General features: G+C 35.9%; 4 protein-coding genes across 4 annotated transcripts in view; 3 read left to right on the top strand and 1 right to left on the bottom strand.

Annotated features, from left to right (window-relative positions):
• Positions 1–17,101: 17,101 nt before the first annotated feature.
• LOC134535302 (uncharacterized) lies at positions 17,102–19,754 on the top strand. The gene is made up of 2 exons (XM_063374370.1): positions 17,102–17,147; positions 18,569–19,754. The coding sequence occupies exons 1-2, from the start codon at positions 17,133–17,135 to the stop codon at positions 19,553–19,555; spliced, it is 1,002 nt and encodes a 333-aa protein (XP_063230440.1). The 5' UTR covers positions 17,102–17,132; the 3' UTR covers positions 19,556–19,754.
• An 8,088-nt stretch (positions 19,755–27,842) lies between these two features.
• LOC134535300 (uncharacterized) lies at positions 27,843–31,254 on the top strand. Its single transcript, XM_063374368.1, has 2 exons — positions 27,843–27,888; positions 30,156–31,254. Exons 1-2 carry the CDS (start codon positions 27,874–27,876, stop codon positions 31,032–31,034), a joined length of 894 nt encoding a protein of 297 aa, XP_063230438.1. The 5' UTR covers positions 27,843–27,873; the 3' UTR covers positions 31,035–31,254.
• Positions 31,255–42,675: 11,421 nt separating this feature from the next.
• On the bottom strand, positions 42,676–45,183 carry LOC134535301 (keratin, type II cytoskeletal 5-like). The gene is made up of 2 exons (XM_063374369.1): positions 45,138–45,183; positions 42,676–43,712 (listed from the first exon to the last, which is right to left on the bottom strand). Exons 1-2 carry the CDS (start codon positions 45,150–45,152, stop codon positions 42,849–42,851), a joined length of 879 nt encoding a protein of 292 aa, XP_063230439.1. The 5' UTR covers positions 45,153–45,183; the 3' UTR covers positions 42,676–42,848.
• Positions 45,184–61,162: 15,979 nt separating this feature from the next.
• Positions 61,163–72,089, top strand: part of LOC134535351 (uncharacterized) — an 18,321-nt gene continuing 7,394 nt past the window's right edge. Inside the window, exon 1 of the mRNA XM_063374422.1 lies at positions 61,163–61,177. Within this exon, the coding sequence (XP_063230492.1) occupies positions 61,163–61,177 (15 nt within the window). The remainder of the gene's footprint in view (positions 61,178–72,089) is intronic.

Here is a 72,089-nt window from a genome sequence, read left to right as displayed (position 1 = left end):
TCCTACCCAGCAAGAATTCTAGGCCTAGAGGAAACCTCTGCGGGACTCCATTCAATCTATCTTTCATGGATTCTTCCCGTACTCCTACCATCTTGGTGTCTGTACGGCATAAGACCGTTCGCCAAAAAGCAAACCGACCGCCAATATTCAGAGTCACTCCACTGGATGACCTCGTCTCCTCGGACTATCCTCCAATCTGCCGTACCACGGCCCGACAGGTTTACATACGGTTAAGGCCCGGACGTACCTGGACTCATCCGGCAGCGACCGCAGAAAGCCCTGGCTAGACATGAAAATCCTGTCGTGCGTGAGCTGAAGGGCCTTGGGGTTACCTGTGTACCTCCCCCGACCACTCGACTAGGGGAACGTATCACACTAGTCGAACAGTTTACATCTCTTTTTTAAGCCCGGGTGCCTCCGAACACGCCGGCGCCATTCTCGGTCCTTACCATTACCATAGGCATGATCCATTCATTATGGGGCCCTTGGGACCAATACACCGAGGCTTGGCAGTCGAACGCCCCAGGAAGGTGCAAACGCATCTGCTGTTACCCGCAGATTCAGCCCATTCACCATTTTTGGTCCCATACATGCAATTGAGGATGCACTGCGGCATTGTCCTCTTTAGTTAAGGCGATGCTATGACCAGAGGTTGAGACTACCCATCCCAGCTCAGTCACCACCATCGCCCCCAACACCGGTGCCCACATGAAGGCAGAGGATTGCCACTTGGTGAGGAGAGGCTATGTATGCGCATTCTTGCACCCATTCTGTGAACATGTTGAATCATGTCTAGGATACTAGAGCCGGCAACAGCTCCGACAACTCAGACGACAATCACCTTCCCCCAGGGTCAGGCCCACTCCCGCCTTTTGTTACACAGTAGTAGTATACAAATGGGCATACTGGGACAAAGGGTTCAGGGTGAGGAGTGAGTGTATGGCGGCCATCTTGGATTTCTGACGTCATGGCGGTCATCTTGTATTTCTGACGTCGTGGCGGCCATCTTGGATTTCTGACGTCGTGGCGGCCATCTTGGATGACCTTACCTTGGACCTTCAAATTGCCCAAATTTGCCTAAATTTGCCAAAAGTTGCCCAAAATTCCTCAAAATTCACCAAAATTTCTATTTTATTGGAAAAAAATTCCACCAAAAAATGTTCAAAAAAAATTTCACAATTCAAAAATTAAAATTTCGAAAACCTCAAAATATTTTTTGCCTTAGAAAGAACACAATGTACTAAAAACGGCTTAATAATCCATGTCTAAAGCCTCCGATAATACATTTCTAGGAATAAGGATACCATGACCGCTATTTTAAATTATGACATCACTGTTGCAATATACGTTACGGCCGCCATCTTGAAAATCTGTATTTTTTATGTAAGAAAATCGGGAAGAAATTTAAAATTTATAAAATTATTAATCAATTGAATTGAATTATAAAAATTTAATAAAAAAATTAAAAATATTATAATTAAAAAATGTACCTACACTTACATCATGGAGCTCGGAGTCCTCGGTTCGAACCCGGGTAGGGCAAAAAAAAAGACGACCGATCCTTCCTCCACGGAAGCCGCTGGCAGACTGAGCTCCCACCACTTATGCCAAAGTATTTATATCGCCAACTATTATGACATTATGGCCGCCATATTGAAAATCTTTATTTATTATCGATTTTTAATGAATATTTTTTTTTAATTTATAAAAATATTAAATAATTAAACAAATGTTGCAATTTACGTTACGGCCGCCATATTGAAAATCCGTAATTTCAATGATAGAAATTCCGAAAAAAAGTCCAAAAATATATTTTAAAAATTGCCTACTTCAAATGTTTAGTTATTTAAACGATTTCGGTCTGCGGTTAGATTTTCGGCGAGAGTAAACCAGTAATTTATTAATGTATTTAAATAATTTTCATTAAAAAGTAATAAAAACATCTTACATCACACCCGACATTTTGAATTAGGCCACCACTGTATCAATTATTGTTAAATACATACATCTTGAAATTTTTTATTTATTATCCGATTTTAATGAAAAAAAAATCAAAATTCATCAAAAAATTAACTAATTAGAATACTGATTGATTAAATCGATTCCCATCCTTGGTTCAAAAACCGGTAAGAGCGAAAACTGAAAAACGATAGATCCTTCCTCCATGGAAGCCACCTAGACTGACCTCCCACCACCAATACCAAGGTATATATCATCAGCTGGTATGACCTCATGTCTGCCACCTTGTCTTCGTCCGCTGGAGGCCGTCATCTTGTTTTCGTCTGCTAGAGTGTGCTGACGCCATGTTGGTACAATTTTATGTTCACCATACCTTTGAACTTTGACCTTAACATTGAACTTTGACCGTGACCTTGAAATTTGACCTTGACCTTTGAATTTTACCTTGACCTTTGAATTTTACCTTGACCTTGAAATTTGACCTTGACCTTGAAATTTGACTTTGAGCTTGAAATTTGACTTTGACCTTGACGACCATCATGGATCCCACATTTTGTGTTCAGTACATGCTACCAGGAGCTATCACCTGCTAGAGGACTTTGCTACCATCTTGTTTTCTTCTGCTTGAGGACACCATATTGTGTGTGTACTTGTCTTATAGAGTGCATTACCATCATGCTAGTTTTATTCTAACAGTCTAGAGTGCAGTAATCATTTATTATTTCTGAGGTGCCTGCCTTTCGGAAATTGGGACACCATTTTGGAATCGTGTAATTATTTTGCTAGAGATTCGGCAATAATTCCAAAACTCACCGAAAAAATCACTCATTAATTTACATATTGAATTTATGGATTCCTGTCCTCGGTTCGATTCTTGACCAGTGACAGGTGTAACTAAATATTAAATATATTTAATATTCCTTTTTTCCATTACCTTTCGTGGAATTTATTAATCATTCACTCTACGAAAAACCACTTAAGATAATATACCTGTCCAACGAATTAAATACGTTGTCGCATTACCTAACATGTAAGTCTAGTTTTTCGATAATCTGAATAACCTCTAAACCATTCATGTATAAAGCCATACATACAGGCCAAGCGTCTCCGGACCACGAGACTGGGCCATTAACAATGTCAGACGTATAGGCTAGTCATTTCCGGACCTCATGACCTTCTTCGTCGTTAGCTAATTACAGTCATTTAGACCATCGTGAAATGTTTTATACATACTAAAGGACCAAGAGACCTTGAAACATATTTTACAAAAAGGACGCACAATCGGAAGCACAATCAACAAAAGGAAGCACAATTGGAAGCACAATCTAAAGCACATTTTACGAAGAGGACGCGCAATCGGAAGCACAATCATAGAAAAGGACGCACAATCGGAAGCACAATCATAGAAAAGGACGCACAATCGGAAACACAATCAACAAAAGGAAGCACAATGGGAAGCACAATCGCATGTACATTTGACGAAGAGGAAGCAAAATAGGAAGCACAATAAACGAAGAGGTAGCAATAATATGAGATCTCAGTCTTAGTTTGAAATCAGTTTACAAGAAACAAAACATACTTTTTTAAATCTCATTTATTTTTTAATAGTACACACATGACAGTTAAACAAATTATTATTGTATGTAGCCAGCTTTCCGCAGATCTTTAAGTATGGACGAAACTTCGTCGATATGCGAGTAGTTTCCTCTACGATCAGATGCCACCAACAGTCTCAGGTGATCAACTAATATGTTAGGATCTTCACATAGCATATAATCAATCACTTCTGCTATGTTAATCTTCCCTGCATGTTTATAAAAAATATTATGATCTCTGGTGTCTTCCGTTTTAACACCAACCTCAAGGCCACTTTCGTCATCGAGCTAGTGTTCATCAATAGCTTGATCAGGATAATTTATTTTATTACGACGTTTCCATCGTTTCGGTCTCAGGACATCGTCACAGTCTTCGATCTTGTCAGTTTTAGGTGCTTCATCACAGTCTTTGCCTTTGTCATCAGCCTCAGAGTCACTGTCGCCATCACCGTAGAAGACATCGTCTTCACCCAGATTACTGTAAGAATTCGATATCGTTGATGTCGAAGCTTCTTCATCGTCTTCATGATTCCTTTTTAGGAGTCCACCATATTACAAAGTAGGAAAGATCTACTTGAATTAGGCTTGAATGTATTCACACTTTTCACGTTAAGGATTCCTCCATTTTCTTCATTCTTCCATAAATCATCAACGTCCTTCAATTTAAGTTCATTGTCAAGATAGGAAGAGCCATGAACATAATCTCTTTCAAGGCAAGGAAAATTATTGTCGTAATGCAGATCACTCTTCCTTAGTCTAGTAGATCCATCGTTGTCCTTTAGCTTGTACGCAGGCTTGGCGTTACAAGTTCTGTCGTGTCTTTTTAAGCTCTCTCTTCACGTAAACGGCTTGCTTATTTGAGCACAACTTATCATATTGTGTAGTGGATTTTTAACACAATCATTCTTCTCGTGTTGTCTTCCATTCTTTCTCAAGATAAATTCTTTGCTGTAATAATTACACTTTTGTCCTTTCGATACAGCGACAGACACCGAATCAGGATCCATATTAGTTACTGAAACTAATGCCAGATGCAAACTGAGAGTTTTAAATTAGATCCATTACTTAAATAGAATTTTTATAATGTTTCATCAACGAAAGTTAAGTTATCTCATACAAAATAACTTGTTGCAAGTAGTCCCGATTCTGGTCAAAAGATTACACGTGCTGTATGGAGTCTAAATTTATTTATTTATTTTATGTGGGATGCTGGATGCTCACTAATGATCGTAAAAGAAGGATGGCTTCGCAACACACCAAGGAGAAGGAAGTTCCTCTTATATGTGAGTGTTTCTCAGATGTCTCAGAACTTATTATTTGACTGAGTAATGGTTGTTTATTTTTTGAATTTCACCTAGTAAAAATATTGCAAGTGCTGATTTAGTAGCAGAAATCCACTAATTAAATGTAACTCTTGAAGTGTCGTGAGGCAGGAGACCACCTCAGTCAACCTCACTTTCAGCGCCGAGACAATACACAATAAAAATGAGTGAGCTCTTATGGTAGAGCCATACAGAGTGAATCTGGCTAATAATTAGTGTTACAACAATGATTGTAATAGACAGAAGCAATTTCAAAACAAATGTATATTTATTAATAAACTTTTCAAACAAATAACAATAATATAAAGTGTATAATAAATTTATAGGAAGCAACAAGGCGCTTGCAAATTCGACAAATAATTACAAATTAATTAAGCATGATAATTAACAATCATCAATAGTAAATACGTTTTGAAACTAGCACAAATAAAGGGGCAATAGAGACAGTCAACTAGAATCAAAGAAAAAAGCCCATAGTGCCTTATCAACCAATGCATATAATACAAACGTTACATTCAAAGTACATTAAAAACAACTATGTGCCTTTAAAAAAAATAACAAAAACTTACATGCTGCCAGTCCGGGGCGTGGTGATACGTCGATAAAATAACTTATGGCTATACCCCGCTATGATGTCGCCCACACACTGTCATCAAAGGGCGTGACCAATCAAACTATCTAGAGGCACGGAAATCCACCTAACCTCACCAAAGATAAGGTGGCTCATAACTGGAAGGTAAATAGACCAAACTTTAAAAAGTGGCTACTAACCAAACCCAGTTACGTAGAATACTGTACTTGGCCACAACAAGCACTTCAATACAATTCAAACATGATAAAACGTGTGACACCGACGAAAAACGTTAGACAAGACCATATTCACCCACGGTCCTCGACGCACCACCACACAGCTGATGACCCCGGACAAAACAGGCCAGCTGAGGGCTCGACCAAAGCTTATATCTAACACACCAATTAGGGGGCGCCACTAGCGTGAACGTAAGCCTACGTCACGAAACATCAGTATTGAAAGAGGGGAGGAAGGGGTAGGGGAGTGTGCCGTTTTACAGCATTTAGCTGGGCGTACACTCGTTTTGCTTAACTCTTTGTGTGTTTATTTTTTTTTTTTTCGGAAAACTGAACGCAGGTTTATTTTTTTTAAGAATTTCTGTTATGGGGGTAATTTATTTGTAATTTTGTCTTTAAGTGAAGGTATGTTTAATTCAAACCATTTGTATTGTATTTTTATTATCACATAATTACTATCTAATTTAAGTGCATCAAGAATCAAAGAAAAGAACTCAGAACCAATTTAATTATTTTATAGTTTAATTAAATATTATATTTTGGTCAAGGCAGTGTGCTATTCTAATTTCGGAACTATTCTTTAAATTGCGCATTTGTGACAATGTTTTGTTAACTGTGTAATGCCATCTATGGTGACTTCCTTCTTCTTGGGACCAGGGGAAGTTCACTGGAATAGGGAATGCCTGACCCAAACGAGCTTATTTTCACGGCCACATGAGCGCCCTAGTCGAATTTTCTTTCTTAGTTTACATCCAATCACAAGAAAGGAGGATGACTCGCCACGGCGCCATATTGTGTTTTGTCATGCTTGCTTGCTTGTTTGAACAAATATTGTAATAATTTTTATATTATATACGAGTTTTGTTTAATAATGTAGGTGTTTAGAATATTTTGTCATCATGTCAACTAAGTGTTGCGTTCCGGGTTGTGAATACGTGCGTAGTAGCGTAAGGCATCGTTTCCCCGTATATGAATATTTTAACATGGGTAACCCTTATAGCCAACCCGAAATTTGAAAAATTAGATGACCAGAAGATCTACAGGGATTTCTTCGTGTGTGATGCGCACTTTGCTGCCGTAGCCCTGGAACGAAGAAGTTAAATAGAGGTTCTTTGCCTACACTTGGTTTGCCTGGTACGTATTGTTTTCGTTTGTATTTTGCGTTCATAAGCATGTTCTTGTAATGCTTATTATTTATTATTTTTACCTACTAATCTGTTCAGATTTTTAGAGAAAATTTTGGAGACTACGTATGTTACTTATACTTTAGAGCTATATTTGTTTTCTCCTTGTGCGAATAAATAATAATTGGAGTTAATTGTAGGTAACCTTTACGAATTCCTTACTGAATTTTTTTTCAAGAAATTAATTATTTGTTTTAGTAGAGAAATAGACTCTATTAACAGAACTGTATGCATAGTATATCTTTTTTCCTGGTAAATGTCAGTCCATATCAAACTTAAGATTATACATATTTTCTTTTATTTCAGAATTTGTGGGAGGAGCCAGTTCTTCACTTGATCAAAAGCATAATAGATTGCAGAATAGCAGCAACCATGTTATTGTGTCACAGAGGATAGTACCTTGCTGTGCACACTTAGCTTATCTGCAAATGTTGAACAGAAAGGTACTTTTTCAAATTTACTTATCCATATTGTATGTTTATACATTCTCAGACCTACCCAGTTTACGTTAAATGGGCTTACATATATAGCTGTTAAATCGTCTGAGATTGTTAACTTAATGCAACATTTATGTTGCATATAATTTACTCATAACACAATTGGGATTTACATGACTTATAATTGCTGGTTTACCTTGCATTCATGATAAAAATTATACAACAAAACATCAAATATAAGTTACCTACATAATTTTATAGTTTATTACATAAGTCTGGTTTATATGGGTACATAACTATTGGCGGATACACACATTAACGTTAATTACAATATTTGTTAGTAGTAACTTAATCCTTGTGCTTGTACATGTGTAAATAAATCAGTTAATTAAAAATTACAGTAAAATTAAATCACAAATTATTAGAATAGATTGGTCTCGTTTCGTTATCAATAAAACTACTCACTTAAGTGTAACAAGATAAAAAGAATATCATTATTCACCCTTTTTATAGATTGTGTATTTCATTTGTATAGTAAATTTTTATTAATTAGGTAAATAGTTTTAAGTTTTTTTATAACTAGGCTTATGGTTTGTTTTCAAACTTAAAACTATTTACCTAATTAATAAAAATTTACTATACAAATGAAATACACAATCTATAAAAAGGGTGAATAATGATATTCTTTTTATCTTGTGTTTTGGTAATGTATCATAGAAGGATAAACACATATGTTGATTTATGTGTACATATGAGTGTGTGTAATCTTTTCACTGATTTTTTAAAATGAGAATACTGGTATAAGTTAGGTATTTACGGTTGTACAGCACAATTTTATGTTTTAAAACTAATTTTTGAAAGTCCTGAACATGAACATAAGAAGAGGGGCATTTAATTGCCTATATTATATATTCTTGCTGTGCTTTTAGAAGGGCCTTTTGCTTAAATACATTGACATTTAGGTTAATTCTTGTGACAAAACCCAATTATTTAAAACTAACGTATATTATCCTTTGTGTACTTTCACACATGTGTATATGAACTTTAATACATATCACACACATATACAGCCATGCCATTGCTACCCTACAATAATTTTAGGGGCTAATAATGTATTGTATTTTTGTTGGTAGAATGTGTTGAAACCAGCAGTGATCATCTGCATGCAGCAGATGTATACATTACACCAGACAGAGGGTTAAGAAGAAAAATTTGTGATGTCGAAGGACCTGTTTCACAACCAGGTATAATACTATTTTCATCGGACAGAAATGTGATGTACTTTTTAGGTCATGTAAGGTTAACACCCCAGTCTTCAATAAGATATTTTTATTTATATATTAATTTGGTATTTATGGAGTTTAGCGGTGCATCTAAGGAAAACAAAAAATAAAAAATTGAAAACACTCTCAAATAACAGTATCTATCTCCCTATATTTATAGCAAAAAAAGGACATACGAAATTCCTATTTATTAGTTCCTGAGAAATTAACGTGTTTTTAAAACACTGCCAATTTCTATCTTGTTTCACGAGATAGCGTGAAAACAGACTAATTTATTTTTTACGTAATTCATTTTTTTCGTAACTTATTTTTTATGTGATTAATATTTTACGTCAGGTTTCGCGCTATCGTACGAAACGGATCGGCGCTATTGCGCCTCCCTGCTGCTAAAAACAAATAAGCATCATGTACCACACGATCAGGTGCACAGGATCAATGGTATAACATTCAACATAAAATTTTAAACTTTAACTCACCTATTTTGGAGGCGTGTACAAATTCTTCGCTGCCAGCAAAAAATGATACGTAGTCATTTACGATCATCAACGTAAATAACGTGGCGGCCGCCGCATGTATTGTAACGGTTTGCAGTGTTTAAAAAAAAACTGTAACTTTTTGGGAACTAATAGGAATTTCGTATGTGTCGGTTTGTTTGCTATAAATAGAGGAAAGTCTATATTATTATTTGAGAGTGTTTTCAAGTTTTTAAAAAAAAATTTCTTAGATGCACCGTTAAACACCAAAATACCTCTGTATTTTAAACCGTACATAAAATATCTTGTTTCGTTAGTTTTATTTTTAATGAATAAAAAAATGCAGTTTTATTACTTGTAATCAACAGAAGATGGTATGTACACATAATCAACAGTGCCATATTTTTCCAAAAAATCTGAAATATTGCTATATATATCTCGTGCAATAGTTATCATCAACATATGTAGTAATTGATTAACAGCCATTATCGATGCTCAGTGAAAATGTGCAAGCATGTTATTTTCATAAATTTTTTTATGTTTTTTAAGGAAATAAGTTAATTTCAATTAAATAACTATATTAAGGCGAAACTTTTATGGCAAAAACAGGTCCCTCTACTTATGCATGATAATAAATACAGTGATTATGCCTAACATAATAATGTGCATATATAACATTCTTTGGATAATATTTATTGAATAATAATGAAGTATAAATGCAAATACTACAGGGAACACCTGTTATGTATCCATTTATTGTGTTTTCTTGCTTATTGTGTAGCATTCTACTGCTACTTTTATTCTCAATGGTGGCCAATTCATTAATTTTTTTGGCCCCTTTAGGAATGTTATAGCAGGGTTATACTGTAATAACATTGTACTTTGTTCATTGATAGAATCTGAAATAAGTAATTTTTGTTACAGTGATTTTAAGTTAGGCTAAATATCACAGAATTTTTTATATTTGAAACATAACAATTTTTATCACTTGACCGAAATGTTGGAACATGTCTTTCTGTTAGTGTACACATAATAAACTTTCTTGTTAACTATACTATAAGTACTTACCTTGTGTTTTCATTTGCTCTATTATTTTTCAGGTACAACTAGAAACAAACCTGCAAATGCTAGTAAAGATTGTGTAACACCATCTCGGCAGAGACCAAGTGTAAATTGTACCACTCCTGCTAAGAAGTTAAGAAAGGGAGTTTTTTCATCATCAGTTAATTTAAATATTTAGTTCCTCTTGGCCATTTATGGTTACCTTATAATTTAAAAAAAAACCTTAGGAAGATATGTAAAATGAACATATGAAGTTGGAATTTCAGAAAGGACCGTGGATTATTAACCATATACAGTATAACTGTACAACCAAGTTTAGATGTTTTACTTCTTAATACGTTGACAAAAATTATGCACAATATACTATTAATATATAAGATAATGGAACCGGTATTAGATGTGTTGGGAGAATTTCTAAACATAATATTTGCTAGCCAACTTATCTGCCAAATACAGATAATGCAGACACCGGACAAAACCTACAACCTTTATGTTTATGTAAACATGCACAGAAACAATCTATGATTATGGGTTTTTTATTGTTAATTTTAAAAACAGACTATGCTTCTGAGCTAAAGTTCGACACGGACAACCAAAGTTCGGGACTAAGTTTCCATTTTCAATAGCAATGGTAAAAGTGCATAATCTGAGTGAGCGCCAATGAGATGTTTGGTTGTTAGGCATTTATATTGAAGTGTCAAAACGTACTGAACATTGTTTATTTCCTGTCAATTATCACTTGAATTTAAGGTTTGCATGCGCCCTCCAGAATTACCAGATATATTTTTATTTAAATTGTTACCTCTAAAAAGTAGCTGACGTCTCTAAAAGTTAATGGAACATAGTGCCAACCTGCTGTACTGTTTTTAGTGAACAGAATGTTTCCATTTCGAGGGAAACCATAGGTAGCAAAAAGTGATCCAAATATAATTATTCGCTGTGTTCTATATTGTGATAGTCAGAATTTTCCAGATTTTTAAAATTGCATTTTCTTTTAAACATCACATTAAACTACAGTAAGTGGGTAACTGTACCTATAGTATTTCTATAATAAATCGGAAAGGTATCAGCATCTCCTGATGACTGGCGTTTGTGAAACTTTTATAAGAATAAAGGAAAGTTTTGATGCAACTCTTGAAAACAGTTTATTTAACTATCAAAATATCTAACTTCCAAGTACATTACATTTAGAGTTTTTTGTACTTATAACATGTTAAAATGTTATTGTTCAAGGAAAGAGGCATACAATTAACAGTTTTTTGAATATGTTATTGTTTTAGTGAGAAAACACAGTGACTTCCTGAGGCAAGTTTGGCTGAATCTTGCAAAAGATTTGACTCCAAAGGCACGTCATTTGTACAAGGTCGCCACCAAAATGCAGAGAAGGGTTGGAGTATTGTCAAGAAGATGTCTGTCATTTAAAGTACGCCTTTCATCTGCTCAGAAATTTGTGGATTCACCTGCTTGCAAAAATAATTTCATCAACTTTAACAGACAGACATTAGCTTTCATTGAATCTCAAATAAGAAACACAAGTATTGAAACAAATTATGTAGTAAAATTGTTGCTAACTTAAAGATTGAATGTACAGTATGTACTAGTTTAAAGTTTAAACTGTGATATTATAAATGAGAAACACAAAAAATGTTATTAACACATACAAGGCATTAAATCACAACATGTACATGCAAACATTTTCAGCTGGTAAAAATTAAAATAATAAATATTGGTACGTAGCTAGAAAATCAGTGAGGATTTAGTACATCTTTTTAAGTTGATATTATACAACTGAAAATTATTTTATGAAATCGTAAGCATAATATTAATACATTTTTGCTGGTTTTAAGTCGAATATACTACCATCAGCACAATTTTTGGAGAACTTATGTCGATAAACTATCACTGAAAGAAACTAATTAGTAGTGATGGGAATTTACAATGTAAATAATAACACAGAAATAAAACCGATATAACACCGAAATGAATGTTGATACACCTCATAACACCAATACGGCAGCTAATACAGCAAATAGTATAATAATATGCAAACTGATAACAATGCATAAAATTGAAATTGTTGTTCAAATGTTACATTTAACGAGTTGTAACTAAACTAATGCATTTCATACTTATAACTACTTTAGCTATCTTTTGTGTAAAAATATGTGCTCCTAACATTAATGTGAATTTTAATCTTTGTTAGGTAAGTAAATGTCAGTGAGACTAAAATACAATAGATTGATTAAATTTAAAGTTATATTTTTGGCAAATAAAAAATTTGTCTAATGAAAATAAACATAAAAAAATACCATTAAATCTTTTCCTTTTGTTTAGACTGTCTAAAATTTGTAATTGAAAATGTCACGTAATTGCACTGAACAAAACACTTAATTATTTTACATGAGTAATTGTAAGTCGAATTTAATTTCTTGTGTAAAAACACAAAACACCAAAGTGACGGTTTTTTGTAACGAAATCGGCATTAAAATAAAAGATATTTTTCACATCTCTAGTAATTAGCATTATGTAAAATTATTGAATATGATATTCTTACAATGATATATGTGTCGAGTCTTTTTTGATCACTGCAGGATTGGAACAGTCGAAGCTCCTTTAATAACATTATCATTAACAATTTGTTAATCCCAACTTTGAATTTGAATTTGTGTACTTAGGTTAGTGTACAATGTTATGAGTGTTCACATAACTTATTTAGGTACTGTATTTTAATGTGTGATAACATGCTACCTGTGTATAAAATAGCAAGACAGTAATGTTTAATGTTTTCTATTGAATTGTGTATTTATAGTGTCCTACATATGTGTTGACCATCAGTGATCAATAAATTATATTTCAATTTGTGTATTTTTGGCATTGTAATTGGATCAAATTCTGATTCTGTTCCCTTTTCCTTGTGATAAACACAAATTTTAAAGTAAAGTACAGTAGCACTCCATATTTACACACACACCCCTCCCTCTGAATTTACACTTCCCTACATTTTACATCACCTAAAAAAAATAAAAAGACTAACTAAAAAAACTATTTTTGGTCCCATTCTGTTTTTCAAATAAAAACTGCTCGCAAAGGAGCTTCAATTATAACAAACATTTTATGCTCTGCTTATTTTGTGCTGTTTTTTAATTAGTATAATAAAGGTAAATATATGACTAATTTTAATTATATATATACATATACACACATTTGATACAAAATAAAATTTCTTATCATGCTTTAAATTATATGTAATTGAATTTTTTATGTGATCTGACTGAAGTTATCAAGAGATTGTTTAATAAAGTGGTAAGTAACAAATGAATTGGTAGAACTTGTGTCAATATTTATTGTAAGTGAATTAGATTTTATGAAATAAAACAGTTTTATGACGGTAAATTCCATGAAATTTGTCTGTGAAAATATATTAAAATATAACTGTTGAAGTTAAATGAAAATAAAAATTAGGGGCAAAAGCATGTCCTGTTCAGACTTAATTGTGGTGGAATTTTGAGTTCTTCTGTTGGTAATGGTTGGTCACTTTTAGCACCTTTTTGTGTTTATTAAAACATTTTAGTTTCGCAGGCGAATTGTAGTTCATTATTATTGTGCATTCTTTTACGGAATTTAAATTTCCCGCCGCAATTTAAATGCAAATGCCCGCCTTTTAAATTTTAGTTTACTTCACGGCCACAACGGCGCTAGTGTAGCGTTTTATGGTTCTGATCTTATACGCTTGAGTGAGCGTTCTATACCCTATTACTGTTCTGTGTTGGCGACCATCATGTGAATAACAGTGTTAATTATCTGCTCTAATTTATCCACCGCACCCATGCGGTAATTTCAAGTTTGGTTAGCCGCCAATTGGGTGAGTTTTCGCAGATTTATCTGGAAATCATGCTGGACATTTATTTTTAAATATTTCATCATGTAATTAGTCTTTGAAATGTTTTTATAGCGGCCCACGAGTCATGGATCAGGAGTGCTTTCCTATGCCAGCCATGCTATGAACAACTTGTAACCCTTGTTTGAAGTAGAGGATGTTCTCCTATACCTTTTCTGGAGGCTACGGGATTCACTCACTCATGAATTCAGGAAAGTGATTCTTCGTTTTCATACTTCGCATGAAGCATGTTTTCGGCAAAAGATGTGGACAACCTACCTAAATTTATTTTATAAAATTTTCATCGTTTGTTCTTATTGTTTTTTTGCTAACATAAATTTATGAATTAAGGTAACGTTAATTATTTATTTAATGTTTTGGGGCCCCATCTTTTAAAATTTAAGGTACCAAATGTAACAAGTAACTCATGATATTCTATTTATTGTTTATGAAGATTTATAAGTAATTAAGTAATACTGTAATACTCACAAAGTTTGTTTTAATATCAAATATAAATGATGGTCTGAAAATGAGTTAGTTTCTATTTTTTACTATACTTAAATATTACCCCCAAGTTAACCTGAAAGAAAATATTTCTTTTAATTTTGTGAGCTGGTTCAGTCGGCCTACCTTTCTGCCTAACTACTTTCCACCTTGAGGTAAGACACCATTGAGCCTAAGGTTCAAGGCAACTTCCACTGCGGGCCTTTCTCGGAATGTTTAAACCTAGCCAGGCTGGGAAACGTTGGCAGAGGAGGTAGAAGTGAAAGAACGGCAACGGGAGAAGTAGGCGCCTACTTCACTCTAAAATGACATGCCTCATAAAGTAAAAAATCCTTCATGCAGAGATCGATTTCACGCAAATAACTAGAAGCACTCGGAGAATACCATCAGATGTAAGGACATGTTTAGCCATAAACACTTGGAGAAACCACATGAATAATCAGGAGCACACGGAGACAACCATCAAAATATTGACAGGAATAATCGTGAGCGCATGGAGAAAATCATCAAAATATTGACAAGAATAATCGGGAGCACACGGAAAAAATCGTCACACATTTTCTTTGATGTCAGTAAAATTAAAGGGAAAAAAAATTATAAAAAATAAGAATAAAAAATTAAAATATTACAAAAAATTCTGGCTTGTACTATAGCTCTATCCTTGTTCAAAAATGAGAAGTTCACAAGCTGACAGAAGCTGATGAGATCGTATCGAACTGATGAGATATTTTTACACTAATTGAAATTACGTCCAATTATACTTCCTTTATTAAAATGTGTGTGTGTATTGTGTGTCCAGTGTATGTGTACTGTATGTTCAATGTGTTTACTGTGTGTTCAGTGTGTGTAATGTGTGTACTGTGTGTACTGTACGTTCAGTGTTTGTACTGTGTGTACTGTGCGTCCAGTGTGTGTACTGTGTGTACTGTGCATCTAATGTGTGTACTGTGTGTACTGTGCGTCTAGTGTGTGTACGTGTGTTCCGTGTGTGTACTTTGTGTACTGTGCGTCCAGTGCGTGTACTATGCGTTCAGTGTGTGTACTGTGCGTCCAGTGTGTGCGCTGTGTGTACTGTGCGTCCAGTGCGAGGTCTGTATGTACTGTGTGTCAAGTTTTTGTAGTGTGTCCAGTGTGTGTACTGTGCGTCCATTAGGTGTACTGTGTGTTCAGTGTGTGTACGTGTGTACGATGCGCCCTTGGTGTGTGTACTGTGTGTACTGTGTATACACTACGTGTTCGGTGTGTGCATTGCGTGTTTGGTGTATACATTGCGTGGTCATTGCGTGTCTAGTACATGTATTTCATTCCTATTTCTTTTGTCAAATTTGCTTTCAAATGTGTTTCTTTTTACGCGCTTTATATTAGCTTCACCTGTATGTTTGTTTGTATGTTTGTAAACGACTCCTTTGGTTGCGATTTTGAACGACTTTAAACGGCCAGATTTCATTCAAACATTGTAGATTTATCGACGACCCATGACAATACACTAATTTGAGAAGATTAATCCATTATTCAATTTGCAAAATAAGATTTTCATCAATTTATATAATTTCACAATATTTAGTAGGCTTTGTTTATATCGCGTAAAAGACAAACTGAAAGAAAAGAGTTCGCACATTGTAAAGAAAACCATTTCGCTCATGTGCGAACTCTTTTCTTTCAGTTTGTCTTTGGCACGATATAAACAAAGTCTACTAAATATTGTGACATTTAATTAAATGAAAAGTGACATTTAATTAAATGAAAAGTGAGAGTGGGTTACGATTATTGTGAACAATATACTTTCTTGATTTTCTATTTTTGAGTTTGGTTTTCAATATAAAGCGTAATTTTAGATTTTTAAAATATTATTATTTTTTCCCCCGGTAACAGGATATAAAGTATCCTATGTTCGTCTCCTGATTCTAAGCTACCTCCCTACCAATTTTCAGCCAAATCGGTTCAGCCGTTCTTGAGTTATAAATAGTGTAACTAACAGGACTTTCTTTTATATATATATATAGATAATGAATTGATTAATACCGTCCCTGTTTACCGTACAACGGCGCCATCATCTCGACGAGGCGATCACAATGCCATCTCGTGTCGGGCAGTCCTACTAACTATATAAGTCCACAAAAATTTATAATGGCTTGGTGAGTTCTATAACTTATTTTCAATGCTTATATTATGAAGCGAAAATGGGTTGTTGGTTTGTTTTCTTTCACGCAGAAACGAAGCAACGGATGGCATGATTTTTTTTTGCATACAGATTTCATGGGCCGGAGAGTGTCATAGGATACTTTTATCTTGGTAAAAAAGCACAGTTCTGTGGAATAGATCTGGAGCGTAGATATTTATTTGTATCCATGGTAACGGCCTTTCCATCCATTGCTTGCAATTTGGTTTAGATTTTTCTATTGCTTTATATATATTATGATCAAAGCTCCTGCAAGCATGAGCGGAGCAAACATGGCGAGAATGCGTGCCCAGGAAAGAAGGCAGAACAAACTCCCGCCAGTCGGAGCAGGAAGGGAGGGAGCGGCGGGTGTTATGAAAGCGAGCAGTTGCCGAACAAGGCGTATAAAACCAGCGGGACCGCAGCGAGACAGCAGTCATCCTCGACTCTCCACACACACTCGGCGCAACCATGAGACTGCTTCTGGTGAGTGCAGCAGGCTGTTAGGCCCTGGCGTCGGCGACAGTCGAGACTTGAAACACGTGTGCGATTACCGCGCTCGTCCGTAAGCCGGATGTCTAAACGACTTAAGTGGGATTAGTCCTCTCGATATTGCATTATTAAATTTTTTGATACCAATTGCAATAATGCTTCTGTGCATTTTTTTTTGACAATGCATATGACTTAGCTTTGGCTAATTGTTGAAGTGAACACTTACGAACTGGTGTGATTATCATTATATATGTTGTCGTTCGAGTTCAATGATAATTGGTTTCGGTATTCTGGAAGAAATTATTTATGCATTGAAATGGTAGAATTTAAAATAAATATTTTTAAAATTTAAATTATAATAACCTTAATAGAAAAATCCAAAATGACGGAGCGTTGTCCACGTAAGCGAGAGGAATAGGAACCCAAAGTTACCAAACATATTTCAACCGTTTTTATGTCATAACAATTTTTATATCAACAAAAACTAGTATGTTACTACGTTAAACATACTTAATAATTAAGTGTAATGGCTAAATAAGTTAATAGTAAGTTACTATTAAAATAGTTTGTCTTGTGATGTTATTAGTATTTAATATATAAGTAATAGTTGTGAATGACTACAAATGTATAATACTGTAAGGATAAACATAATAATTATTTTTGTAAATAATTGTATGAGTGCACTCTACCTAAAAGAAAAAAATTTCAATATCAAACAATTAAATTGTCTTTAGCATAAAAACTTTTGGAATAATCGCAGAATATTTTGGTTACTATCTCACCTCATCAATCCTCATTCACATTGGACGAAATTTATTTTTAACATATCAGCGAATTTAGCAGTTTAATATAATGATATTAAATGATAAAGTAAATATGTGTTTTAATTACTCGATACAGCCTACGTTTTTTTCTAAAGAAGATTGAAGATAAAAATTTTCTGGGGTAAATATTACAAATAATTTTATGAAAATATTATTATATGCTACAATTAATGTTATTTTAAAACCAAAGACACAAAATGCATTAGATCAAACCCAAAGATAAAAATATTAGTTCATATTTGTACAACGGAAGAATTATAACAATATGTTAAAATATATATTGTTTATATTCTTAATAATTTGTTTGATTAAATTTATAATGTAAATTAAATAATGAAATTTGTGTGTGTTGATTTTAAAGCCAAATGAATTATCAAAGATTTGAGATTAAAATGCCAAGTTTATTCTATTCCTATCATCTATTCATTGCCAAAGATAACAAACAATAAATAAATTACAATAATTTACAAAATAATTCCTTTACTCGTCAATGTTAAAATTTATGAAATCATGTAAAAATCGATAAATGTATTAATTAAAAAAATGTTAAATTAACGCATACAATCTAATGGTAACCTTGTTTGTTCGCAGTCCTGCGCCTTCTTGCTGGCTGCCGTAGCCACAGTCCGAGCCGCAGCCACTGAAGAAAAGAAGCAAGAGAAACGAGGCCTACTGAGTAGCTACGGGGGCGGCTATGATGGCGGCTATGGTGGCGGCTACGGAGGCAGCTACGGAGGCGGCTACGGAGGCGGCTATGGTGGCGGCTATGGTGGCGGCTATGGTGGTGGCTACGGAGGCAGCTACGGAGGCGGCTACGGAGGCGGCTATGGTGGCGGCTACGGCCTGGGCGGTGGTCTTGGATACGGCTCTGGCTTCGGTTCCGGCATTGGGTTTGGCTCAGGCGCCGGCCTTGGTATCGGCTCTGGTATCGGAGTGGCGGTGTCAGCTCCGGCAGTGAGGACCGTGACTCAAGCAGTAGCGGTTCCAGTGGCCCAGCCCGTACCTGTGACCGTCAACAGGCCCGTGCCCGTACCTGTAGCACAGCCCATCCCAGTGTCGGTACCCAGGCCCTACCCCGTCAGTGTCCCTCATCCCGTACCTGTCTCTGTGCCCAGGCCGTACCCTGTGAGTGTGCCCAGGCCAGTAGCTGTGCCTGTGCCTCAGGCCGTGCCTGTGCCAGTCCCTCATCCCTACCCCGTCAGCGTGCCTCAGCCGGTCCCTGTGCAAGTGCCTCAGCCCGTGGCTGTGCCAGTGCCTCAGCCCGTCACCGTCACTAGGCCAGTGTTCATCTCCTCCGGCCAAGGAGGCGGCTTCGGCGGCGCCGGGGGCTTTGGCTACGCTTCCGGGATTGGAGGCGGCATCGGCGGCGGCTACGGAGGTGGCTACGGAGGCGGCTACGGAGGCGGCATCGGAGGAGGCATCGACGGCGGCTACGATTCTGAACACGGAGACAGCAGCTTGGGAGCTATCGGCTACGGCTCAGGACTCAGCTATGGATCCGGGTCTAGCCACGGATTCAGTTCCGGCTATAGCTCTGGATATGGTTATGGCCATGGATTAGGATACAGCAAGCACTGATGAAAAATATTGCACATGAGAGTATGTTCGCCTAGTCAGCTGCGAAATGAATCGTATTTTTTATACTGGAACACCCACTAAAGTCATCAAGATGTCAACTTTTTACTTGTACTTTTGCTATTGAATATTTAATAAATATATTTTGCACTCAATTCATTGTGTTACTGTTTATTTTTATACAAATAAATAATGCAATCTATTTTTGTTTTGGTATTTATTGCATTACATGATACATGATTTTTCTTTTAAGTCTGTAAAAGACTTGACTAAATGAATTGGTTTTAAACTTTGTTTGTATTGGAAAATTTCCTACAAAGTAATGCGGAAGACTAATTTTTCTCGTAATTGTCTGAAATGTCTAATTGTAACAAATTATATAAGTATCAGTAGAAAAGTTGCTCAAAAATAAATTTGATATAAAACTCAGAACAAATGATAAATCTTTGATTCTATGTTAGTACAGTGACAAGTTTCTTAGCTTAATTTACAATGTTTTTTACTTTATTTATTGCAATATTTTTGTGTTATATATAATTGATCTTATTTAAAAAGTAGTATATGCAGGGAATTGATACAAATATTTCTAATGTCATTAGTTTTATTGTAGTTAACATAAGCCATTTTAAGAGATCTCATAATTTGAGAGAGTGTCAAAACATACAAAAATTAATCAGATCAAGCAAGGTCACGCAATTGTAAAATATAGGACGCACATATGTGAGGACCCCATGTCCAGCCATGTTAATTTTTTTTTGCTTAAATTTATTTCCGAAATAATTTCATGATAATTCTGAAATCATCCAGTCATATTTCAGTCTTTTCTTTTTTATCTTGAAATAACATGTGCTGGTATTATTAATGGCCCTGGAGAAAACAGACAATGGAAGAAGCTGCTTTGCTTTCTACTTGGTATATCTAGGTGCTCTTAACGGGTATGAGTTATTATTTTAATAGTTTCCATTTTGCGATTTATAGTATACTTACAACGGGAACAAATCAATAACTAATGCTATTTTTATCCTGTTATTTTGACTGTGTTGATGTTTTCATACAACATATTATCATAACATAAAACTACCAGAATTTTTTTACGTATACATCCAAAGATCAATGCAAAAGGGAGGGAAGAAAAAATAAATAAAAATAAAATTTATTAAAATAACAAAAAAAAATAGTTAAAATTTCCAAAAAAAAATATGATTTCTTGACTTTTTCCTTTGTTCAGCAACGATAGAGTTCCAGCAAAATTCTAGCCGTAAATTTTTGTAATGTTTAATTATTTAATGTTGATTTACCTAGTGTATTAATAGTAGTGTAGGAAAGGGGCTCCGGCGTAAGGCTTTTAGGCCGTGGTGCTTGGTGCCGGGTCAATGACCGACTTCTCTTACGTCACGGCGGCAATTTTTCACTCAAAAATGAATCACAATTCCTTAAAATTGACTCAAAATTACTAAAAAATTCCAAAAAAAATTCCATTTTTGTCCGTAAAATTCCCATTTTGAGGGAAAATTTACCGTTTTAGTCCTTAAAAATGCCGCTGGCTTTAGAAATTTAAAAAAAAAAAAAAAAAAAAAGGATTAAATTCCTTTGCGACTAGCCGGTCTAAACCGTACCTTGACAATTAGGATGATATGGCCACATATTTGATTACGTCGTCACCGTTCCAATTTACGTTATTCCCACCACTTTGAAAATCTGTAATTTTTTTTACTAGTAAATCGGTAAAAAAATTTAAGTTCATAAAAAATTTAATTAATAAAATTTTAATAAAAATTATTAAAAAAACACCGTTGCACATATATTTACGGTCGCCATCTTGGATTCTAGAAATGTTGCACATTTCGTTACGCCCGCCATCTTTGACGTGTATGACATAATCATAGTACGTTTCGTTACGGACAATATCTTGAATTCTAGATAGTCGCAATTTTCTTTACGGTTGCCATCTTGAAAATCCATAATTTTTATGCTATAAATTAAGGAAAAATTTTTAAATTTATAAAAAAAATGTAAATAATCAAATTTTAATAAAATATTTTTTAACATACACTTACGTTCTTGGTTCGAACCCGGTGAGGTCAAAATAAATGACGATAGATCCTTCCTCCACGGAAGCCACTGACAGACTGACCTCCCACCACTAATGCCAAGGTGGCTATATCGCCAGATAGTATGACGCTATATGTGCCATCTTGGTTTTGTCTACTGGAGGCCACCATCTTGTTTTCGCCTGATAGAGTGTGCTACCAACATGTTAATTTAATTTTTGTCCACTAGAGTGTACTATTTATTTATTATTACTGTGGCATTGCCACAACTTGAAATTTGGACGCCATTGTGGAAATTCGTAATAATTAACGTAGAAATTCGGGAGGAATACCAAAATTCATTAAATAAATATTCAATTAATATACTGATTGATTCGATTAGCTCCTGTCCTTAGTTCAATACTTGACCGATGGAAATATTAAAATTTTATATTAAAAAGTACTTTTTTAATAAATTATGTTCAAAATCCTAAAAATAGCTTAAATTCATCTACTACCAGCCTCACATAAGGCAATAAATCCGCCATCTTGTAAATCTGTAATTGTATATCTAGAAATTCGGGCAATATTCCAAAAATCACCAAAAAATTCAATTATTAAAATAATTATTGGCGCGATATATTTTCCTCAGTACACAAAGAAAACGGAATGAACTCATAGTATACACAGGAAACGGAAGTAACTCACAGTACACACAGGAAAGAGAATGGGCATGTAATGCAGACATTGAACATGCAGTAGCGTGAACTGAGGCCTAGAAATCATAATTCTTGAAATAACCACAATCACTTTTAAAATTTTCAATATAATTTATTATGTTTATTTATAAAAATACAGGTAAAGCAAGTGATTATAGTGTGTAGCCAGCTTCCCTCATTCTTTGAGTATAAGGGCTACTTCTTTGATGTGCGAATAGTTTCCTGCACAAAGAGAAGCATGTAGAATTCTTAACCTGTCAAACAATATGTTAGGATATTCCCATAATGAGTAATTAATCTCTTCTGCTGCCATCTTCCAAGCATGTTTATTATAAATACTGTTAATATCAGTTATGTCCCAGCGTTCATCGTAAACTTTATCAGAATATTTTATTTTATTACAACGTTTCCATCGTTTTGGTCTCACGGCATCATCACAGTCTTCGATCTTGCATGCTTTAGGTGCTTCAGCAGAGTCTTCGATCGCGTCACCAGCTTCAGAGTCATTGTCGACATTTCCATAGAAGTCAGCGTCTTCACCTGAATTACTGTACGAACTAGAAATCGTTGACGTAGAAGCTTCTTTATCGTCTAAAATCTTCCAAAGTTTGGAGGATCTTCTGAATATGGGCTTCATTGTATTCTCACTTTTCACGGTGATGATACTTAAAATAGTTTCAGTCTTCCTTAATCCATCAGCATCCTTCAATTTAAGTTCTTCGTCGCGATCGGGAGAGCTAATAACATCACTCTTCCTTAGTATAGTATCTTTATCAATGTTTACTATCCCGTAAGTGGGCTTGGCTTTACGTGTTTTACCGTGTATTTTTAAGCCGTCAATTTGTGTTAACAACCTGCTACACCCAGATTACAGCAAACGTTTTGCGTAGTGGGTTTATAACACGATCATTCCTCTCGTGAAGCCTAGTATTCCTTCTCAGGTCAAAATCCTTGCTGCAGTATCTTAGCGGTCACCTGCCGTTTCAGACGCAGACAAAATACCGGGATCCATGGTAGCTTCTGTGACTAATTTTAGATGCAAATTGAGAGTTTTCAATTGGAACAATTACTTAAATAGAATTTTTTTAATTTTTCATCATTAAGAGTTATTTATCTCATACAAGAAATTTACCGCAAGTAGTTCTGCTTTTCAACAACAGATGACGCTACGTGTTGCGTAGTGGTCAATATTATTTGTTTTATGTGGGATGCGGGATTCTCTCTCGCGATCGCAAAAAAAGGTAGGCTTCGCTAGACACCAAGGAGAAGGAAGTTTGTCTAAATCGATGAACGCCGGCTGCACGCACGAAAAAGGATGACTCATTGTCCCGTTACGCTTTGTCCCGTTACGCTCATTGTACGCTTGCGCCACATCTATCTCTCTTCCACTCGATTGGAACAACCATCGATTTGACTTTTTCGAGGCACATTAAACTTGAAACACTCCCATTCGTTTCCTACTTTTCCTATCATCGTCCTTTCCTTTACAGAATAACACAGATTGGAAGAAGTTAATTAGCAAACATGTATAAACGTTATAGTTAAAATAATCTGTTCGTTAAAGTAATAAACATATTTGAATAAATGAGTGCAAATAAAGGTAAATTTATCAATTAAATTGTAGATTTAATTTCAATCCTTTGTATCCCTACAGAATAGTGATAATTCAATAAAAATTATTCAATTTTATTCATAAAAGTATGCAATCATTTCATTAATATTTTGTTATGACGTTGTCACATTAAACTATCGTCCGTACACCGACTTTACAGACAACCAATTTTTTCTTTGAATTTCAACTGATAAAATATTTTTTTAGTTATGTAATTTGGTGACAGAAATTCCCACTTTAAATGTAACTTATAAATAAAATTGCATGCTTCATTTATTAAAAAAATTTTAATGCAGATAGCGATTTCTTAGAAATAACCAGAAGCACGTTGAAAAACAGGAATTACCAGAAGCACTTGGAGAAACCACAGGAATAATCAGGAGTACATCGAGAAAACCATAAAAATATTGTCAGAAAAATATCAGGAGCACATGGAGAAAACTAAAGCACGTTTTCCTTAATACCAATAAATCACAGATAAAATATAAAAATAATGAAAATAATAAAAATTAAAAATTAAAAAAAAAAGAACAAATGATACTAAAATGCTTCTGCAGCTTGTGAACTTCTCCGTTGTTGACCAAGGATGGGGTTCTAGTAAAAGCCGAATTTTTTTTTGTAATTACATTCTACATGTTTTATTTCGACTTGCTTGCTGCCTAGACAAATAAAAAAAGAGATATTGTAGTAATTTCGCTGCTCACTGAAGAACAAGCAGTAAAAAAGGTGTCATACTATATAGAGCTATATAGAGACTTATATATAGAAGATATAGAGATAGTGGGAAGTATATATGTAGATATAAAGAGATAAATAGAGATAGAGAGATACATAGATGTATATAGATGTAGATAAAGATATATATATAGAGAGAGATGGCTATATGATTTTGTATATGTAGAACTACTTCAAACATATTACAAAACAAAACTGAATGAGGCATTTTAATGCAGGCCGAGCATTAGCTAGATAATGGAATCTTTCCAATATTAGTCATCTCTTATTTTTCAGCTTTTTTCTACATTGCTTTATAAAGTCTAAATTACATACAGACCAGGTAAATAACTATAACTGGCAGAACAACGTCTGTCGGGATCTGAAAGTGATATAAATTAATTTTCACACTTGACATTCAAATTAAGAAGACAATTACTAACTACATCTGATTTCGAAAAAGGTCCACTTCACCCTGTGTTCAGCCCGGGCAACGCCGAGTATTGCAGCTAGTAGCTCTATACATCTATAGGTATATCTCTTTATCTAACCCATTTCATTCTCTCTACCTCGCTCTATCTCAACTTATCTCTCCGTCTCTATCTCACTATATATATATATATATATATCACTCTATCTCTGTCTCTCTTTTATATTTAAATAAATTGTGTCATGCGTACGCACTTATACAACAAAAACAGACGAAGTGCCGCTATATAAAATGAAATAAACACATTTTTTGACACGATTCGTGCTCCAACTATTGAAAAATAGTTATACCGTCTCAGTAACCTTCATGGGCATGCGCATAACAAATCACCAAAATTTCATCGCAATCGAATGAATGGTATAGGAACGCATACGGCACAAACAAACGAAAATTAAAGACATGACAAACGCATCAAACGATGGTGCGTTTAAAATTCAAGGCAACTCTATCTATTGACGAAGTTAAGAACAAAACTGTTATTAGCGCCTTTATTTTGCTAGCCGCTGCGAGCTCCACTAAGCGGACTGGTCTCACCAAGAAGAAAAATATTAATTTGCCAGACCTTACTATGTGTATGATCGTGTGTCGACATAGAGAAATGATACTCACTCACTATTTGTATGTCTATGACCTATGATTTTTGCTGTTATAAAATGAAATTATTACTTTTTCACTCCCTTAGGGATGGAACTTCTTATCAATATGGGGTATATGTGTTAATCCAGGTTATAAGCTAGCTGTAGGCCAAATTTCATTCAAATCCATTCTGTAGTATTTACGTGAAAGAGTAACAAACATCCATCCATACTTACAAAATTTTGCGTGTATAATATTAGTAGGATTCCTACAACAAAAATTATTTTTTAAAAATATTAATGTCTATTTCAATATGTCGAGAGACATTAATATTGGAATGCCGTCTATTTTCTGATCGTTTTGTATTTTGCGGTAATGTCATGTTATAAGAAATACATGATTTTTCCTTTATCGTTTATTTTCTTTCTTTTTTATAGAAAAAAGCAACTGAAGAATTTAAACTCACTTGGTAGCTCTCAGTATAACAAGTTTTTGCTTTTCCGAAATTTGGCTGGTAGAAACAAGTTCAAATATAGGCCTTTATTGTTTTAAATGACAAACGTAACACAATATCGGCTAAAGTCCTTTATAAAAAAATATTGCTGCTTCCTTAACATTTTAATGTTACATTAAAGTTTATGTATTGATTTAAAAAATATATAATTTAACAATAAATTAAATAAATGATTATTTTGATGGTTGAATTAGAGCTTCATTAATAAAAAATATACAACAGCGTGTAGTGGCCTATCTTTTAAAGAAGGCGTGACTGATCGTTCATTGGTTGTTTACCTTGGGGTAAAGATTGGCGGATTGCTATCCGCCCACTGCTGTCCAGCTCGACAGTCTGGTTGGCTTCGGTGGCTGTAGCTCGCGGTATACAGGACGGTTTAGCTTCTGGATGCTGAGACACTCTGAGCTGAGCAGCACGAGAGGGCTCCTGAGAAGGGCCCGGCCCAACTAGGATACTCCCGGCGTGAATACTAAACCCATTTTTTTTCGGAATTGTAAAAGGTGCCGTCAGCCGGTATGTTGTAATATTCATAATTTCCGCACTAATGCATCTCGTCACCGTTTCAACTCACTGTGGTATCGTTCAACCGTCTCTAAAGACTTTTTGTCGGCGAGAATTTCTAAATATAAATCAAAATTAATTCATTTTATAAAACGAACCAATTTGAACTCGGGGCTCGGGCAAACCCGTCTGAAACTGCTCATGGTTTTACCGCCCAAACCAACACTGCGACTTTTTTTTCCGGTGTGCACGGTCATGCAGAACTGAAAGTAGCACTGCAGTGCTGTTGTACGCACATTTCCGCATATGACTTCTACACCGACAACTCAATTTTATTGTTACCTTCCGTCAACCATATTTAATGCGCTAACTAATTTTTATCGTTTTAAAACACAATCTAGTCCTGCTGTCAAATTTCACTTACTATCCTTCATACTATATTAGGCAAAGCGCAGTGTAAGTAAGCTAAAAAAAATGAACTATAATATAACTTGGCGTAATAAAACACTTTTATTTAATTTTATTTTTCTACTCGCGTGTTGTTTAGTCAGAGAAACAGCGCCCTGCCCTAGGAACAACAGCGCCACCAGCTCGACGAGGCGATCACAATGCCATCTCGTGTCGGGCAGTTCTACTAACTTTATAAGTGCACAACATTTGTATAATGGCTGGCGAGTTCTGTTATTTATTTTCAATGCTTATATTATGAAGCGAAAATGGGTATGTTGGTTTGTTTTCTTTCACGAAGAAACGAAGCAACGGATGACATGATTTTTTTTGCATACAGAGTTCATGGGCCGGAGAGTGTCATAGGATACTTTTATCGTGGTAAAAATAGCACAGTTCTGTGGAATAGATCTGGAGCGTAGATATTTATTTGTATCCATGGTAACGGCCATTCCATCCATTGCTTGCAGTTCGGTTTAGATTTTTTATTACTTTATATATATTATGATCAAAGCTCCTGCAAGCATGAGCGGATTAAACATGGTGAGAATGCGTGCCCAGGAAAGAAGGCAGAACAAACTCCCGCCAGTCGGAGCAGGAAGGGAGGGAGCGGCGGGTGTTATGAAAGCGAGCAGTTTCCGAACAAGGCGTATAAAACCAGCGGGACCGCAGCGAGACAGCAGTCATCCTCGACTCTCCACACACACTCGGCGCAAACATGAGACTGCTTCTGGTGAGTGCAGCAGGCTGTTAGGCCCTGGCGTCGGCGACAGTCGAGACTTGAAACACGTGTGCGATTACCGCGCTCGTCCGTAAGCCGGATGACTGAACGCCTTAAGGAGGATTAGTCCTCTCCATATTGCATTAAATAATATTTTGATATCAACTGCAATAATGCTTATGTGCATTTTTTTTTTGTTTTGACAAGGCACACGTCTTAGCTTTGGCTAATTGTTGAAGTCAACACTTAAGAACTGGTGTGATTTTCATGATAGTTGTTAGTCGCTCGCGTTGAATGATAAGTGGTTCTTCGGGTAAATATGTAGTTTAGTGGTATTTGCGAAAAATAAAATGTTAAAAATCCGAAAATACTTTTATTATATGCTCTTTAACTTCCTCCTTTCATTAAACCCGGCGGAGATAAGAAATTCTAAATACTTTAGGAGATATCGAATTTTTTAATTTTCGTCACAATACCTGTACATTCATGCGGCAGGCACTATTGTTTCTTATTTACGAGTATGATTTTTTTTTTCCGTGACGTAGGTGAACGACTACATCATTTTCTACTAAAGGCAAAGGAATTGTACCCGCCTCTAACTTAGGTGAGTTTTTAACGTTTCAAATTTTAATTTTTTATTTGTTATTTGTATATTGTTGCGCAAGTAATAAGTCAAACAAAAAAAATTACGTGATTTCCTACTGTTCATCCTTTGTCCCGGTTTATTTGGTCAGGTCAGTTACATTATAAATACTTTAAAACTAAACAACCATTAAAATTAAATCACATTATTTTTAATGTATTCCTAGTTTGAAAGTATTTATAATGTAACTGACCTGACCTAATCGACCATTTTAATCAATTAGGCATTTACGAACACATGGCAAAATAAAAAGATGGCGTCGGTCGAATCATTTCACAGGTCTTTTATTGCAAAATAAGAACCGCGATATACCCTAAAGTATTTGGAATTTCTTATCTCAGCCTGGTTTAATGAAAAGAGGAAGTTAAAGAGCATATAATAAAAGTATTTTTGGATTTTTAACATTTTGTTTTTGCAAATACCGCTAAACTTCATATTTGCCGTTCTTCGCGGAGCTTACAGACTAGAAACTGTTTGCAGATATGTATTTGCTACACGGAATAGGTGGTTTGAAAAATACGATTTATACTTTGAAATTGAATAATTAAGGATAAATAATTTTAAAATTTTAAAAAGGAATAGAAAATTTTTTTTAAAAATTCCGAGATGATGAAGCATAATCCACGTAAGCAAAAGGGATGTGAACCTAAAGACGCAAACTGGTTTCAACAGTATTTAGGCCATAACTATTTTTATATCAACAAAAATTAATATGTTACTTCGTCAAAACATACTTAACTTAGTGCAATGACTAAATACGGTAATAGTGACAGGTTTTACTCATAGTTTTCCTTGTGATGTTATTATCATTTTATGTAAATTGTAAATTACTATAAATGTAATATTACTGTAAGAATACACATTGTTATTCTTTTTGGAAAATCATTTTATGTGCGCGCTCTACTCAACGAATACAAATTTTCAATATTAAACGATTTAATTTTTTTCTGGCGTAAAAACTTTTGGGAACAACTCAGAATATTGTGGTTTCTATCTCACCACATAAATCCTCAATCACAATGGTTGAAATTTATTTATCGTGTCAACGAATTTAGCAGTTTAATCTAATGATGTTGAATGAGAAAGTCAAAAAATATTTCAAATACTCTAAACAGCCTGGGTATTTCTTAAAAAAGATGAAAAATAAAATTTTCCGGTGGTAAAGATTATAAATAATGTTATAAAAATATTCATAAATGCAGCAATTCATATTATTTAAAAAACAATAAAATTCATTAAAAAAATTCCGAAGTTAAAAATTATACTTCAAACATGTTAAACGAAACAATTAAAATAAAATATTTATTTGGATCAAGGTATATTGTTTATATTCTTAATAATTGGTTTCATTTAATTTATAATACAAAATAAATAAAATAATTAAATTTGTGTGTATTGATTTTAATGCCACGTGGATTATCAAATTTTTAGATTAAAATTCCAAGTTTAATATATGCCTATAATCTAATCATTGCCAAGGATAACGAACCAAAAATAAATTTACGCTAATATACAAAAGAATTCCTTTATCGTCCATGTTAAAATTTATGAAATCATGTATAAAATCGATAAATGTATTAATTAAAAAATGTTAAATTAACGCATACATTCTAATGGTAACCTTGTTTGTTCGCAGGCCTGCGCCTTCTTGCTGGCTGCCGTAGCCACAGTCCGAGCCGCAGCCACTGAAGAAAAGAAGCATGAGAAGCGAGGGCTACTGAGTAGCTACGGGAGTGGCTATGGAAGCAGCTATGGTGGCGGCTACGGGGGCGGCTATGATGGCGGCTACGGAGGCGGCTATGGTGGCGGCTACGGAGGCGGCTATGGTGGCGGCTACGGCCTGGGCCGTGGTCTTGGATACGGATCTGGCATCGGTTCCGTCATTGGGTTTGGCTCAGGTGCCGGCCTTGGTATCGGCTCTGGTATCGGAGTGCCGGTGTCAGCTCCGGCAGTGAGGACCGTGACTCAAGCAGTAGCGGTTCCAGTGGCCCAGCCCGTACCTGTGACCGTCAACAGGCCCGTGCCCGTACCTGTAGCACAGCCCATCCCAGTGTCGGTACCCAGGCCCTACCCCGTCAGTGTCCCTCATCCCGTACCTGTCTCTGTGCCCAGGCCGTACCCTGTGAGTGTGCCCAGGCCAGTAGCTGTACCTGTGCCTCAGGCCGTGCCTGTGGCAGTCCCTCAGCCCTACCCCGTCAGCGTGCCTCAGGCGGTCCCTGTGCAAGTGCCTCAGCCCGTGGCTGTGCCAGTGCCTCAGCCCGTCACCGTCACTAGGCCAGTGTTCATCTCCTCCGGCCAAGGAGGCGGCTTCGGCGGCGCCGGGGGCTTTGGCTACGCTTCCGGGATTGGAGGCGGCATCGGCGGCGGTTTAGGAGGCGGCATCGGCGGCGGTTTAGGAGGCGGCTACGGTTCTGGACTCAGCTTTGGCTATGCATCTGGCTCTGGCTACGGCCTGGGATTAGGCTTTAGCCATGGGTATGGTTATGGCCATGGATTAGGATACAGCAAGCACTGATGAAAAATACCACTCATGAAAAACTGTGTCAACCTAATCAGCTGCGAAATGGATAATTTTGTTTCTACTGGAACACCTACAAAAAAAAGTTAACATTTTCTTGTTTTACTTTTGAGATTGAAGAAGGGTGTATTTTTACCATGATATTAAATCAATATATTTAGGTCTTAATTTATTGTGTTACTGTGTACTTTTATACAAATAAATATAATGCATCTATTTTTGTTTTGGTATTTATTTAATTACATGATACATGATTCTTTCTATTATATCAGATAAAAAATTGGTTCATGTGATTGGTTTTAATATCTAAATGTGTTAAAAATTTCTTACTAAGTAATGCGCGTGAATACTTTTCCCGAAAATGTCTGAAATGTTTCATTGTAACTGTATTTTATTGAACAAATGCTTACATATTGATTTGCTATAAATAAATTTTACATAAAACTCAGAGTATATGATAAATATTCAATTCAGTGTTAGTACAGTGACAAGTTTCTTAGCTTAATTGACAATGTGTTTTACATTTTTTATGTATAAATAAGTTTTGGTTTCATTTAATTCTTATTTTAAAAATAAATTAAACATTGAAGGAAAGTTTTTTTGATTATGATATGAATGAATGCTTGGAAAACCATTTATTTATTGTAGTTAACATAAGGCATCAAAGAACTATCATAATTTAAGAGAGAGTCAGAACATTCATTAAAATCAGATCGAGCCAGGTCACGCAATGATTGAATATAGGACGCACAGGTGTGAAGATCCAGACATCTTGAAATTGGGCTTAAGTTTATTTCCGAAATAATTCTATGATAATGCTGGAAACGTTAAGATTTATTTTACAGTTTCTTTGTATCTGTTTCTATTACATATTTTTTTACTTCTTTTGACATATGAATATAGAAGACATTTACTGTCGTATAAAAAATCATAGACATGTCAGTACTATCGGTATTTGAGAAACAGTTAATATGTGCAAACCTAAAATTATTTTCTCTTTTTATATTTACAGAAAGGTAAAATATGTAGGAACCAAATAGCAACAATTTTTTTTAGAAAATAATATGATTAAAGGATTTATCGGCCTCATAAAAAAGCAAAAGTTATGAAATACATATAAGAATGATTTATTTTATTAAGAGAAATTATTATATTTGCATAGTAGATTGAATAATCATTGTAAGCTTTATTTCGTATGGTCACTTTTCTTAACATTATGTGAATATTAATACGCTCCAAACATCTTTAAAGGTTTGCTACAAAATAAATGCATTATCTGCTATTTAACTACTTATTAAACATAATATTATTAATAAGTAGTATAGGAATGTGGCTCTGTGCGCAGGGTACCTACAAGGCGAGTATTACGATAGGATCAATGACCCACCGCCCTGATAACATGGTGGCCATCTTGGTGTCAATTTTCCTCACAATTTCTCAATATGACTCAAAATTACTCAAAGTTCCTACAAAATTCCCTATTTTAAGGGAGAAATTCCCGTTTTTAAAGAAAATTTCCCTTTCTATTTCTTAAAAAAACTCAGGAGAGGTAAATATTCTTCGAAAAGGGGAAAAATTCCTTAAAAACGTCATCAGATGTTATGATATTCACATTTACCATAAAATTAAAATCTTTAATTTTAGAACAAAAAATTTCGAAAATATTCCAACATATATTTTTAAAAAAACTTACTTCAAATGTTAAGTTACATAATCGATATTCGTCCTCGGTTAATTCCCTGCGAGAGTTATACAAGTACCTACCCTAATTATTTTTTTAAAAAAAATAAATATCTTAATTACAATTGAATTAAAATTAAAAATTTCTTGATGAAGTCACACCTACATCTTGGATTATAAAACGTTGCACGTTTTTTAAGGGCCGCCATCTTGAAAATATGTAATTTTTATGCCAGAAAATCGGGAAAAAATTTAAAATTCACCCAAAAATTACTTTATTAATTTTTAATAAAAACATCAAGCAGTCCGCGGTTAAAAACTGGCGTAGTCATTTGATTAAAAATGATGATGAATACCTTTTCGTAAGCCACAGGCAGAGTGACCTCCCACCTCTAATACCAAGGCAGATATTACGTCAGTCGGTATGAAGTCACTTCTGCCATATTGTTTTCGGTTGCTGGCGGCGGCCATCTTGGTACCATCATATCAGTAATTATTTTTGCCAGGACACCCACCATCTTGAAATTTGTCTGCGATCTCAATAACCTGTAAATATTAGGCTATAAATACGGAAAAAGTTCCAAAATCACCAAAAAAATCGCTTATTAAAATAATGATTTATTCGAACACCTTAGTTATATCCTTGATCAATTAAAATTTTATATTCAATGATACGTTGGATAAATTTAGTAAAAAAGTTCCATGAAGAAAAAATTAAAAAATTGTTACATAAATTCTACTAAACTACAAGTAGGTACAAGATAGAGCAGACATTAAAAGTTATTTTTTCAGTGAGCAGAGTCTGTTTGTTCTCATTTCAAATATATCAACATGACTTAGTGTCAATCCACTACCTTTTTCCTTATTTTCTTCCTCTTCGCGACAGATTTTTTCAGTACCATAATTTACAGACTCTTCTACATCGTGTGATAGGTAAAGAGCAGTATTCATTGTCTTGAATGCTCTTTTACAAGTCTTGTCTTGAAATGACTCAGATTTTCCATAAGTACATTCCAGCCACAAATTATACTTCACTGACCGATCATGTTACAAACTTCTTCAATTTTATTAACAATATCTCTCTTTGCATCAGTTAGAAAGGTACAAAAATCTGTTGGTGCATGAGAGCTATTCAGGTATTAAAGTTTTGACACATTTCACGGAATGCTGAATTGGACAGATAGAATCCATTTTTATTCGGTCTAAACGCACTATAAACAGTTATAGGTTGTGTTTCATGTTGAGTTCAAATCGAAGTTTCTTGCTGCGGTTCGGTTTTACTGTAAGAGGCATTGCGCGCACGAGTCTCAAAATTAACTTGCGGAACAGACTGCAACACTAGCTGGTTCACAGTAGGTGAACAGACTTCACCTTTGAAGTTTTTCGCATGTCGTCTCAAGTTGTCAATACGAGTAATCCAAATATGACACTCATTACTGCGAAACGCCAAGCGTAATGGTTTCTTCGTACATTCTCTTTTCATGCCTTCGCGAACCTCGAGAGAACGCAAATTTATATCCACAGAAGTGAAAGGGATATATTTTATCTGTATTCCTTGATGCAACCTTACTCCGTAACGTACCAACAACACAGGTCTTTTGCAATAAGAGTCTCGACCGTGTGACGAGTGAAGCACTTTGTTTGCAGCTAATGGCATACCTTTTTTTAATTATCACACCTTGCAAACTACTTGCGAAATTTATCATAGTTAAATTTTGTACGACGCGAATTCTCTCTTCTCGTGTCGACGAACATTAATGTTGTTCAACAAAATCTTGTTGACAATAACAAAATTTATACTGGGAAGGCACCTTCAGTGGTCATAATTAACACTAGTGGTGATGAGTCACTGAAGTCTCCTTTTTACGAGGAAAAAGCAATCAGTGAGATTTCCTCTGCAGACAGCACTGCAGACATTAAGTTCTCTTCTGCTGGTGGAACAACACTTGTTAAAATCTCCATTAATGATTTTGGTGATGTTGGTACACATTCCATCGAGGTCTGCGTAGTTGTCGTCGACGATGCCGACAGGATCTGCATCGCCATGGACGTGGCTGCCATTGAGGTCTCCACTACCATCGAGGTCTCCGTTTTCACTGTCGTCGCAGCCATCAGGGTCTGTCCCATCGATGGTAGACCGTTCATTAAGGTCGAAATTGGAACAGCCAGCGTCGGACTGGCCATATAGTCGAGGTGGCACTTGCCAGCCGGGCCCCAGCCCGCGCGGGCCCCCCATGGGCCTGGCTTGCGGGGCTTGCGACAACCGTAGGATAGGCTGGGTCCCAGCTCTTGCGACCTCAAGGTAAAACTGAGCATGCCACCCCCTGAAACTAGTTTTGAATTTTTTTCTGAACGGCAATAACTTTTGATCGAATCAACTTATTTAGACGTGTATCATTATAGCGTAATGCATTACATTTTACATTGTTGCATAGATATTAAAAAAACTAAATTTAATTTTTAGGTGTTCTTAAAAACTCGATAGATTCGGTACTGCAACATTTATAAATAACAATTAACGAACGTATTTATCCACTCTCATCTAATATTTCTGATGAAACGGAACGCATTACGCAAGTAAAGAATCTTGTTGTTTGGTAATCCCCGACGCGCGCTCATGGCTCCTGGCATCGTATTCCATTGTTTTGTCGGTTTGTATTGCCGTTATCGCCGATACTCTAGTTAGTTCAAGTTCATAATATTACTTTTTTTTAAATTTATTGATGTTTTTTTTATGTTTTGATGTGTGATGCATGTAGTTTTCTTTTAACTCTCCTAATATTATGTTAAACACTTAATACATCATAAAACTGAATCGTCCATTACAATGGAAAAAGGTAAGTTGCATATTATTTTAATGGCCTTCAGAAAAAAAATTACTTTGGAGCCTTTGTACATGTCTAATATTATATATGTATTAGTTACTCAAATTGATATACTTAATGGTTTCAGTCACATTCAGCGGCATATAAACCCAAATCTGTTTCCGAGAAACGTAAAAATAAAGGAAAGATCGAATTACAAACAACGGCTTCGAATCCAAAGCAATCCAGGCTTTCCTTCACGTCTACATCTCAAGAGCTTGAAGATCCTCAAAATCGTAGCGAAATGCAACCAGGTTAATATATTTTATTTAATGCTTTTTTTTTTCTAATTTAACAAATCTTTACATATTTGCTAGTTTTACCTGTAGTTTCACTTTTTAATTCCTTTTTTATATTCTAAAATCTGTCAAAATTACCTGTTTTAAGCCAAAGTTACGTCTTTTTATATATATTTTTTCAGTTGTATGAATTTTAAGCTACAGATAGGTACGGAATATTTTAGAGAATGCTCAATTTTTAGAAATATTAATGTATTATATACAAAAGTCATGGCTGATTAACTCATTAATGCTCAGCCCAAACCCTCGGACCTAGATAGCTGAACTTTTGTAATGAGGCTCCCTTTACTCGTATTTTTGTTGAGGAAAAAAGATGGATTTTTATTAAATTTCCGAAACCATTCACTCGATTTCAATGAATTTTTATGAATGTGTATAGCTATCAAAAATGTATAAACAATATTTTATTTTTATAGGACCCTCATCATCATCATCATCAATATTTGAGTAAGACGAAAAATTGGATTCAGTTTCGCATGCAAGTAGTTCAGAACAGAGCATGGCAGCGGCGGCTGTACCGATACTAATCACACAGGACACAGCATCATAAGAAGCAAATGCATGCATTTCTAATCTTAAATACACAATTACTTCAATTTCTAGCGATACCGGAGCTAGTGCAAATATCGATAGCGTTGCGCTAAAGCCATTTACATTTACAGACGATGATTACAGTGAAATTCAAAATCTTTCTGAATTTGCTCCACCAAGAAAAAATGCTACGACTGCTGAGAAATTAAGTTTCTTATCTGTTCACCCTATCCAACCTTAGGGTGATAAAAACAGTTTGCCTTTTGATGGAAATCTGGTTTTCTACCGAAAGTTACCAAAAGGAACTTTAATTCGACGAGAATCTATCTCTTATTCTCTTGAATTAAATAAGCTATTTTGTACTGCCTGCATGTGCTTTGCGTCTGACGCAAAAATAAATAAATAAATAAATAAATAAAGGATCAGGAAGAAGTCCATTTATTAATGGTGTTACTAAGTAAAAAAAATATATTTCTGAGCAACTCGTCAAACACGAGGAAAGCCACAGTCATCAGTTAGCCGTGGTCGCCTTGCTTACAGCAAAAAAAAAAAAAAAGTAAATGTGGAACAACATCACACGCGAAATAATATGCAAGAGATTTCCAATAGGTGTCTGATCCTGAAAAGAATAATTGATATACTACTATTTATATCCAAACAACGCATTTCTTATCGTGGAAAAAGTGAGGCCTTGTACTCATTAACGGATATCGCTGACGACAACCAGAAGCAGAATCACGGAAACTTTTTAAATTTAGTGGTCCTGTTGTCGAAGTATGATCCAGTTCTTAAGGCCCACATATCCGAGGCCATTACTGAAAGTAAAAAAAGAAAGGACTCAGGAAAATGTAAGGGTCGAGGTAGACTTGTTACCTTTTGTCAAAAACCACTATAAATAAATTAATAAATACATGTGCACGACAAGTTAAACAAGAAATCGTTATAGAAATCCAGGTGGCAAAATCTTTTAGACTCAATGTGGATTCTTGTCAGGATGTTGGCGTTGTTGACCAGGCTGCAATTTGCGTACGCTATGTTAATGAGATCCCACAACAACGGATGCTCAGCATGGTCCCTGTCCGGAAATCAACAAGAGATTACCGAGCTCTTGTAAGCAATGAAATAGCCCAGTTAGGCTTAGATTTGCAAGATCTTATTAGCATGTCATTTGATGGTGCCGGAAATATGGCAGGCAGGTATAATGGTCTTTAAGCAAAACTGAAGGAACAAGTGCCAAAATTAATTTTCACACATTGTTATGCACATGTTTTAAATTTAGTGCTAGAAGGCGTGACGTCAAGCTGTACTGAAGCAAAGAATTCGTTTGGGCTCTTAGAGTCTACCAGTGTATTCATTCATGAATCATTTAAGCGCACATCTCTATGGTTGGACAAAACTTCAGAATTAACAGCTGGACAAGACAAATTGAGACGATTACAGAATATTAGAAAAACGAGATGGTGGGCTAAAGACAAAGCCTTGACCACTGTTATGGAGAAAACTCGATACGTCGCGTTAATAAAAACTTGAAGTGCCATATCTTCGAGCACGGAATTCGAGCCAAAGGTTTCGTTCCAAGCAAAGGCATTGATGGATTCCTTTTTGAAATTTGAAACTATCCTGACAGCCTTCACATTCAAAAAAATGTTTGACCTATCAACCACAGTAAGCCAATATCTCCAAATCCCTACATTGGATTATCTTAAAGCTTGGGGATTCATCAAATGTTTAGATATGAATTTACGAAGATATTTAGATACTTTTGATGATGTTTTCAGAGCTGCAAGTTTATTTGCATCGGATGTTCAAGACTTGATGCAAGCCGAAAACATTGATCTCCACATACAAACTACATTGGCATTACGAAGAATTTATAAAAAAAACCGAAGAAACATGATGAGTTATGCCAAGATGAAGCAACATTATTGGCTTCAGACCCAAAGAGATTCTATTCTATTTCTGTCTACAAAGTCATTATTAATATAGCTTTAGTTAAAATAAACGAAATTTAATTAAATATGCCGCTTGTTTGGACCCGAAAAACCTCAATAAAATCAACGCAAATGGGATTCCTAATGACGCACTAAAGTCTCTTGCATCAATTGCAAATGTCGATCGAGAGTTGCTGTCAAAATAACTGAAATCTGCTGCAAATAATTTTAATGAACTGTCTAAAACTCTTTATGGGATAAGCACATTTCACCTAGGCAACATAAGCAAGACTCAGATTCACAAAGTGAAGAAGACGACGAAGATGTCTTAGAATTAGACCAAACAGCAAAGGACGCCATGTGTTTTTCCAGAAGTGGTTTGGACGTCTGTCAAAGTTGAATACCATGTGCATGTAAACTTTTATCACAGTATAACATGCATATCAGCACGTACACCAACTTATATGTTGCATATTGTGTAATTCTCACAATTTCATTCACGAAAGTGACTTGTGAGAGACGATTTTCAGAGTTGAAGCGCATTAAAACGAGACTTCGCTCTCTACTGGGGCAAGAACTGTTGGATTCATTGATTATATTAAACACAGAATCGGATCTAATCAAGGATGACGAGAACAGCAGCTTCTACGATCAAGTCATTAACTGCTTAGCTGAAAGTTCTCCTCTTTTAAAAAAAAATGATTGGCTAGCTTTATATATTATTTGTTATACTTATTATTTTATTTTATTATTGATTGAGATATCCAACAGCTTATATTTAATATACATGTTTGAATTGTGTTATACATAATACAAAAGCCAACAATAGGACATCATTACCAAAGTAACCAAGCACTCAATGGTTGCTATTTTATGTAACTGTAATTTAAAAAAAAAATTTAAAGGTATGTGGTAGGTAATGTACACGTGTATTAAATACTAGGAAAATGAAATAACCTACAGCCCATTAATGTTAGAGGAGAGACTATATAATTAATATCAGTCTCTTTTGTCAAACAATTTGCAAAGAACGCCTTTCTTAAATCTGTGTTTAATATAATTAATAATTATTGGAATATCTATCAGGTTACTATACTTTGACCTTGAACTGAGCTCGAGTTATATGAAACTCGCCTATTAAGGGAGGTCCTTTATTACTGGTAGTGGGTAACCTGATGTGCTTTTGTCCGTACCTAATAATTTATTACATCGTTGATGATTAAATTTTATATTTTGTTTATCTCAATTTGTGTATCTCAGTATTTTCCGATAGTATCACATCTACCATCATCTAGTCTCGGGCCCCGGGCTTGTGGTCAGCCACCCGGGCCCTTCCAGCCCAGTCCGACCCTGGGAACAGCAACTAAATTTCAAGTGGCATACTAAAGAAAGAGCCGATTCGCACTGTACAGCTTTCAAACGAAGACTGAAGACTCTGTCGTCTAGATCTCACTTGTATTCCCGCAGCTGCTGGTATACTATGTGAGTTTTAACACGATTACATTAATATTTGTGTCAAGATAATTTTTAATAAGAGGCACATTCGGATGCACATTCGTCTAAAATGACATACATAAAAATAGCACATTCGACAAAAGAAATAGACACGTAATACATACACTGGACAAGCAATTGACATGCAGTGGACACGCAATACACACACCAAACACGTGATGTACACGCAATACACACACTTTACACGCAATGGAAACGCAATATACACACAGGTCTCGAAATGAACACACAACACACACACTCGATACACAATGAACACACAGAACACATACAGGACACGCATTAAACATACAGTACACACTGGACACGCGAGAAACCGGCAACGAATAACCAAAACACACAGGACCTACAATGAACATACAATACACACACATGACAAACATTTGACAAAAAGGAAGCACATTTGGACGAACATTCAACATGGTGTGATAAGATCTCGCGACAGGAATACGACCCCGCCACAAGGATACAATTTGGCCACAGGGATACTATCAGTCACAGTATATTATAGGATACAGCTCCAAAATCTCCAGCGACTTTTGACTACAAGACTAAAAGACTACGACGCTACACGGCTACGAGTCTACAAGATTCCAACTGGCTACCATTCTTCAAGGCTCCAAAGCTACAAGACTTTGAGGCTACAGAACTATAAGACTACGATGTTACGGGACCACGAAGCTACAATCTTTGAGACTACAAGGCTGCAAGGCTACGAGAATACATGGCAACAACGACTACTTGGCTTTGAAGCTACAAGTCTACGAGGCTACAAGACTCCAAAGCTACAAATCTTATAGTCTACAGGACTACAATACTACAAGGCTACGAGGCCACGTGGTTACATGGCTACGATGCTACAATGCTAATATGCTACAAGTCTGTGAGGTTACGAGATTACATGGCTCTAACTGTTTTTGACTCCATTCAGTTGCGAAAGCTAGTTTATATAACTTTTTCAATAAGTACCGATTTATGCCACCAGATGTCGACACGGGTTATGTTTAGGTAAATATTATACATTTTAGTGGGATGTGGGATGCTCACTCACGATTGCAATAGGACTTCTCTAGACTTCAAGAAGAAGTAAGTTCGTCTTGCATGTCAGTGTTTCTCAGATGTCTCAAGCCGTAGTAATAGACTAAGTAATAAAAGGTCTTGTCTAAATTCCCCCTAATGAAAATATTGTTGTTAATAATTTGGTAACAGAAATTCACTAACTAAACCTAATTTCGAATAAATTTGTTTGTCTAATTACGAAAAAAAAAAAAAAAACATGTACGTAGAGATATCAGCAGAAGTCTCGACAGAAATAACCAAGAGCACATGGAGAAATCCAACAAAATAATTGACACGAATAATAAAGAGCACACGAAAAAAAACAACATAAGTCACGTCAGGATTGACCAGAAGCACTTGGAGAAACCAACAAAATATTGACAGCAATAATCAGAAGCACACGGAGTAAGCCATCAAAGTATTTAAAGGAATAATCAGGAGTACATGGAGAAAACCAACAAAATATTGACAGAAATAATCATAAGCACACGGATAAAAACAAACAAAATATTTGCAGAAATAATCAGCAGCATACGAAGAAAACAAACACAAGTTGTCCTAACGAAAAACAGAAAACTAAGGAACTATGTTCTAAATCTAAATCAATGAATAAGGAAAATAATAAAATTAATATTTATTGAAAATATATAAAATATTAAAAATAATAAAACATTACAAAAATTTACGGCTAGAATTTTGCTGGAACTCAATTGTTGCTGAACAAAGGAAAAAGTCAAGAAATCAGAATTTTTTTTGGTAATTTTAATTTAATTTTTTTTGATAAATTTTATTTTTATTTATTTTTTATTTCTTTCCTTTTTCATTGATCTTTAGATTTATACGTAAAAAATTCTGGTAGTTTTATGTTATTGATAAAATGTTGTATGAAAACATCAACACAGTCAAAATAGCAGGATAAAAATAGCATTAGTTATTGATTTGCTCCCGTTGTAAATATACTATAAATCACGAAATTAAAAGGATTAAAATAATAACTCATACCCATTAAGAACACCTAGATATACCAAGTAGAAAGCAAAGCAGCTTTTTCCGTTGTCTGTTTTCTCCAGGGCCATTATTAATACCATCAAATGTTAATTCAAGAACAAAAGGAAAATACTGAAATATGACTGGATGATTTCAGAATTATCATGAAATTATTTCGGAAATAAATATAAGCAAAAAACATTTAAACATGGCTGGACTGGTTCTAATACCGGGGTCCTCACATATGTGAGTCCTATATTTTACCGTTGCGTGACCTTGCTCAACCTGATTAATTTTTGTATGTTCTGACACACTCATAAATTTTGAGACCTCTTTTATGGCTTATTTTAACTACAATAAAAATAATGATATTAGAAATATATCCATAAATTCCCTGCATAGGCTACTTTTGAAATAAGAAAAATTATATATAACATAAAAATATTCCAATAAATAATGTAAAAAAAATTGTAAATTAAGTTAAAAAAACTTGTCACTGTACTAACATAGAATCAAATTTATTATGATATGCTCTGAGTTTTATTTAAAATTTATTTGGAGTAACTTTTCTACTGATTGATATAAGATTGGTTACAATTAGATATTTCAGACAATTTCGGTAAAAATTAGTCTTCCGCATCACTTTGTGTGTTTTAGTCAAAGCTTCTTCAGACTTAAAAGAAATAATTATGTATCATGTAATGCAATAAATACCAAAACAAAAATAGATTGCATTATTTATTTGTATAAAAATAAACAGTAACACATTAAATGGGGGCAAAATATATTTATTTAATATCTTGAAAACAAATAATTATTCCATAGCAAAAGTATAACAAGTAAAAAGTTGACAAATTGGTGTATTTAGTGAATGTTCCAGTATAAAAAAGGCGATTCATTTCGCAGCTGACTAGACGAACACAATCTAATGTGCAATAATTTTCATCAGTGCTTGCTGTATCCTAATCCATGGCCATAACCATATCCAGAGCTGTAGCCGGAACTGAAGCCGTGGCTAGACCCGGATCCATAGCTGAGTCCTGAGGCATAGCCGATAGCTCCCAAGCTGCTGGCTCCGTGTCCAGAACTGTAGCCGCCGTCGATGCCTCCTCCGATGCCGCCTCCGTAGACACCTCCTAAACCGCCGCCGATGCCGCCTCCAATCCCGGAAGCGTAGCCAAAGCCCCCGGCGCCGCCGAAGCCGCCTCCTTGGCCGGAGGAGATGAACACTGGCCTAGTGACGGTGACGGGCTGAGGCACTGGCACAGCCACGGGCTGAGGCACTTGCACAGGGACCGGCTGAGGCACGCTGACGGGGTAGGGCTGAGGGACTGGCACAGGCACGGCCTGAGGCACAGGCACAGCTACTGGCCTGGGCACACTCACAGGGTACGGCCTGGGCACAGAGACAGGTACGGGATGAGGGACACTGACGGGGTAGGGCCTGGGTACCGACACTGGGATGGGCTGTGCTACAGGTACGGGCACGGGCCTGTTGACGGTCACAGGTACGGGCTGGGCCACTGGAACCGCTACTGCTTGTGTCACGGTCCTCACTGCCGGAGCTGACACCGCCACTCCGATACCAGAGCCGATACCAAGGCCGGCACCTGAGCCAAACCCAATGCCGGAACCGAAGCCAGAGCCGTATCCAAGACCACCGCCCAGGCCGTAGCCGCCACCATAGCCACCGTAGCCGCCTCCATAGCCGCCCCCGTAGCTACTCAGTAGGCCTCGTTTCTCATGCTTCTTTTCTTCAGTGGCTGCGGCTCGGACTGTGGCTACGGCAGCCAGCAAGAAAGCGCAGGCCTGCGACAAACAAGGTTACCATTAGATTGTATGCGTTTATTTAACATTTTTTTAACTAATACATTTATCGATTTTTACATGATTTCATAAATTTTAACATTGACGAGTAAAGGAATTATTTTGTAAATTATTGTAATTTATTTATTGTTTGTTATCTTTGGCAATGAATAGATGATAGGAATAGAATAAACTTGGCATTTTAATCTCAAATCTTTGATAATTCATTTGGCTTTAAAATCAACACACACAAATTTCATTATTTAATTTGTATTAGAAATTTAATCAAACAAATTATTAAGAATATAAACAATATATCTTTTAACATATTATTATAATTCTTCCGTTGTACAAATTTGAACTAATATTTTTATCTTTGGGTTTGATCTAATGCATTTTGTGTCTTTGGTTTTAAAATAACATAAAATGTAACTTATTTGAAAATTTTCAAAATATTATTTGTAATATTTACCCCAGAAAATTTTAATCTTCCATTTTCTTTAAGAAAAACGTAAGCTGTATAGAGTAATTAGAACATGTATTTACTTTATAATTTAACATCATTATACTAAACTACTAATTTCGCTGATATGTTAAAAATATATTTCGTCCAATGTAAATGAGGATTGATGAGGTGAGATAGTAACCAAAATATTCTGAGATTATTCCAAAGGTTTTTATGCCAAAGAAAATGTAATTGTTTACTATGGAAAATTTGCCTACTTTGAGGTAGAGCGCACACATAAAATTATTTGCAAAAACAATAGCAAAGTGTGTCCTTGCAGTATTATTGCATTTGTATACATTCATAACTATTACTTATATATTAAATACTAATAATATCAAAAGAAAAACTTTTTTAATAGCCAGTTACCACTAACTTATTTAGCCATTACACTAAGTTATTAAGTATGTTTTAAAGTAGTAACATATTTTTTTGTTGTTGATATAAAAAATTTTATGACCTACAAAATGTGTAAATCTGTTTGGCAACTTTGAGTTCCTATCCCTCTCGTTTACGTGGATAACGCTCCGCCAAGTTGGATTTTTCAATTATGGATACTATAATTCAAATTTTAACATTATTTATATCAAATTCTACCATTTCAAGGCATCAATCATTTCTTCCAGACTTCCGTAAACACTTATCATTCAACGGGAGCGACTAACAATTATCATGAAAATCACACCAGTTCTAAGTGTTGACTTAAACAATTAGCCAAAGCTAAATCGTATGCCTTGTCAAAAAAAAAATTCACAGAAGCATTATTGCAATTGGTATCAAAAAATTTAATAATGCAATATCGAGAGGACTAATACCTCTTAAGGCGTTTAGACATCCGGCTTACGGACGAGCGCGGTAATCGCACACGTGTTTCAAGTCTCGACTGTCGCCGACGCCAGGGCCTAACAGCCTGCTGCACTCACCAGAAGCAGTCTCATGGTTGCGCCGAGTGTGTGTGGAGAGTCGAGGATGACTGCTGTCTCTCTGCGGTTCCGCTGGTTTTATACGCCTTGTTCGGCAACTGCTCGCTTTCATAACACCCGCCGCTCCCTCCCTTCTGCTCCGACTGGCGGGAGTTTGTTCTGCCTTCTTTCCTGGGCACGCATTCTCACCATGTTTAATCCGCTCATGCTTGCAGGAGCTTTGATCATTATATATATATATACATATATATACATTATATATATACATATATATTAAGTAATAGAAAAATCTAAACCGAACTGCAAGCAATGGATGGAATGGCCGTTACCATGGATACAAATAAATTCTACGCTCCAGATCTATTCCACAGAACTGTGCTTTTTTACCAGGATAAAGGTATCCTATGACACTCTCCGGCCCATGAACTCTGTATGCAAAAAAATATCATGTCATCCGTTGCTTCGTTTCTGCGTGAAAGAAAACAAACCAACAAACCCATTTTCGCTTCATAATATAAGCATTGAAAATAAATAATAGAACTCGCCAGCCATTATAAAAATGTTGTGCACTTGTAAAGTTAGTAGAACTGCCCGACACGAGATGTCATTGTGATCGCCTCGTCGAGCTGGTGGCGCTGTTGTGCGGTAAACAGGGGAGGTATTAATTCATTCATTATTCCTTGATAAAACTGGCCGTGGAACAAGCTGCCTGCTATTTTCTTGGGAATATGAGGTCATGTTAGTTGGTTTGATATTTGATGGTTCATATTTTGTGATTTATTGTATACTTTCAACGGGAACACATGTCTTGCTTTTTGCGTTTGAGGTTTTTTAATCCAACATTTTTTAAAAGTGCTTAAATATAACGTGGACAATAATGCCTTCAAAAGATGAAGTCCTTTACAAATTTTGTCACAAAATACAACAACCAAACCTTTCTACTTATCAAACGAAATATTAAATTAAAATGTCTCAATGCATTAATTAAGATATCGTTTAAGATATTATTTTTCCGACTCTACTGATAATAGCTTAACATTTGTTGTGGCTTAAGAGTGCGCGATACATGTGGTTCCGAGCTGCAAAATCGACGTTTGCGGTGGAGCAGATTCTGTAAATGCCATGACATAAATTGGATTTTGGTAAAATATTATTTATAGAGTAAGGATGGATCTTAAAATGTTATTACTCGAAATGTCGGTATGCGTCTTATTTTATTAACTAATTATTCCTAAAAACGGCGAAGTTTAGTAGACGAATGCTAGTATAATTTGATTGGAAATGGGAAACAAAATAATAATATTATACAATACATATGTGTGCATGAGTTAGAAACAGCAGGATGCATTTAGAAGCAATACCAGCTTTAAAATCTGTTCCGCCGTAACCTTTGTAATCGGTAGACGAAGAACGAATTTTACACATCGTAGTTCACGCGTCCACACACAGATGTCGGGCACTCCGCACGCAGAGGTTCATTGCAGTAACACATAACAGATGTCGCACATGTCGGAGGTCGTCACTACTTGTTTTGTTGTATCGCGCTACCACGAAGCCACATTTTTAAATTGAAATAGGTGGGAAACGCTGCAATTGGTGGCAATAAGACGCGTTTTAAAAAGAATAGTGACAAAGTAAACCTGCTTCTTTCTGCAAGGCGGAAAAATAAAAGTTAGGTAACTTTTTTTTAAATTGATGATATTAGTTTATTTTTATTCCAAAATCTTTAAAACTAGTGTATAACACTTTCCATGTATCTGAATATATCAAATAACAGCAGCGCAGAGACTGTAGCATCCGAGACCGGCCGCAGCGTGGGAAGATAGCGCGGGGAAGGGCGGGCGGCGCCGGGCTGGCGGGGCCAGTGCGCAAGCCACGTTCACACGCTGCGGCCGGAGGTTTTCCCCCCCCCCCCTCTTTGCAGTAATAGTCGTAAATATTTAATGATATGTTGTTTATAACGACAAAATACACACAAGTAATACCAAATATATTTAGTTGGACAAGTTCAAGATATAAAATGGTGAAGGGGGAGGGGGGGGGCAAATGTGCCAGCCCCGATTTTACAAAGGAAGCTATTTTACGAATGCTATCCTTGGAACCGTGAGCCAAGGGCGCCCTTGCCCATGGGCAGGGTAGGGCCATGGCCCCCCTCCCCCAGCTTTCAGGAAGAGGAAAAAATGTATGGGTTTTTGAGGATTTTTGGCAAATTGTGAGTAATTTTTGACAATTTTTGAAGGTCTGCCCCCCCCCCCCCTTACAAACTGCCATATGGGCGCCCTTGCCGTGAGCATACGTAAAATCGTGGTTCTAGTATTATTAAAATGTGGAAACTAACAAGTTCTAGTGTTGTCACAAAAAACGAACTCGAACCCAAATTTATTGACACGAACTTGAACCGAACTATTTCAAAGTTCGGTTCGAGTTCGAAATTTCGAACGTTCGCACAGCCTTATGCAATACAGTAGAGCACTCCTCAACCGGAATCATTTGGGAAAGGTCTATTCCGGTTATGGGAAAATTCCGGGTAAGGGGAGTTGCGGTAGGGAGGCAAATAAAAAGGCCTTTACATGCTGCACATATTAACTTATATGTATAACCAAAGTTCTACTGTAAATATGTTCCACAGTTATAAAACCATACAATAAAAATATGTAGATCTACAAGTACTGTTTTCAAAACGTACCGGGTCGTAAAACTCCGGGCTGGTTGAATAACCTTCATTCTAGCAAGCTGGCAAGCGGGTGTTTCTTATCTCTGTGTGTGGGTGCGTGCGTGAGCGAAGAGGATGATGAAGAGGGTTCGGGGGAGGTAGTAGGACTACAGCTGCAGTGTTGTGTTACTTCTGTGATGACGTGCTAGTGATTCACACTTCCTGGAGAGTGTATAGTTACTGCCACGCACAGTTTACATTTCACATACACAAGAATAACACTTCAAGCATCTCGTTTAAAAACACAGAGATAGAAAATACAGATAAAAGTAGACTGTTTAACCATATATTAATGTATAAATATTTACATAATACATATTTGCACACTATATTATTGTCTACAAACTGAAAGCATCACACATTGGAAGTAAATGTTACTCGCTATCACGTGTGTCAGCGTGTATAGTGGGAATCGGTGTACATACTCTCGGGCCGGCCGGAATTTTCCGTTTACTTGACGTAGTGAATCAATAAAACTACTTATAGGATAAATAGCTTTATAGTAATTCACATCCTACGCGAAAACCAGCGGTGTATTTACGCAATGCGCGGGAAAGACAGGCTATAATTAGCTCTCTGACAGACGTGCGCGCGCGCTCCTACATGTACAGTCAGGCAAAAGCAAAAACGCCTCGTTCCAGTCCGGAAATGTTTTGGAGGTGTTTTGTAATGTTTTGATTTTTTTGGAAAATTAGTTCCGGATATCGGGAGTTCCGTTTGTGGGACTTATGGTTGAGGGGTGCTCTAACTGTACTACTCTTGAAATGTCACACGTGAATGGAAACTTATCAAATAAGCGTAGCATAGCAATTATATATCGCGTCTATTAAAAACATGATTTCAGAGGATTTAAAAACGGCTATCCAGGACTCTTTTTGGTCATTACATATTTTCAATTGCTACATCTGGACACACATTAATGTTAATTGTTGCTGACATCACATAACACAGTATAAACAAATACTAAACGTCCAAAATATATACGGCACTACTGCATTGCCAATTTACTATCTAGCACTAGCTGCCGGCCGAGGTCGACGTGCGACCTGAAAGATAAGGTGTAGCGCTGTAAGCAAATACCGCGTCTATCATAAAAGGCAAGTGAATGGGTGTTATGGGTTTGACAGAGGGGAAAATGGATGCACGGGGGAGGAGTACAGTTTAATAGAATATTATAATTACATCGTAAAATGTTATTGGTCCCGAAATGTTTGTATCAGTACGCGGTGTAACATAGTTACACTTATTTGTAAGTGAGGAATATTTCAAACTTTTGGGCACGGTAAACGAATCGTACGAGCTGCTATAGCTTCAATTATTTAATGTGTACTACTTTTGGTGGTGAAGCTTTTATATGCCCTTGTTCTGTTTTGTGCGAGTACATTACAATAATCGTAATTTTCACCGCGACTGGAGAACATTGTAAAAAATCTCACGTGTCTAAAAATTTCATAAATACGCATGAACAGATGAATAGAAAACAAATTGCAATGGCTACTAAGGTACTATTCCATCTTTAACAATTAATCGTTAATTTGTGGTATCATATGTGGTTTTCTACTAAGACTATGCTTTATTTCAAAATAAATTTTGACGTACTTTATATAGTAAATTTAAAAAAAAACTTATTGGTGGAAAATAACTTGAAAGTTTACGTATTTTATCGCTCAAAGACTTGTTGGAACCTACAGCTTCGAAGCAATTTGATACCCCGAAAATCTTAATGAAATTAAAGAACCGTTACTAATACTTAGCTAACGAACATGGAGGATTTTGGGCTCTTTTGGCGAAAAACCGAGACTGCCTAAAATGACTCATGCAAACTGAGTCAATAAAGGTGCTTCACCTACACCATTACAGACATCCTGCACTACGCCAAGAGACCCTGACTCTTTGACCCCATAACACGTAACATTCTTGAAATATTGTATTTCCCCCAAATTTAATGTTACTGACAATATTTCATTTTCGTGACTTTTTATTAATACATACACGACTATGTGACCTTGAACTTTACTACATACCCAAATGAGCCAAAAATCCCCCCCCCCTTTTATATACGCCCATGGACCTATCCTACTGTAAATTCATTTCATATAATTTTCTTAAAATATAGGTACTCCATAATCTTTTATATTTTCTGCACACATTACTTATTATTTTGTGAATGCGATTTGTAAAACTTCGATTCTTGCAAGGGCCGAACACGGAATGTCAACTTTCTAAAGTATTCTATATACATATTTAAAGTTAGTAATGTATTATATATTATATGTGTAAACTTTCTACTGTATTCCATATAAATATATATATATATATATATATATATATATATATGTAAACTTTCTAATGTATTCTATATACAACGTGTATCTAAAACATACTGACAAATTCTGGCAGAATATTCCTGGCGAAAATGCAAGACGTAAACCTGTGTACCATACTTTTCTCGTCAATGGATTCGGAGTTTTGAACCCCCAAAAATCAAATTTTCTTATTCTTGAATAACTTGCACTGCGTCTGATGATTTTGTAGAACGCAAATTTTTCACCACTAGATACGTAGGTTGTAATGAACATCCTTCAATGAATATAACGGCATTTCTGTTTTAGCACATTTTACCACCGGAAAAGCTAATAATAAATTTAAAAAAACCGGGGCAGGCATTACAAAGCAGTTTGCAAGGTGTAAAGTTTCCTTTCTAAAAAAAATCATATGCCACAGTTTACTTACTGATGATGTTAATTTCAAGATATGGAAAATTCCATTTTCGGAAGTTCGTAACTCGATTTATGTGTAAAGTGGTTATTAGGCTTTCGTCTTGTATTCTTTCCAGAAACAGCCTGCCGAAGTTTGTACATGTTTTAGATACACGTTGTGTATATATGTAAACTTTATATGTATTATATAGTGTGTGTATATATATATATATATATATATATATATATATATATATATATAAACTTTCAATATTAATTTTCGATGGGCTATTTCGTGGGGGCATCTTTATTGGAAGGCCGCGGTGTGCTAGGGTTAATGGCTGTCGCTCATTAGCTGTTATAGTCTCTGTATCATATTTAGATATACCGTAGCTTCAATTACAGAATAGCCACTGAGCGACAGGCAGCAAGCCCTCCCACACCTTAGGCCGCGGCCTTCCACCATAGACGGTCATGGCTCTTAACGACACATATAATTTATTCTAATATTTGCCGCAATATAGATACACTACTTAAAATATAACAAGACTCTCTGGAAAAGGATTGAAACCCAGGCCACCGCGAATGCGAGTTTAGTAATTGTACCTTCAGAGGTAGTATATAGGTGGGTAATTACCACGACCATGTTCTACGTTATATGAGAAGAGACATACGTTTCCTTTCTGTAGCGAGAAGTTGGCTCAATTTCAACATACCTTACACAATGATAATATAGTGAACTGTCATGCAATTTCGAAAAACCGATATGGTAATATTTTGTATTCAGAAATAACTTCCATTGAGATAAAGTCCATGTTGTCCGAACGTTGACGTTCACTTTTTAAAAAGTTTCTGGCAGTCCAATAGTTTTCTGGTAAAATAAGATATTTGCAATCCTTTTCACAGAGACCTTTCTCACAAGCTAAACGTCAAAATTCGTACAATGAAATAGATTATAGTAGTTCTGTTTAAAATGATTACCAGTTGTGATTGCAATAATAATAATTTATGTGTAATATACTGAAATGCCAGTAACATTGACTTTTAAGTTCACTTAATTGGTTACGGAGCAAATATTATGTTGATCGATAAAAAAAGGTATACTTAATTATACACAACATATATTTATAAAAGTTAACTTAAAGTTATAATTAAAGTATGGACATTTGGATTTACAGATAATATATAAACTATTATCTAGGTCCATTGCGGAAAAAAAAGACAAATTCTTGTTTGACTTTTGTTAAAATCAAAAACGTAGACTACACGGACTTCACGTTTGTTTTTTTTGTTTTTTTGTTTTTTTAACTTCGAAACGAAATTTGGAGAAACAAACAACAAATTTTCATTTAGAAAATAGTAAACTAGCAAACTGATTAGGATAATATTTCCTGGAGTAATTCAGCTTCAGTTGCCTGAGCCAGTGCCTAGTAATTCGGGTGCGGGACGCCGGCCAGACAGAGCGGAAAACTGTTCCAGCCTATCAGGACGCGCCATTGGTGATAAGAACAGAAAAAGTTGAGGTCAAGCCGATATTTTGTAATGCGGAAAGTGCCGAGATCGCCGATTTTTCAGAATTGAATATGCTGTTTGTTATCTTCTCAAACTATTAACAAATTATGTTGTTTTTTATTCTCTACAAATCAACGGTATATTTGTTACAAAACACGAGTCAGAAACGTCAAGTGTATTAAAAAAGGTATAAATAAGAAGTTTCGTTCTGCAGTTGTCAGACAGATGACAATACTAAACTATTAGGTATGTAGTGTAGACTTGTATCTAAAGTTCTTTTTTTTTTTTTTTTTTTTTCGCTTGCAGTAAAATGTAAAATAAACATGAGTGATAATTTTACTTTGTAATATTTTATGTACCAGAACTGTTGAACGGTTTTTATTTAAACGAAGTGGTGTTGTATCACACAGTAACATCCACGAAGCGTAAAGGTTATAAAATGGACGCCGAAACAGTTAAACATAAAATCGGCGTTCCTTTAAACGAAAAAAAAAATCTATCCGCCTGTCTGGTTTGTATGAAACGGGCGTGATAGTCCGGAGTCGTCTTGTGCTTCTCAGCACATCACAAAGCCGTTGCCTCGGCTGCTTCAGCTGACTCATCCCACCCTATCAGCCGCCCTTCCATTTGTCTTTCTATCTCACCCCACTACCCCCCACCCCCTCACCCGGTGGCATTCCGTTTTCCTACTAGTTCGTGGGATTTCCACATGATGCCGCGCCGTACGCTCTTCTGGCCGAATGCAACGCTATCCTACGAGGAAAACATGAACCACTTCAACTGACCGCGCGCGAGAAAATATTATCTCCCACGCGCTCTTAAGATCTGGAATTCGAAAGAAAATAAAATTACGTTACAAACACAATCTGATATGAAACAACATATAAAGGAAATTTTTCACTCGATTTTGATTTTCTGCGTAGGGCCTAGATTTAAGAAGGGCTGCCTGTACAGAAATTTGTTTTCTTTAAAGCTTCTAACTTTAAAAAAAAATTGCTTTAGGTATTCGACATTATAGCCAAGCAAAAACAAAAAAAAAATTGAATAACTTTCTAATGGTTTCATTCAAATGAAAATAGTACGGTGAATGCTTAAATGTGTTTAAAGTCATGATACAATACTATGTTAACGTCACGAGAAATCTTGTGATCGCCAGACCGTGGTTTCATTTATTTCGCGAAAAAAAAAAAAAAAAAAAAAACTCTAATGCGCCGCTTTTAGGGCGTTTCCTTATACTGCTATTCATCCGGTTATAACGTATATATTTGGTGGAAATGCAAGATTTACATTTAGTGATAATAACCACAGAATATGCTTGCATAATTTTTTTTTGATTTTGGGTTTTATTAAAATGATTTATGGTAATTTTTAATATATTAATATAAATAATTTACGTAAGTACAGTTTAGCACATGTCTTCTTACACTGGTGTTAAGAATGCTCAAAAAAATTATTATCACATAGGTTTAACACTTTTCTATACACTAACACGTGTCTGCTATTTTTTAAATATATAATTCAAATATTGGTAAATATGTTGTGGAAAAACTGATAATTTTTTGACGATAAACACTGAAGATGCAATTTTTTTCTTAAATGCACTTCTGAAAAAAAATTGCAGTGAAATAGGGAACAGAGAAACATAACAATAAAATCATTTAGTGACATATGGATTTTAAATATTTGTGGGGGAGGGAAAATATAATGAAATAATTCTTACCTAAAATAATTAAATTAAAAAAGATTCACCGACTCCTAACATTAGTGAATTTTGTACATCTGCTAAGGGGACTCACAAATAACTTCTTAATTTAAGATGGCTTTTCTCACTATGGTGTGAAAATGTTTTTTAAATATCTGACCAAACCAGTAAAAATTTTGGAAAAGGAAAAACTTTAATTACTGGAAGCTACCATATGATTTGAATTCTAAAGTCTTTTTTTAATACAATAGGTAATCCATAAAATATTACGTGAATTTAACAATATAATGTAGTTATAAAGCCGTCACATACGAGATAATCAGAAAACAGTATTTGTTTATTATTTGTAACTAGAAGGTTGTAAGGCGCATAAGGCCCCGTTGAAAATTAATGAATACAGCAAACACTTTAATCTTTGCTACCAACCGATAATTTCAGCAGTAAGAAATTAAGTAACCACCAGTGAAGAATATAATTTAAAATTCCAACATCGCGTGACCAAATATAAACTTAAAAGACATAACAATATTTAAAGAATATTACCAAAGATTTTCAAAAGGGCATAAATACAAAATTCAAAACATAATCAAAATATTCCGAGTGATGCAAACTTAGGATTACAAACATGTAACATTTTCACAGTTTTTGATTTGAAGCTAAAATTTCTGAGCTACACATGTATGCCAGTTTGCAATTATATGCACAGTTATTCGTAGGGTGCCTAAGGAACACATTGAAAAATGATGAATAAAATACACACCACTTGTGTAGTTGTATTTAAAATGGTACTATGTTGTTACACTCTAATTTTATATTTTATACACATATCTATTGAGTATGCTAATATTTGTGCTTCGTGATAGCCTACTCTTGTCTCCAAGGTTTACATATTTTTTTGCCCTTACAGTTAGTGACTCAGTTTAGAGTGTAACTGTATATATGGTCATTTTAATTCCTCAAGCATTAAAAGCTGTAGCTTACTAATATAAATCAATCCTAATTTTCTCCACGTAATTTTTTTTTCAATCCTAAATGATTATTGATTATCAGGTCTACATATCTATCATTCGCAATAAGAAAATAATAACACCTAAACTGCCTCGGCCATGCAAGTCAGCTTTGGAATTTTATTATAATGATTTATTTATTTTATTCCTGTTGAAACTGGGAGTATGTAAAGACAATCATGATTTAGTCCCTATCCTCTCTCTGCCATTGCATTTTCCAAGACTGAATCAAATAGAGCTTATAAAAACTATAATATTATATAAATAAGTCTAATAGATATGTTTGTATAGATTTTCACAATGGTAGCATGTACATGGCGGTCTCTGCACTGGCTTCTGGCTGTGGATCCTGTGGAGGCGGGAGTTGATGTCCACCATCTTGGGTTGTAACGTCACGGAGGCCATCTTAAATTACCTTGACCTTTGAACTTTTCCTTCAAAAATTTTCAAAATTGACATAAATGACTCATCATTCCTCAAAATTGGCCCATAATTCGACAAAATATCTAAGTTTAAGGGGGGAAATCCTCCAAAACATCTCAAAAAATCGGAAAAACGAAACTTTCCTTATTTCGAGGGGAAAACCCCCGTTTTGAGGGGAAAAAATTCCTGTTTTAGTCCTCAAAAATGTCAACAGCTTTATAATTCCTCCAAAGCGGCTTATATTACCCATGAGCAAGCCGCACTAAGCCTCCTAGGTCATGACCTCAATAAGAGGATGTCATGGCCGCCTCTTTTTGAGTTTTGAGGTCACCGTTGCACTTTTTGTTACAGCCGCCATATTGAAAATACGTGTTTTTTATGCTTGATAATCGGGGAATATTTTAAAATTAATAAAAAAGCAATTAATGAAAATTATTTAATTATTACCACCATTTTGAAATTATGACGACACGTCTGCAATCTCAAATAACAATAGATAATTATGTACATATGAATTCAGGAAAAAAAATCAATTTAATAAAAAAACTTATAGGCCTACATTTAAAAAAACTTTAAATTAAAAACTCACATTATGGAGACCTTGGTACGAACATGTAGAGAGAGAAAAAAAATGGTGACGGATCCTTCCTACACAGAAGCCACCGACAGACTGACCTTCCACCACCAATGCCAATGTAGATATATCGCCAGCTAGTATGACGTCACGCCTGCCATCTGGTTTTTGTCTGCTGTAGACCGCTATTTGGGATCTGACATATTGTTTTCGTCTGATAGAGTGCCTTGCCAACATGTTAGTTTATTTTTACCCGCTAGAGTGCAGTAATCATTTATTACTATGGTACCCGCCATCTTGACATTTGGCCATAATCTTGTAAATTCGTAATTATTTAGCTATAAATGTGGGAAAAATTCCAAATAAATAATTGCTCATTAAAAACTTTTTATATTATATAATGACTTAATCGATCGATTCCTGTCCTTGGTACGATACTTGATCGATGCAAAAAAGTTAATTTAGTAAAAAATGTTAATTGCAATAAATATAGTAAAATTTCCTAAAATAAACTAAGGTTCCCAGTTTACCAGCCTTCAGTAAGCCGTTTATGATATATTGGCTGCCATCTTTGAAATTCGTATAAATTAACCTAGATATTCGGAAAAAAAAATTATAATACAATTAAAAAAAATCGTCTATTAATATAAGATTGACTCAGTAGATTTCCGTCCTTGGTATGATTCTCGGCCAGTGATACAAGTAAATAAAACTAAAATTAATTTAAATTTTTGTTTCCCATTACCTTTCGTGGTGTTTATTAAACATTTGCTCTACGAAAAATTAATCTATTCAAAATACTTGTCCGACGAAATAAAAACTTTGTCGCTGTGCCTACCATGTAAATCTAATTTTTCGATACGTTGAATATGTTCCAAACATGCATTGTTTAATTTTAGGCGTATAGACCAAAGTCTCCGAACTTAGAGGTATTTTTTGATGATACTCTATAAAACTTGTAAACAAGCCATTTCCAATGTTAAACGTTTGGACCAGATATTTCCGATACAAGGAAGAGACCAATCATGTCCTGAGTACAGACTTAACTATCCACAATCAATTAAAGGAAGCACATTTGTAAGAACAATCAACGAAAAGGAAGCACAATCATCATAAAGTATGCACACTCTTCATAAAGGAAGCAGAATTGTAAGCACAATCAACGAAAAGGAATTACAATCGGAAGCACAATCAATGAGAAGGAAGTACAATCAATGAGTAGGAAGCACAATGAAAAGGAAGCACAATCGGAAGCACATTCGATTAAGAATAAGCACAGTAAACGAAAAAGTAGCACAATTGCAAGCACAATCAACAAAAAGGAAGCACAATCGTGAGCGCATTCGACAAAGAGGAAGCACAATCAACGAGAAGGAAGCACAATCGTAAACACAATCAACAAAAAGGTACATCAATAAAAAAGGAAGCACATTTGGAAGAACAATCAACGAAAAGAAACCACAGTAAAAAATGAAGCGCAATTGAAAGCACAATCAACGAAAAGGGAACATATTTGGAAAGACAATAAAAAAAAAGCTGTATTACGAGAACTCAGTATTAGTTAGATATCAGATTACAATAAATAAAATAAATTTTAAATCTTAATTATTAGTTTTCTAATTTATACATATGCAATTTTAACATGTGATTATTGTATGTAGCCAGTTTCCCTCAGTTATTGAAGTATGGAGGCTACTTCGTCGATTTGCGAGTAGTTTCCTCCACGAACCGATGTCACCAACAGTCTTAGGCGATCATTCAATAGATTAGAATCTTCCCATGACATTTAATCAAACTCTTCTGCTATCTTCCCAGTTTTCATTGTAAGCTTGATCATAATGATTCGTTTTATCACGCTGTTTCCATCGTTTCAGTCTCGGGCTTCATCACTGCTTTAGATCTTGCCAGTTTTATGTGCTTCATCACTGTCTTCGATTTTTCTAGCTTTAGGTGCTTAATCACAGTGTTTGTCTTGTCACCAGCCTCAAAGTCACTGTCGCCATCATAGTACAAGTCGGCGACTTCACCCAGATTACTGTAAGAATTCGAAATCGTTGATGTCGGAGCTTCTTCATCTAAAAGCTTCCTTTTTAAGTATCCATCATTATTCCAAAGTATGAAGGATCTACTTGATATAGGCTTGAATGTATTCTCACTTTTCAATTTAATGATACTTCCATTGATTTCAGTCTTCCTTAAACCATCAGATTGTTTCAATTTAAGTTCTTTGCCAAGATCAGAAAAGCTATTGACATAATCACGTTCAAGACACGAAAAATTATTTATATCGTGCATCGTTGGTGGGATTTTAACACAATCATTCTTCTCCTTGAAACGAAGCCCTCCTTCTCTTCCGATCGTAAGTGAGCATCCCGCATCCCCCATGAAAAATAAAAATATTTACCTTCTCTAAAACATGTGGCGACATCTGTTGTTGAAAAGCAGAACTACTTGGCCATGAGTCATTAAAAATTTAAAATTAACTCTCGCTGATGGATTACTCAAATTCTTATTTAAGTCACTGTTTCTAATAAATAATCTTTGTTTGCATCTGGCATTAGTCACAGAAGCTAACATGGATCTTGGTAAATTGCCTGCAAACGTATCGGAAGGACACGCTGTAGTTATTGCAGTAAGGAATTTGTCCTGTGAATGAATGCTATATGTCACGAGGAGAATTACAGTGTTAAAAACCCACTACGGAAAATTTTAAGCTGTGATCTGTGTAGCAGATTCTTTACACGTACTGATAGCTTGAAAAGACACAGTAGTACTTGCAAAGACAAGCCCACTTACGAGATAGAGAACATCGATAAAGCCACTACACTAAGGAAGAGTAAGCTGCATGATGTAAATAATTCTCCTTGTCTTGAACATTATTATGTACATAGCCCTGCCAATCTCGACATAGAACTTAAATTGAAGGATACTGACGGTTTAAGGAAAATTTAAACAAATAGAAATATCATCACCGTGAAAAGTGAGAATACTTTCAAGCCAATATCAAATAGATCCTTCATAGTTTGGAATAATTATGGACACTTTTAAAGGAAACTGTCAATGTCAGTGTTTTTTTTCTTGGATTTTAGGTTACCTACCCTAATGAGTTTGCTTTTGTCAACTTATATATATTTGAGACCCATGATTAAAATGTGCAACATCTGCATTATATATATCAGAATAGCACAATATAATTATTTAATAATTTAAAAAATCCCAATTGGTAATAATATTTTGGCTAAACTACATTAAAAAATCTATAAATAAAGAAAAAATGATATTAAACAAAAAATTCAAGCAATTAACTGTTAAACATACATATTTTATATGTATTTAACGGATTAAAATTTGAAAAAAGTTACTCGGCTTCGAGCGAAACACATCGAATATAGTAGATTAATCTCATGCTGACCACTAAATCAGCCTTGCTACTTCACTTGCTGATCTCAAACATTGCAGTAACCTAGATAAAATAGGACAATTCCTCTCATAGTTTAGATTAGCATTTTTCACTCTGACATCTTTCTCGGCAGCACACTCTGTTAGATGAGCCGACTTATCTGTTGAATAATTACACCACACCTCTTGCGTCAAAACCTGCTGCACAACAGGGTACTTAGAAGATGGTTTCTTTTTAATACTGCACACACAGAAATACCTTCTCTGACCAAAAAATTGGAGCATCACACCATGTTAGATAACCACCTCACACCTATAGATGCCTTGCCACATTACTCGCTGATCTCGAACACTGCTATACCCTGGTAAGATAAGTCAACTCCTCTTACATATTAGATTATATTTAACATTTTTTTTCTCTCTTACCTCTTCCCAGAACGCACGCCATGTTAGATGAGCCGTCTCATCTACTAAATAAATTACGTCCTACCTCTTCTCTATGCCAAAAACCTGCTGCTTAACAGGGTAGATAAGGTGGCTCCTCTAATACTGCATACTTAGCACTACTTTCCCTGACAAATCAACCAGCAGCACACCATGTTCGATGACCGCCTTAAGAAGGATTTCGAAAAACTGCTGTACCCCAGATAAGATAAAACAACTCTTCTACGATATTAGATTTAGCCTTTCTCTTTCTATGACCATTTACCAGGCAGCACACCATGATAGAATAGCAATCTTATTTACTGAATAAAAAAACGCACATTTGACTCATTCCAAGATCTTCTTCAAACAGGGCATAGAAGACGGCTCCTCTAACTCTGCAGGAGTGGGCGGCCTCTCGACTAGGAATTACAGGGGCAGCTCTGAAGTCCCAACCAGGCCACACCGGAGGGACTGCAATTACTGGTCTTTTCTGCTGAGAGTTTTTTTCCTATTTGTATTTTTGCTATGATTATTTATGTTTATTTATTTTCTAATTCATCTGTCCTTAAATTTAATGTTCTTATATTTTATTGTGTATGTGTCGTGTAACTGATGTACTAATCTTTTCTTGTTTTGGTCACTTTTATTATCTGGTATGCTTGTTTTCGTGTGTTGGCCAACTGTGAATGTGCCTACCTGCTATGGTTTTACCTCAGGTAGAGCTTGCCTACTTTGGTGCCGACGAGAGGGAGTGTCCAAGTACCTACTTGCAGTGACCTTTTTTGTTCCTGTTTTTGTTTTGTTTTATTTTTGTATTATCTTTTAATTTTCTGTTTTGTACCTTTCTGTATGTGTCATGCCCACCGCTAAAGCTTTAAGATGTTGGTGGGCATGTTACAAGCCAAAATAAAAAAAAAATTAAAGTAAAACAGTCCCTGACCACTCAACCAGAATTACCAATGTTTTAACCCATCACCATAAATTTTCTAACTAAAAACCCTGTGAATGGAATTAAAATTCAAATCCTTGAATTTGGATAAACATAGAGAGAAAACAACCGAGGATAATAAATACCGAACATACATGATCGCGGCCTCGGAATAGACTGGTGTGAATCTTAGATTCCCCGTATTTCATGGACGGGGATGAGAATTACAGCGGACGTTGACGTAGAAATTTATTATCTACTCTGTAAAGCAAAGAAATTTACAAGTCAGTCAATTTGGTTGCTATATCTTACGGACAAATATTATTTTTAATAACAAAGAAATGAAAAAATTCTATTTTAAGTGAAATAATTTATAAAATTGGTCTTTTATTTCCGAGTTAACATCTTGCAACCAAAATCAAGCCATCTCTTTATAATATTATTAAATATATATATAACCGATTCTCCTGCAAACAGGAGCAGCGGAAAGAAGGCAGAACAAACTCCCGCCAGTCGGAGCAGGAAGGGAGGGAGCGGTGGGTGTTATGAAAGCGAGCAGTTGCCGAACAAGGCGTATAAAACCAGCGGGACCGCAGCGAGACAGCAGTCATCCTCGACTCTCCACACACACTCGGCGCAACCATGAGACTGCTTCTGGTGAGTGCAGCAGGCTGTTAGGCCCTGGCGTCGGCGACAGTCGAGACTTGAAACACGTGTGCGATTACCGCGCTCGTCCGTAAGCCAGATGTCTGAACATCTTGAGTCTGGATCACAATAGGCGTGATTAGATTATACTTACTTGCGAATTCACTCAATTAAATTATTGTTTGCCGATGAAATAAAGTAAATAATTTTGTTACTCGAAACAGCTAGCTTTAATGGCTAGTATAAATAATCTATACGAATATTATAAAGCAGAAGATTTTGTTTGTTTGTTTGAACGCGCTAAACTCAGGAACCACTGGTCCGATTTGAAAAATATTTCAGTGTTGGATAGTCAATTTATCGAGGAAGGCTATAGGATATATTATATTATCAATAACATTAGGGATCCTTACTAAAGGTCCAGTTTAGAATATAATGCGTTGGAGGGGGTTAGATACAACATGCAGTACACGTACGAAGTGTGTGTTGACAATGCCGCAGGCGCTAGAAGTTTATTTCCTATTGCCTATTAACATCGTTGCCACGCACTAGATGCCTTATCATTCTTAATTTTCCCATACAAGTAAAAAACACCCGTGTGATATTAACAACGAAGCAATCAGTACCCTCATAAGAGTTCAATTAGTATTTAAATACTTTTTATCACTTTAAATCGCAAACCTAAATAATTGTTTTTTTCCTCTCGCTGTGTTTAATTTTTTTTTCTTTTACTAGAATTATTTTTATTATTTTTATTTCATTTTCATTTTTCGGACCATCAATAATTTTCCTCTCCCGTTACAATTCTGACAAGGACTTGTATATATATATATATATATATATATATATATATATATCTAATATATAAAATTCTCGTGTCACAGTTTTCGTTGCCATACTCCTCCGAAACGGCTTGACCGATTTTGATGAAATTTTTTGTGCTTATCCGGTATCTATGAGAATCGGCCAACATCTATTTTTCATCCCCCTAAATGTTAGGGGTAGTCCACCCCTAAATTTTTTTTTTATTTCCAGTTTTTGGTAGGAAATCACCATGGCAACGGCTGTTGCTTTGTTGATGCTTCATTCGTCTCTATGGCAACGGCTATTTCATTGTTAGTGCAGTCCTCATCACCGTTGAAATTTTGCAAGTACTTTAAATATCAAAAATTGCCCTTTTTTTTCAAGTATATATATTTTACAGACTTGAAACTTCACAGTAATGTTCCTTATGTTACGCAGGATGACATTTTCCGAAAATTAGATCCCATAGCATAGGTGGTTAAAACCAGGCAACAGTGGGTACTTTGTCTGCATGAGAACAGTATTTTGCATTGTTCATGCCTTCTGCGTCTCCATGGCAACAGGCATCGCGCGGCAGTGGCGTACCCACAACGAGGGGCATGTATTATGAGCGGCGCAAGAGTGATCTGCCTGTAGACTGCCGTAGCGAAGTACGGGTACATCAGTTTTATGTTGCGTGCACGAGTCGGGAAACCATCGGTACATTATACAGCATTGTAATAAATTTTCACGGAATTTTTTATTATTTACCATTACTGTAAATGGGAGATGTGGCATAATTCTTTTTCCATTAGTATAGCCGTGCGAAGCCGTGTCGGGCAGCTAGTATATATATATATATATATATATATATATATATATATAAGCGAAATACCACCCACTGACTCACTCATCACGAGATCTCTAAAACTATACACCCGATTGACTTGAAATTTATCATAGTTTCTCAATTTGTGATGTAGACGCTCACTAAGAACAGATTCTGTGGAAATCCGATCCAAAGGGGAGTTTCGGGGGCGTAATGTATCAAAATTTCCAGTTTTTGATAGGAAATCACCATGGCAACGGCTGTTGCTTTGTTGATGCTTCATTCGTCTCTATGGCAACGACTATTTCATTGTTAGTGCAGTCCTCATCAGCGTTGAAATTTTGCGGGTACTTTAAATATCAAAAATTGCCCTTTTTTCAAGTATATATATTTTACAGACTTGAAACTTCACAGTAATGTTCCTTATGTTACGTAGGATGACATTTTCCGAAAATTAGATCCCATGGGTGGTTAAAACCAGGCAACAGTGGGTACTTTGTCTGCATGAGAGTAGATGTATATAGTATGTATGAGGGCACCGGTGGGTGGTGGGGGATCCGGGGATCCGATCCAGACACCTTAAGGCTTCGCTTCATCACCCATGTTGGATTACGTCACTTCCGCCGGCCATACACGCACGAAAAAGTGTCCCGTTACGTTCATCAGCCATGTACGCACGAAAAAATGTCCCGTTACGTTCATCAGCCATGTACGCACGAAAAAATGTCCCGTTACGACGGACAGACCAGCTCGCCAGGACGTCTCGCTATGAAAAGTATTAGGCGGTAATAAACAGCCAGGAGGTAACGAATATAAGCCTACTTCTACACGTGTTATGAACGCCGGATACATACGGCCAGGCAACCGTGTGTTTTGGCGCGCTCTACTTCCACGACGCGCAACGGCACCGGAAAGTTTTTATTACTACCTCCTCTCAAGTTCTGATCTCCTAATACTTCACAGCAGAGAAGCGCTGTTGGTCGGAGCCCATAGGTACTTCCTTCGCACGCCTAACCTAACCTAACCTAACCTAACCTAAACTAAACTAAAATAAACTAAACTAAACTAAACTAAACCTAACCTAACCTAACCTAACCTAAACTAACCTAATCCATATGCTAATCTATGCTAACCTAACCTAACCTAACCTAACCTAATCCATATGCTAATCTATGCAAACCTAACCTAACCTAACCTAAACTAAACTAAACTAACCTAACCTAATCCATATGCTAATCTATGCTAACCTAACCTAACCTAACCTAAACTAAACTAAACTAAACTAAACCTAACCTAACCTAACCTACCCTACCCAAACCTAACCTAACCTAACCTAACCTAACCTAATCCATATGCTAATCTATGCTAACCTAACCTAACCTAACCTAATCCATATGCTAATCTATGCTAACCTAACCTAATCCATGCCAATCTATGCTAATCCATGTGCTAATCTATGCTAACCTAACCTAACCTAATCCATATGCTAATCTATGCTAACCTAACCTAATCCATGCCAATCTATGCTAATCCATGTCAATCTATGCCAATCCGTATGCCAATCTATGCTAATTCGTATACCAATCTATGCTAACCTGTATGCCAATCTATGCTAATCCGTATGCCAATCTATGCTAATCCATATGTTAATCCATGCTAATCCATTTGCCATTTTGTATTTCTAGTAATTTCCACCAACTTCGAATCGTGACGTCACCGTTGCAATTTTCGTTACGGTCGCCATCTTGAAAATCCGCAATTTTTTATGTTAGAAAATCGGGAAAAATTTTAAAAATCATTTAAAAAATTAAATAATCGAATTAAATAAAAATCTTAAAAACCACTGTTGCAGTTATTGTTACGGTCGACATCTTGGATTATATAAATGTTGCATATTTCGTTACACCCGCCATCTTGGTTGAGTACCATATCATTCTTACACTTTTCGTTAAGACCGCCATATTGGGTCCTATTAATGTTACAATTATCGTTATGGTCGCCATCTTTAAATTTAGACGCCATCTTGAAAATCTTTATTTATTATCCGATTTTAATGAAAAAAAAGTTCAAAATTCATCAAAAAATTAACTTAATAGAATTCTGTTTATATCGATTCCCGTCCTTGATTCGAAACCGGCGAGGGCAAAAAATATAAAATCAACAGATCCTTCCTCCACAGAAGCCACCTTCAGACTGACCTACCTTCACCAATAACAAGGTATTTACCATCAGCTGGTATGACGTCACCACACCTTTGACCTTGACCTTTGACCTTAACCTTGAAATTTGACCTTGACCTTGAAATTTAACCTTAACCTTGAAATTTGACCTTGACATTGATCTTTGACTTTGACCTTGATGTCCATCACGGATCCGTCATTTTATGTTCAGTACATGCTAGTGGTCATTGCCACCATCATGTTTTCGTCTGCTGGAGGTCACCATATTGTGTGTACTTGTCTTACCATCATGCAAATTCTATTCTAACATGCTACAGTGCAGTAATAATTTATTATTGCTGAGGTGCCCACCATCTTGAAATTTGACCGCCATGTTGAAATCATGTAATTATTTAGTTAGAAATGCGGGAAAAATTCCAATAGTCTCCGAAAAAATCAATTATTAATTTACAAATTGAATCGATGGATCCATGTCCACGGTTCGATTCTTGACCAGTGACAGTTGTAACTAATTATTAAATAAATTTTAAATTCTTTTTTCCGTTACATTTCGCGGAGTTTATTAATCATAAGTCAATATACCTAACCAAAGAATTAATACAGTGACGATAAGCCTATCATGAAAGTCTAATTTTTGAATAATCTGAATAACCTATAAGCCGTTCATGTACAAAACCGCACATAAAGAACAATTGTCTTCAGTCCATGAGACCGAGTCATGTCATTATCAGACGTATAGGCTAGTCATTTCAGGACCACATGACCTTCGTCGTTAGCTAATTATATTCAATTAATCCATCGTGACATTTTTATACATTCTAAAGGAGCAAGTAACCTTGAAAAATATTTTAGTAACACCAAGAGGTGATAAACTAGTAAATATTCAATCACTACATTTTGTACTACGCGCAATCAACAAAAAGGAAGCACCATCAACGAAAAGACAGCACCACCAACGAAAAGGCAGCTCCGCCAACGAAAAGGCAGCACATTTGGAAGCAACGACAACGAAAAGGCAGCAAAGACAGCAGCGACAACGAAAAGACAGAACATTTGGAAGCACCGACAACGAAAAGGCACCACATTTTGGAAGCACCGACCACGAAAAGTCAGCACCGCCAACGAAAAGGCAGCTCATTTGGAAGCACCGCTTTCGAAAAGACAGCACATTTGGAAGCACCGTCAACGAAAAGGCACGGACCGCAAGACCGGGCCATGAACAATGTCAGTCATATAGTCCATGAACACAGTACACACAGAAAAATGAAATGTACACCCAGTACACACAGGAAAACGTAATTTACACACAGGAAAACGGAATATACAACCAGTACACACAGGAAAACGGAATGAACACACAGTACACACAGGAAAACGGAATGTACACACAGTAAACACAAGAAAACGGAATGTACACACAGTAAACACAAGAAAACGGAATGTACACACAGTACACACAGAAAACGGAACGTACACACAGTACACACAGGAAACGGTACGTACACACAGTACACACAAGAAACGGAACGTACACACAGTACACACAGGAAACGGAACGTATACACACAGTACACACAGGAAACGGAACGTATACACAGTACACACAGGAAACGGAACGTACACACAGTACACACAGGAAACGGAACGTATACACACAGTACACACAGGAAACGGAACGTACACACAGTACACACAGGAAACGGAACGTACACACAGTACACACAGGAAACTAAACGTACACACAGTACACACAGGAAACGGAACGTATACACACAGTACACACAGGAAACGGAACGTACACACAGTACACACAGGAAACGGAACGTTCACACAGTACACACAGGAAACTAAACGTACACACAGTACACACAGGAAACGAAACGTATACACAGTACACACAGGAAACGGAACGTACACACAGTACACACAGGAAACGAAACGTATACACAGTACACACAGGAAACGGAACGTACACACAGTACACACAGGAAACAGAACGTACACACAGTACACACAGGAAACGAAACGTACACACAGTACACACTGGAAACGTATACACACAGTACACACAGGAAACGGAATGATCACACATACAGTAGCGGAAACACACAGGCTTAGTTGGAAATCAGAATACAAGAAATAAAAACATTAAATTTTTACTTTCAATATTTAATTACTTCTCAACATTACACAAATACAAGTAAAAGAAGCCATTATTGTATGTAGCCTGCTTTCCTCAGTTCTTTGAGTATGAAGGATATTTCTTTGATGCACGAATAGTTTCCTTCACAAAGCGAGCCATGTAGAAGTCTTAGCCGGTCAACCATTATGTTTGGATCTTTCCATGATGTGTAATCAATCTCTTCTACCACCATCTTACTTGCTTGTTTATTATAAATACTGTCAATATCACAATCATCCCAGTGATCATAATAAGCATTATCAGATTTATTTATTATAACACGACGTTTCCAACGTTTCGGTCTCAGGACATCGCCACATTCTTCGATCTTGTCAGCTCTAGGTGCTTCATCACAGTCTATACCTTTGTCAACAGCCTCAGAGTCACTGTAACAATCACTGTAGAAGACATCCTCTTCACCCAGATTACCGTATGAATTCGCTATCGATGATGTCGAAGTGTCTTCATCGTCTTCATGCTTCCTTTTTAGGAGTCCATCATTTTTACAAAGAATGGAGGATCTACTGAATATAGGCTTGAATGTATTCTCACTTTTCACGGTGTTGATACTGCCATTAGTTTCAGTCTTCCCGAAGCCATTAGCATCCTTCAATTTATGTTCTTTCTCACGATCGGGTGAGCTAATACCATCACGCTCAGGACAAGGAAAATTATTGTCGTAATGCAGATCACTCTTCTTTAGTCTAGTGGATCCATCAGTGTCCTCTATGCCGTAAGTAGTCTTGACTTTACATGTTCTACCATGTCTTTTTAAGCTGTCAATTCGTGTTAACAACCTGCTACAACGATTACAGCTTAACATGTTGCGTAGTGGGTTTCTAGCACAATCATTCTTCCCATGACGTCTAGCATTCCTTCTCATGGCAAAATCCTTGCCACAGTAACTACAGCGGCTTCCTTCCGATTCAGCTGCAGATAACAAACCACGATCCATGGTAGCTTCTGTGACTAATGCCAGATGCAAACTAAGAGTTTTAAATTAGATCCAATACTTAAATAGAAATTTTTTCATATTTCATCAGCGAGAGTTAATTTATCTCATACAAAAGTACTTGCTGCAACTAGTTCTGCTTTTCAACAACTGATGACGTCACGTATTGCTTGCAGGTAAATAATATTTAGTTCTTTAATGCAGGATGCGGGATGCTCACTAACGATCGCAAAAGAAAGATGGCTTCGCTAGACTCCAAGGAAAAGGAAGTTCGTCTTGCATGTTGGTGCTCCACAGATGTCTCATGGAGTAATATTAATTTGACTGAGTAATGATATTTTTTAATTCCACCTGATAAAAATATTGCAAGTTTTGATTTAGTAGCAGAAATTATCGAATTAAATGTAACTCCAAATAAAATGACATGTCTCATTAAGAGTAAAACTCCTTCATGGAGAGATCGGTTTCTTAGAATAGTCAGATACACTTGAAGAAACCACAGGAATGATTGCAAGAACACGGGAAAAACCATCAAAATATTGATAAGAATAATCAGGAGCACACGGAGAAAAACCATCATAATATTGACAAGAATTATCGGGAGCACACGGAGAAAAACCATCATAATATTGACAAGAATTATCGGGAGCACACGGAGAAAACCGACATAATATTGACAAAAATTATCGGGAGCACACGGAGAAAACCACCACACATTTTCTTGGATATCATTAAATTTAAAAAAAAAATTAAAAATAAAAATAAATTAATAAAAAATTTAAAACAAAAAAAATCTACAAAAAAAAAATACACAAAATTCTGGCTTGTACTAAAACTCTATCTTTGCTCATCAATGATAGAGTTTTAGTACAAGCCAGAATTTTGTGTATTTTTTTTTTGTAGATTTTTTTTGTTTTAAATTTTTTATTAATTTATTTTTATTTTTAATTTTTTTTTTAAATTTAATGATATCCAAGAAAATGTGTGGTGGTTTTCTCCGTGTGCTCCCGATAATTTTTGTCAATATTATGTCGGTTTTCTCCGTGTGCTCCCGATAATTCTTGTCAATATTATGATGGTTTTTCTCCGTGTGCTCCCGATAATTCTTGTCAATATTATGATGGTTTTTCTCCGTGTGCTCCTGATTATTCTTATCAATATTTTGATGGTTTTTCCCGTGTTCTTGCAATCATTCCTGTGGTTTCTTCAAGTGTATCTGACTATTCTGAGAAACCGATCTCTCCATGAAGGAGTTTTACTCTTAATGAGACATGTCATTTTATTTGGAGTTACATTTAATTCGATAATTTCTGCTACTAAATCAAAACTTGCAATATTTTTATCAGGTGGAATTAAAAAATATCATTACTCAGTCAAATTAATATTACTCCATGAGACATCTGTGGAGCACCAACATGCAAGACGAACTTCCTTTTCCTTGGAGTCTAGCGAAGCCATCTTTCTTTTGCGATCGTTAGTGAGCATCCCGCATCCTGCATTAAAGAACTAAATATTATTTACCTGCAAGCAATACGTGACGTCATCAGTTGTTGAAAAGCAGAACTAGTTGCAACAAGTACTTTTGTATGAGATAAATTAACTCTCGCTGATGAAATATGAAAAAATTTCTATTTAAGTATTGGATCTAATTTAAAACTCTTAGTTTGCATCTGGCATTAGTCACAGAAGCTACCATGGATCGTGGTTTGTTATCTGCAGCTGAATCGGAAGGAAGCCGCTGTAGTTACTGTGGCAAGGATTTTGCCATGAGAAGGAATGCTAGACGTCATGGGAAGAATGATTGTGCTAGAAACCCACTACGCAACATGTTAAGCTGTAATCGTTGTAGCAGGTTGTTAACACGAATTGACAGCTTAAAAAGACATGGTAGAACATGTAAAGTCAAGACTACTTACGGCATAGAGGACACTGATGGATCCACTAGACTAAAGAAGAGTGATCTGCATTACGACAATAATTTTCCTTGTCCTGAGCGTGATGGTATTAGCTCACCCGATCGTGAGAAAGAACATAAATTGAAGGATGCTAATGGCTTCGGGAAGACTGAAACTAATGGCAGTATCAACACCGTGAAAAGTGAGAATACATTCAAGCCTATATTCAGTAGATCCTCCATTCTTTGTAAAAATGATGGACTCCTAAAAAGGAAGCATGAAGACGATGAAGACACTTCGACATCATCGATAGCGAATTCATACGGTAATCTGGGTGAAGAGGATGTCTTCTACAGTGATTGTTACAGTGACTCTGAGGCTGTTGACAAAGGTATAGACTGTGATGAAGCACCTAGAGCTGACAAGATCGAAGAATGTGGCGATGTCCTGAGACCGAAACGTTGGAAACGTCGTGTTATAATAAATAAATCTGATAATGCTTATTATGATCACTGGGATGATTGTGATATTGACAGTATTTATAATAAACAAGCAAGTAAGATGGTGGTAGAAGAGATTGATTACACATCATGGTAAGATCCAAACATAATGGTTGACCGGCTAAGACTTCTACATGGCTCGCTTTGTGAAGGAAACTATTCGTGCATCAAAGAAATATCCTTCATACTCAAAGAACTGAGGAAAGCAGGCTACATACAATAATGGCTTCTTTTACTTGTATTTGTGTAATGTTGAGAAGTAATTAAATATTGAAAGTAAAAATTTAATGTTTTTATTTCTTGTATTCTGATTTCCAACTAAGCCTGTGTGTTTCCGCTACTGTATGTGTGATCATTCCGTTTCCTGTGTGTACTGTGTGTATACGTTTCCAGTGTGTACTGTGTGTACGTTTCGTTTCCTGTGTGTACTGTGTGTACGTTCTGTTTCCTGTGTGTACTGTGTGTACGTTCCGTTTCCTGTGTGTACTGTGTATACGTTTCGTTTCCTGTGTGTACTGTGTGTACGTTCCGTTTCCTGTGTGTACTGTGTATACGTTTCGTTTCCTGTGTGTACTGTGTGTACGTTTAGTTTCCTGTGTGTACTGTGTGTACGTTCCGTTTCCTGTGTGTACTGTGTGTACGTTCCGTTTCCTGTGTGTACTGTGTGTATACGTTCCGTTTCCTGTGTGTACTGTGTGTACGTTTAGTTTCCTGTGTGTACTGTGTGTACGTTCCGTTTCCTGTGTGTACTGTGTGTACGTTCCGTTTCCTGTGTGTACTGTGTGTATACGTTCCGTTTCCTGTGTGTACTGTGTGTACGTTCCGTTTCCTGTGTGTACTGTGTATACGTTCCGTTTCCTGTGTGTACTGTGTGTATACGTTCCGTTTCCTGTGTGTACTGTGTGTACGTTCCGTTTCTTGTGTGTACTGTGTGTACGTACCGTTTCCTGTGTGTACTGTGTGTACGTTCCGTTTTCTGTGTGTACTGTGTGTACATTCCGTTTTCTTGTGTTTACTGTGTGTACATTCCGTTTTCTTGTGTTTACTGTGTGTACATTCCGTTTTCCTGTGTGTACTGTGTGTTCATTCCGTTTTCCTGTGTGTACTGGTTGTATATTCCGTTTTCCTGTGTGTAAATTACGTTTTCCTGTGTGTACTGGGTGTACATTTCATTTTTCTGTGTGTACTGTGTTCATGGACTATATGACTGACATTGTTCATGGCCCGGTCTTGCGGTCCGTGCCTTTTCGTTGACGGTGCTTCCAAATGTGCTGTCTTTTCGAAAGCGGTGCTTCCAAATGAGCTGCCTTTTCGTTGGCGGTGCTGACTTTTCGTGGTCGGTGCTTCCAAAATGTGGTGCCTTTTCGTTGTCGGTGCTTCCAAATGTTCTGTCTTTTCGTTGTCGCTGCTGTCTTTGCTGCCTTTTCGTTGTCGTTGCTTCCAAATGTGCTGCCTTTTCGTTGGCGGAGCTGCCTTTTCGTTGGTGGTGCTGTCTTTTCGTTGATGGTGCTACCTTTTTGTTGATTGCGCGTAGTACAAAATGTAGTGATTGAATATTTACTAGTTTATCACCTCTTGGTGTTACTAAAATATTTTTCAAGGT

The sequence above is a fragment of the Bacillus rossius genome, chromosome 8 (genome assembly GCF_032445375.1).
Source record: "Bacillus rossius redtenbacheri isolate Brsri chromosome 8, Brsri_v3, whole genome shotgun sequence".
NCBI lineage: Eukaryota > Metazoa > Arthropoda > Insecta > Phasmatodea > Bacillidae > Bacillus > Bacillus rossius.
Note: the sequence above shows the minus strand (reverse complement) of the source record. Positions and strands in the feature narration are given on the sequence as shown.